General features: G+C 48.4%; 1 protein-coding gene across 2 annotated transcripts; it reads left to right on the top strand.

The window, feature by feature from the left end:
- Positions 1–17,945: 17,945 nt before the first annotated feature.
- PMEPA1 (prostate transmembrane protein, androgen induced 1) lies at positions 17,946–64,238 on the top strand. Of its 2 annotated transcripts, XM_086622987.1 has the most exons (5): positions 17,946–18,048; positions 34,310–34,348; positions 56,827–56,981; positions 63,534–63,587; positions 63,690–64,238. In XM_086622987.1, exons 1-5 carry the CDS (start codon positions 17,946–17,948, stop codon positions 64,236–64,238), a joined length of 900 nt encoding a protein of 299 aa, XP_086479113.1. The 2 variants fall into 2 exon arrangements, with proteins under 2 accessions (XP_086479113.1, XP_086479114.1); XM_086622988.1 differs by lacking the exon at positions 34,310–34,348.
- Positions 64,239–70,379: the final 6,141 nt, after the last annotated feature.

Raw genomic sequence — 70,379 nt, 5'->3', positions numbered from 1 at the left:
GTTTGCAGCACCGAGGTATTTGCATTTGGGAGTGAGTCTTTTTTCTGCCCCAGATCCCGCAGAAGGGCTGCGTCTGGCACGCAACCCGGGCGACGCTGGCTCGCTCGTGCAGCTCACCTGGTGCTTGCCGCAGATTCGGCATTTCAAGTTAAAGTTAGCCCTGGCTTTTAAGGTCTATTCCAACCCATTTAACTCCTGAGCTTTTTGTGGAAAACAAGATGGGAAATATAAAAGCTTACATCAGCTCCTGTAACTCACAAAGTAAATGGAGAAGCTACAATAAATTTACAGTCAGAAAAAGAAGAGCTGTGCTTTATAGAAAATCTCACTTCGTTCAATGTGACATTTTATTATCAAAGGATAATTTTAGGTGGCAGTTGTTGCTGGAGTATTTTGTGCTGTTTTTTTTTTTAATTATTACTACTTTTTTTGTTACACAGCATGATTCTTGAGCAGATAGTCAAACAAGCAAGATTGGCTCATCATTCCTCTTTAATTCCACATCATGTCACTTTGGAAGGGAAATGGCTTGGTAAAAGCCAGAGAGTTCAGATACGATGCTGGCAGATCGTTATGAAATATTCACAAGACGTTTAGTTTAACTTGGTGCTAATTGAACACTGACAGCACAAGTTACTCCTGCCTGCAGCAATAGTCTATCACGTTTAGGCAAGTGGCATTCCTTCCCCTTTGATGCTCTCCTAGATAGGAGGCTGCGAGGGAGCAAAGTTAACACCCAGTAAACACTTGGGTGAGCAGCATTAGAGACGGATCCTGCACTCAGGGTGCCAAGAGAATCCTCCAAAGCTGATGAGAGTTTATTTGCACTGGGGCTGTAATGAGACTTCAGCTCTCTTTCTGAAAATAGAATCATAGAATGGTTTGGGTTGGAAGGGACCTTAAAGATCATCAAGTTCCAACACCCCTGCCATGGCATTAATTGAAATTGATACGGATATTTTTGAGTTATCTTCCTCAGTGAGGACACTTGAAAGCAAAACTATTTGAACATTAGCTGATGTCGCTTTTCTGAAGCCCTCCTTGCCCTGAGATGAGAGGGTTTCCAGGGCAGTTATAGTGATGTAACAGTGTGTTTCTTTATGGAGACATGGACTTATTTATGTCTCTTTAATTTTTATTTCTATAGTTCAACTGTTTGCTGATATTTATGAATTTGTCAGTTCAGCTTCCCCATGGACACTTAATAACAGGAATTTTCCTACCATTTTAATTGTCTCTTATTCCAGAGCCAAGCAGAGTTTGAAACAGAGTAGTAATGCCATCATTTTAGTCATCAGACATGATGTGTGGTCTAAATAGCTTGGATCAAAACTCAGTACCCAGCTCTGCCTGAAACCCTCTGCCCATCTGTGGTTTAGATGCAGTCATCTGCCTTGGGTGCCTCAGTTTCCCAGCTATGGAGAAAGGCCAAGTTGTTAATAAAGGACTTCTCCCATCTTCCCATTTGGAGGAGTTTGCTCCAGATTTCTGCTGTGTGGTTAGCGCAGGAGGTGCACAGCAGGAGTGTGCAGGGACAGCTGCCTCTTGGGAGGGACCTTGCTCCCCTCTTGGCACTGCAGCCCATGCCAGCCACGTTTTGTCACTCTCAGCATAGCTGAGGGACTAAGTGACTCTTACTTGTAGAAACACATTCAAAAAGTGAGCTGAAGTGGTTTTAATCTGCCGAGGGAAATGTACCCATCTGACCAATTTGTCTGTCCTTGGGAGTTAAAGTGGAGATGGAGTCACGTACAAGAAGGTGTTTCTGAAATTATAACCAAATTAGGTTCATCTAGCAAATGGCGTGGTGACTGTGACATGAGCACTTGCTGGCTGTAGAAAGGCAGACAGTAGTACAACCACCATGACTGACTAAAGTAGTAGTAGTAAAACTAGTAGTAACCATCTAAGAGCTTCAGCAATTCAAAGGAGTGAAGACCCATTGTTCAGTGCTTGTACAAATGCAGGGAAAATGGGCATCCCCTTCCCCATTACTCTTATGGGAAGCTACAGATGGGTATAGAGAGCCAAGGAAGATGAGTTAAAATGTGAGTAATGTTGCACAGGCAGTAGTCACAGCACTTGCTGGTGCTGAGGCTTTGTTTTTGCCTTTTATATTGAAATCTTTGAAAAAGGAGAGTGATAAGAAAGGGTTTAAAGGAGGTAGCTGCGACTTCTTTGAAGCTTAGGTAGGGCAAAGGATGGTTCCTGAGCTGAGGAGATTGGAGGCAGCAGCTGATGACTTATCTTTGGGGTGATCCCCATTTCACTCACCTCCAGCACCAGTCCTGGCACTAGAGGTGAGTGAAATGGGGATCACCCCAAAGGAGCTTCTGGCTGAGGTGGAGGACACCCAACTGAGATTACAGACATGGGTGACCAGGTAAAAACATACCTTGCTTTCATCAAAGACATGGTCTTAAACATATTTTCAAAAGCCATGGATGCAATACTGGACTAAAAGAGCTCCCAGACATCCTTTCCATGAACACTCTGCTCTTGGATTGCCGAATATCGCTCTCCCAGTAATATTGTCCTTTGGAGTATTGAATAAACTTAATTCCTCCTGTATCTGTATAAAACATCCTCACCAGAAGAAGCAGAGGGAGGGACATGAAATGTCCCGTCCTCCACAGAGTCCTGCTCCAACTGGCTTCTATAAGCATCGCTCTTCGGGAGGGAAAACAAACGAGGCTTTCAAAATTGTTTTACTTGATTCATTTCATTCTGGGCTAGAGCAAGGCAAACAGACAGTGGGAGGACTTCAATGATAAAGGTGTGGGTTTTTTTTTTCCCCAAAGCAGAGAATACCAGAAGATAGCACAACAGCGAATTACTGCATATTTTAAACCCTTGTAGCTAAACATTCCCTTTTGGGGCTGTGCCAGGTATCTCACGGTGCCAGTGAAAATGGGATACAGATGTTCACTTGTTTGGATGGAGACACTGCAATATTTCATGCCTGCTACAAATGATAGGATGCTCACAAAAGAATACCCTGATCTTTTTGTCAGGGATAAGCAAATATATTCTCTGTACCTATGTTAAGGAAAATAAGGCCTTAAAAGCCATGAAGCACACTTCTTCAGTTTCCAAAATGTAACTTCTGTTGTAGCAATGCAGCCTGTGCTGGTAAAAGTGCTACTGCCACATACCAACCCCAGGGTGTCATCGCTCAGAGAGGAGTGAGTCGGTGTCTGGGACAGGTATATGGAGTGTTAAATACCTGCTGCTAAATAGCATGAACAGAGGACCTGAGCTTGCACAACAGCGGAGGTTTGGGATGTTGTGTCTGAGACTTTTTTTTTTAACAACTCTAGCTTTGAGTACTTATTTTGCAAGATGAATTTAGGTGTTTTTAAAATGTTACCTCTGAGTTTGAACTCGCTGATGGTGAAAATAGTCTCATTAAAGTCTGGTAACATTAAAGTCCACTAACAGTGTCCAGGAATGTGATCTGTCCATTTTAATGGACATTATGGAAATGGGAGCTGTATAGCCCAAAAAATCATAGGTATGGGATAGGGAGGAAGAAGAACTGAGCCCATCACGCTGCAACATAACAGCAGGGCTGACGCTCACCTTCTGCTTTTTCATGTGCAGCAGATAACTGCAAAACTGGCATCTGCCAGAAGAATTTGTTAGCATACCTGAATACTTGCACCGCTGGTTTCCCCCTGTTGTGCTCCTGTCAGGAGAGGTACAAACAGGTTCACACCTGCTGTATAGCTTCAGGTTGAAGGAATGCATGTGCAAATTTGGCAGGTAGAAATTGCACTCTTTAAATTAGACTCCACTCCTTGAAATCAGAGCACTCTGCTTTTCCTGCCTGCTGTTCTATTTTTCACTTTCTTGCAATGCCCATATTAAAATGAAGATTTTTTTTTTTTAATCTTCTTACTTCATTTTCATGGTGGAACTGTAACCAAATCCAAAATCAAACTTCTGGGAATCCAGCACCAATGTTGTATGAAGGTTTTAAAAGTGTGCACAGTTTTTTCTCTTGCTTCCCTGAATTTTACTTTCTCAGTAATTTCTATGAAGTGGGTTTGGGCTTGACACAACTGGCACAGTTTGGGATGTACTGACTTATTCTTCTGGTTTATTTGGGAAGTGTTTAACCATTTGCTCACCTTTCCCAAGTTGTAAGTTGACTTTTAACTGAAAAAAACCTCATTTTGAAACCAAAACTCCTGAAATCTTTTGATTCAGTTGCACTTAAATGCAGTGCTCTATTTCCCTATTTTTTTTTTTCAACTATTTGTCTTGGCTTAAACCACTCACCAGATTTTTTTTCCAATATAATGAAAAGTTTTGGCATTCTGAAATGGCATCTTTTGCAGGACTAAGTGTTAACTGATTGCTTTTCCCTGATACTATTTACTACATTGAATTTTTCACATAGTGCAGACCATGGACAACCTTACCTAGCCCTATATATTAGGGTAGAAATTTTTCAGTCCTTATCAATATGCAGACCATTCAAAACTTTCCACAGGAAATGTGGATCCCTGGATAGCAAATTACAGCTGAATACTTTTTCTCATTTCTCTGTGGAGTCTTTGAAGTCCCCAGGCCCCCAGAAGTTCACAGAACACAGCTGAAAACTACTTCAGGTTCACTCCCACTTGCTCACATAATGTAGTAGTTCAGCAAATATGCACTGCCCCACTGGTATTTCTTCAGTGGAGCTAGTCTCAGCCAGAAATAAAGGCAGGGTCTATTTTTTTCGTCTGTAAGTATGTTCAAAACATGAATTTCCATGAGTTTCCAACATAAGACCTATATCTGCATGGTAAGTAGAGTCACTTTCACTTGCAAATGAGGTTGGATCTGCTAAAAAATCTGCTAATTTGCAATAAAAATAGCATCCATCTTTGCTCTGCAAATATAGCCTATTTGAAAACTGTCCCATTTTCAGAACTGTAGCAGCTTGTAGGATGGGAGAAAGGGGAAGGAGGAAATACCTTGCATTTGAAGTCAGTTCGTGTTTCTCCAGGACTATTTCACACACCTTTAGTCATTATGTTGCGTTTTGTGTTGTCACATTAATTTTCACAAGCAAAGACTGATATAAACAGTGTGACTGCACTGCAGAAGAAAGGGAAGCTGGATTGATTGGGAGGGAGAAGGATTTGTTCAGACATAAATATCTCCTGCCATATTGAGGGGAGTTTAAAAAAAAAATAAAAAATGGCCAGCCAAGAAATTGCTTTTTTGTAGGAACGTTCTGCTTCTCTCTTTTTTTTTTTTCTTTCCCCCTTTTTAATGCATGCTTCAGTGTGAGAGACCAAGAACAAGGGGGAACCAAGCGGCTTTTTAATGAGTCTGCGATGCTGAATGCAGCTGCTTTTTCAGGTGGGTGAAACTGCAAGAAATGGAAGACAAGGAAGGTGACGTGTATGCAGAAGATGGTTTTAAATAAGGAGGCCTGGTCATGTAAGGTCTTGTTGGGGAAACTGCTGACTTTCTTGCAGGTTAAATGCTTGAAGGAATTGCAGAGTCAGGCTCCAAGAAAATGAGGGCATACACCAAAAAATCAGCACCTCAGCACACAATCAGGTGAAAATACCAGGTGCAGAGAGCAAAGCCAGTGCAATGCCTTCTATCTCAATTTTCCTGCATCCAATGAAGGATGCAGAGACTGCATAGCGAAGAGCAGGTATTGTTGTACCTATAGATCAACTACCTGGCCATTGCTTTTATCCCTTATGTATTGGGTTGCTGTATGCATGTCTCTGGAAACCTCCTGTAGGGCAGGATGAGATGGATTTTTGGCTCCATAGTTTCCCATCTCACCTGTTTGTAATATTGCCTAAGAGGAACTTGGTGCTCTGTGGACTATGAAATGTGTGGCACCAATCTAGGATTTCAGGGTAGTGTAGAAAGTGTCTGTAGTGTCTTCTAAGGTTACGTTTGTAGGACTAAGACCTTCCCAATTCCAGGACCCACATCTGCCTGGCTTGGCAATGCTGCTTTTGGCCTGCTGTGGCCAGCGTGGTGACATTCAATGCAGGCTGGAAACACTCCCTGTGCTCCCATGGCCTTCCCTTTAAAGAAGGGGCTGAGAGATGCCTCAGCTTTGGAGATGATGATTTGAGTTTTCTGTTAGCACTTGTCACTCCTTGAGTATTTTGGGCTAGAGCTTGTGGACTGGTGCAAGAAAATAAATCCACCTGTAAGGAGGGATGAGGAAAAGCCCCAGTTTCTGAGCAGAAGTTTGGCCAATAAGGATGGGATGGGTGCAGCTCTGTGAATGCCTTACTCCTCACACATCTCCTGTGCTAAGGCCGGCTGTGATGGGTGACACTGTGCTTTGCACAGCGTCAGAGCCATGAACTGAGTTTTCCATTTGGTATGTGCAAGTTTCTGACACCAGAAGCCTTGGGTGGAAACTTGCTTATGTCTGGATGGTTTGCAGCAGGCAAAACTCTTAAAAGAAGAACAGCTAATTGCATATTCATAATGGCACACACAGTACTTTAGAGAAGCCCTTAATTTCTACTGTAGTGGATCTGGAAATTCACCAATGGCCAGGCTCAGCAACATCTATCCCAGTTCTGAAGAGCATGGATCAAGAGGAGGTTTTTGGCCTTTTTCCTCTGAGAAAAAACCACTAATTTCTTCAGTTTGAACACATTATTATTTTTTTTAACAAAAGAGCATAATACAGCTCTATACACCAGTTGGAAGCAACGTGATTTGTGTCATGAATGTTAATATGCATTTGACAGTATCCAATAATTTCAACACGTTTTGAAGAGCGTTAACAAGAGTTGTAGGAACCATACTTAAATTCTTCCCCTGCTTTTTTTTTTTTTTCTTCAATTAAAAGAAAGCTAGCAAGAGTCTGTATTTGTATCCAAAACAAATATGGCTTGGGTCATGGCAAGACTTCTGTGTGCCACGCTAGACCTGGGTCTACAGTACATTCATTGATTTTTGTCTCCGTGAATCACCCTAAAGCTATAGGCAACAAAAGCTGAAGCCATGTAGATGTGATTTCTAGTTCATTTGTTGTTCATTAGAAAGATTTTCTTTCTCTTATTTGCGGCACCCCTGCTGCTGCGTGTTCATTAGGAGAATGGAATGTATTCCAAATATTTCCTAGCTCTGGCAGGGCAGATGGCGGAAAGTAATTTTCCAAACTCTTCTGGAAAAGGGGGGAAAAACACACCCAAATAACCCCAAGTCACCCCCTGCACACCAGAAGAATTCAGTATTTCTGAGTGCAGACGTGCTGTACACTTTCTGTCTCTCTGGTTGTACAGTGCTGTGTGTCGGAGTGGTGGGAAGTGTGTATGAATGGGAATGTATCACATTACATGTGGGATGTTAGCAAGGCTGGGATTTTTTTCACAGGAAACTGCATTTGCAAAGAGCACACAGCAACATGCAGTACCCTAAAAGATGCGTGCGAAGGAGTGAGCAACTTTCATTTCCCTAAATCTTCTGGGCAACCCAATGCCTAAGGAAATCCCAGGGAGGGAGGACAGAGCCTGGGCCATGCGCCAGTCTCTCCATCCAGCCCTGCGCAGAGGCATGAGGCAAACTGGAAGCTCCTCAGACGCCCCATCCCCATCCCCTGCCCTTCACCAGCGCGGGCAGGATGATATCCAAGCGCTCAGACAATGGTGGAGGAAGTGGCTCTGGCTGCATTTCCCTTCTGCTCCCTGGGGAGCCGGGGGAGCACAGAAGCCAGGACCAGATTTAGCTCTTGGATCCACATGAAACATCTCTGTGCCGACTGCTCCCTTCCTTCGTGCTCAGCCTCTTGTCGCAGGAGTGGAAGTCGCGCACACGAGGGGAACAGAAGAGCCGAGTCATTATGCAGCCGGCAGAGCCGGGGACACAATGCGGGCGGAACAAAGAGCAGGGCTGTGTTTGCTGCCTTCCCGGTGGCATTCACTTCTCGTGCTTGGAGCCGGTTTCCTCTTTTCACGAGCCTCTTGACCTGCAGATCCCTCTCCTCAGCACACAGACCCCAAAGCCCCGCGGCTGGATCCTTGTGCCTCTTCAGATCAAACCGGCAAAACACTTTGGACACAGAGCCTGAACTGTGTGTTTGCACTGAGGCTTTAAGCTCCTTGGCGCTGGCGCCCGGGGTTCCTATTTGTTTTCCAACGCCTGAGGACAGCAGTGGTGCTCTCTAAATCAATACAAACAAACCACGAGAGGCTCGAGGCAGCGTGGCACAGCTTACCCAAGTGCCGCTGGCCCCAGGATGGTGCCTCTAGCACCGATTTGGACTGCCAGCTCAGGCCAGCACTCCCAAAACCTCACGTGCAGAAACCTGGCAGAACAAGGAACTTTCTCAGAAGACCAGGGCATCGCTTGCCTGTCTGTGCCACCAAGACACCCGGCTTTGGAGGGAGGCACTTCAACAGCTGCTGTAAAACCCCATCAGATTTTCCAAGCCCACTATTAGCGATGGATTTTCAAGCCCGCGCTTTCTCCAGGCGCTCTCGCGTTGCAGAGCACATTGGTGCAGGTGGAGGTGTTGGGGTCTCTCACTTGATTCATTTCCACCCCTGGGCCTTCGGGTGCCGGTATCTGAACAAGCAGTTCACAAGCAGGCGTCTCAAAAGGCACGGAGAAGGGGTGCACCCGCCGAGCACGAGGCAGGAGACCCCTCCGAGCAGGCAACTCTATCCCGTGGCATCCGACCTTCGTGTAGGCTCAGTTAAGCGTTCGTACAGTAGTGCCGTGCGCGTTGTGCAACCGCTCTGCGGAAGCGGAGTTGTGAAACGGATGCCGTCTGTAGCTGCCGTGACCTTAACACCCCTTGCTCGGTCACCCAGCGGAAAAAATCAGGAGAATTCCTTCCGAACAGCCGAGTGGCGGTGTGGGAGCGCTGGCCGTGTGGCTGCCCTTCAGGAGCTGGCTTTTCCTCTTTGGCCAGCCAGCGCTGCCGCCAGCCGGGACCGTCTCACTGTACCGTGTCACCAGAATTTCAGGAATTTGTCTAAACTGCATCAAATACCTGAACATCTATTTTTCACACTTTTTTGAACTCCTCTCCATCAGCTGTGGCCAGCAGCCTTCAGAGATGAGCAGTGCCTATAGTTGATTTATCAAGACTTCTGTTAACTTGGTTTTGCTCAAGTGTTGCAATATATTTGATTCCAAATTATTATGCTCTGGAGTCGAGCTTCCTTCAGGTAATTTACAGTGTAGCCTACATATGTGTAAAAAATTTATCGCAATTGTGTTTTTAATTAAAATGCATATGACAATACCGAAAGGAGAGAGGGGGAGGAAGGGAAGGAACCCAGATTAAGTTTTTAATTGTTTTAATAGTGAGATTTGGTTCACTGAGAACAGGGCATATTGGTTTCCTTGGAAACATTGGCGATGTATTAGCTGTATAAAATCTAGCATAAAAGATTTGCGAAAGTGAAGCCTTTAGGTTTTAACTGATATTATAACTCTTTTCATTTGGAAAATCAGATTCACATGTGGCCCCGGAGTCCCAAAAAGGTGTCTTTTTTGTGTTTTCTCTTAGGCCTTAGAATTAATAGTTTCAAAGATTATCAGAATCATTAGAAATCTAAAATGGCAGTAACAACAACAACAAAAAAACCTTCAACAACTCAATATCCCAGATTCATACAATTTAATTAGATGTGCCTGTAAATTCTCTTTGTGCCAAGCAGTACCGGGCTCAGGCAAGACTCCATGTGACCTGAGAAAGAAGTATAAAAATTTGGCTTTTTAAACATTCCAATAAATCTAGAGATTCTTGGTAATGGAGCAGTAGGTGATGTTTTACATACAACCCACATTCAGCTATTTTATTGTACACAACACTGATACCTGGATGTACAATAGACAATGCACTCTAGCCAGCTTCAAGCTCAAAGAATTGCTGTAGCTGCTGCTCACGATCTGGCCTCACACGACATCTTCGATGCCTCTATTTTTCCTGGCGTATGTCTTAGGAAACAGAGTACCCCTGGAGAACCTCATCCCCAGAGGAGACAGCATGTCGGGTTTGGGGCTACAGCTCTGCAAGGCACCACAGGAGGTCAAACATACATTTTAACGTTGTTCTCATCTGAAGTTAAAACATTTTCTTTTCATTCTCTTTGAAAATCAGGCTCTCAGATTATCAATTTTGTCTCTTTCATGTTAGAAAATAAAGCCTTGTGAGGGAGGATTCAGCTCACTGCAGTCAAGTGGGATTGAAACAACCAATTTTAATATCCATGATTCACCTCTGAGCCCAAACTGTGATGATATAGTGCACCTGGGGATCAAATACTGCAGAAACTCTCTCTTTTAAACAAAAGGGGGGAAAAAAGACTGCAGATAAAGTACCAGATGTAGGATTTTGGACTATCAGAGCAGAGAATGGATGGCTTCTTTTAGCATGGAAGACTAATCACTCAGTTGAAATAATTTCAGCAGCTGAGCAAATAGACTTAGGGAAAAGGCATTTATGGGAGCATTTGTGTTCCAGGATCCTCCCTCTTTCCTAGTCCTCCTGTTTGTTTGTTTTTCTGTCTCTTTGGTGTTGAAGCTTCCCAGTGAACAGGTTTATTAGGTAGTGATGACGATGTCAGATGTGCAGCTAGGCAAACCACATGGCCCCTCGACTGCCCCGCAGCCATAGGGGCTGAGCAAACGGAGTGCAAGTTCAACAGCCCGTCCGTGAACAATGGGCCTCTCTGCAGCAGCGGGGCCTTCAGCTGCGCGCTTGGCTTGCCGCCACCCCGAGCCACGGCCACTGGAGCACGAGCTTAGCCTCTACTGCACGCACACACGCACGCATCTCCTCCGCTCTTCCTCCTGCTCTGGTGCAATTCCCATCAGCAGCACCCGGAACGCCCCAGACGACGTTCCTGACCAGTGTTTGCTGAGATGTGGCGGAGAGGCGCGTTGAGGGCACAAAATCAGTGAAGTCTAGAAGAATAGAGAGTTGGAGGGCACGGCCCTGCAGCCTCCTGTGATGCTGGAGCACAGCGCCGGCTGGCAGCGGACCCTGCAGCAGGAACGTGCGGGTTCACGGCCGAGCCGGGCGCACGGCGGGCTCCGCGCTCTGCCCAGCTCGCGGCAGGGCACGGGCGCAGCTCGGGAGTCGCCGGCAGACCGTGCTGCAGGATACTGCCTGCTGCGTGCTACGGCCGCGCAAGGCGCCTTCCTCACCCCGCGCAGGAAGCGCCGGGAGCGCCGCGGGTGCAGCGCCACGCACCCCGCGTGCACACAACGTTTGCTCCCCTGCACGGGCGCCACAGACACGCCGGCTGTGCCGTGACAGCCCGTCAGCCGCCCCGAGCGCCCCGGGCACCGCCCGCGGCTCGCCCGCCCCGGGCCGTGGCTCTTTAAGGCGGCGGCGCGGGAAGGCGCGAGCCGCGCCTTTGTCATGGCACCGGGTCACCGCGCGGTCACGGCCCCGCCCCACGTGGAGTTGGAGGCCGCATGGCCGGGCGCGCCCCGCCTCCCTCCGCTGACTGGCTGCTTTGCCGCCGGCGGCCGGGCCTCCCGCTTCTGATTGGCTGAGCTCGCGCGTCATTTACATGCGGCGGGCGGGGGAACGCCCGTTCGTGACACCGGGCGCCGTCTGGGGCCGCCCCCGCGGCGTCTGGAGGGATTTAAAGGGGCAGAGCCCCGCCGGGCGCGCGCTCGTGGGGTTGTGCGGCTCCGTGCCCGGGGTTTGATGGGAGCCCCGGGGGAGCGGTACCGGGGAGACCCGGAACAGCCCCGCGGGAGTGGGGTGGAGCCCCTGTGCCCCCCGGGCTGCGCGCACCCGCGGGAGCGGCTGCTCCGGGCCGGGAGGAGCCTCGGGTGTGCCCCGCGGGCGCCGCGGCACTGCTGGCACCGGCCGTGCCCTCCCCGGGCAGCCCCCAGCCCCGTGGCGGACCCGGGTGGGCGGCGTGAGGGCGTTTGCCGGAGCACGAGGTGCAGGGCCGGGGCGAGGGTTGTGTCCGGGGGGTGGCTCAAACCGGCTGATGTGCAGCTCACCCCTTCGAGGGTGCCCCGCGCCCTGCCCGGGTGAGGCGGGAGGAGGGTGAAGGGCTGCCCTGTGCTGAGCACCGGGTGGCCGTTCAGGGAGAGGCGTCTTCAGAGCCTCCATCTTGAGGTCCCTGCTGGCCTTTCCCCATAGCACGTGTAGGGGCTCCATGGATTGATCCCTGAGCTGGGAGCTGTGTCGGGCTGTGGAGCCGTGGCAGCAGCTGTGTCTGGGCAGAGGGGCAGGGCAGGGGCACCGAGCGGTACCGCTGTTCCCCCGCAGGGCAGGGCTGCTCGGCTCCCTGAGAGCTGCAGCCCGTTGGCGTGCCAAGGTGCGGAAAATGCAGAACAGAGCCTGGGTTGCTCTGATCGCAACCTTTTATGCAAAAAAGAATCTGAACACAGAGCAATTGTTTTTTTGGCAAATGTGTACGTATGTACCTAACCATGTATGTGGGTATACATGGGCATCATAAAAGGACAGTTCAATCTATGAACTGTTTGCAGCTTCTCCACTTCTAAACTGCTCTATGGAAGGAGCCTGGCAGCAAAGCTGCTGCAAGTGGATCAGAGCTGGTGTTCAGAATTACTCAAGTGCTTCCTCCCGTCAGCTCAAAGTCTTCACTTCGGTATGTCGGCTCTCAGGGAGTTCAGGGTCACCTTTGTTTGCTTCCCAAAGCCCCATTCTTTTCTCCAAAACGCCTATTGTTTCATCAAGAAAAGTCAGGGATTATTTGATGTATATGCATTTGAAACTCTTTCCTCAGTGCTGCTTTATTTTACATAGGTCATCCTGGTTTTCCTAGCACAAGAAAATGAAATGTTTTCAGCTGGGGAGCTGTGAATTCAGAGGGTGATTATTTTTTGTTAGTGAAATGATGTATTTCCTACCAGTGCCTCCAATAAAATGTAAAGGGAGGGTGGAGTCTTTCCAGTGACGTCAGCTGGAGTTATATCAGGCCCCAAATGAGACAGAATGGGTTGGAATAACATTTCTGGTGGCTTCAGTAAAAATTTTCATTACAAACAAATACTTGTTGACTTTGTAGCCCTCCTGGTTGGGAACAAAATCTCTTAAATGGGACCCAACCCAACGCTGTGTAGAGATGGAAAACAGCACTTGGGATGCAGCTGTGAACTGCCTGGGTCGGTGACAGCAGCTCCTGCCCCAGGGTCATGGTCCCGTGGGAACGTGTGGGCTGAGGAGGGGCTCCCAGTGAGCAGGAAGGTATTTTTGCAGCCTTTTAGGTGGAGTATTGTTTGAGGTAGGTTATTAACACTTAGCAAATGGGATGAAGTCTCAGGAGGAAACTGCTTTTCCCATTCCAAACAAGGATGAGGACTTGTCTACCAAAGACTTAATCCACAGTTTCTCCTCTGCTTTAAATCATACCTGAGGTGTAGCTGTACTGACTTTCAAAGGCAAACAAGCCCTTAGCTAAAACTGGAGAGCATCCATGTCCCTGCCCGCTGCTGTTCTCATCTGTTGTGGCAGAGATCTTATCCTAATTGTCGGAGAGAAAACTTGAGTTTCTGGTACCAAACAGTTAAAAAAAATAAACTTAAATTAAGAGGTTAGTCACCAGAAAGTGGAAACCATGTCTGGAATTGTTAGAATAAGGCTTGCTTGAAAATAAATATAGAATTATTCACCATGGTAACTATTGCCCTATTGCGTTAGTGCATATCGATTTAACATTAATCCAAAGACTAATGCTGTGAAATATTTGGTCTCTTTAATGGACAACTGTTTAGTTAACAAAGCTTTGGGGAATTGTGCAGATTTTTGTTTTCTTTTTTCCTCAGATCACCTCAACTACTTTTGGAAGAAAATTTGACTCTTAGGGTTGCTTATTTCTTCTATGGATCCCGCTTTCCAATTACATTTTGTGAATTTATTCTTGGTGCTGCACTATAATAATGCGGGTTTGCTCAAATCTTTAACTAATGCTGAAGTGTTGCAGTGAGGAATAAAAAGAAAGATTTAAACATGACTGCACAGGCAAATGCCTGACTGCTGGCCTGGCAATGAGTGAAATCACTACTAGCCAGAGCAGACCGATGTGTCCATGTCGTTCAGTTTGTGTGTCCCTTTCCGTGGAGGAAGAGCCAGAGGCACAGTGACCAGCCCTGGATCACCGTGACATTTTGTGGCAAAACCAGGAAGCGAAGGGAGATCTCGCAGTGCCAGACTCCTCCTGGACCCATCGAAGGTGTCTCTAGGGGGAACATAAAAAGAAACTGAATAAAGTTGATCAGTGACAGAATAAAGGAGCCAAAATAAACAAAAGTGTGTTCTGGAAGTATCCCACCACCTGAGCAGTACTTGCTGCTGGTACAGAGAAACCCTGACATGCAGCAGTGGGCTGGAGGGTGGATAGCGTTATTACAAAGAGCAGGGTGAAGCATTTGAAGTTAGCTGATGTACTTTTAATTTTTACAAGCCCATCTGGGATGACTTTAATTATTTGTTCTTAAATCATGGTGGAAAAATGCTGATTGTTCTTAAAGCCACATGAGTCGTTCAGATGAAATCGGGATGGTGGTAAACAGTGCATTTTTAAACCAGCATCGACTTGCAAACAGTTATTTTTCTTTTTTTCTTTTTTTTTTTTTTCTTTCCAGGAAGGTTAGGAAGATGTGTGAACTTGCAGCAGCCTGCGTCTGAAATGAGCCTTTATCCACCAAAGCTTTGCAAACTTGTAAAAACTGCCCCTAGAACAAGCTGGCTGATTCACGGGGTGAGGGCAGACGCCGGTCCCCTCACCAGAGCTGACTCTTCCATGGCTCGGTTGCAAACAGGGTGCCAGGTTGGTCCTCCCAGCCCGTGCTTGCTCAGCTATCAGCGCATCCACTGTTCTGTTCTGGTGAGGGTCGGTGAGATGCCTCCCTCAAAGCTCCTTCCGCGACAGCGTCCATCCCCAGCGACTCCTGCCTGTGAACAGGCCCCCAGCCGTGCCCTTCCACGTGCTGCTCCGTCTCCTGTTCCCATGGGTGATGCCGTGCCAGTTTGCGAAAGGCAAAGCCGTGCTTGTTGCCGCAGAGGGAGTGGAGAAGGACTCTGTAACCCACTAGTCAAGGAACTGACCTGCCACAGAAGAGTAATTCATTACTTAAAGCTGCATTTACTTGCCTAAGACCATTTAAGGATGTATCATGTCTGTGTCTTAAAATACAAGAATTCTGAATCAAACATGAACAATGGCTGCGTCCACACAGCCAGTGAACTCAGAGGGCTCGGCAGCGGTGGCAGGCCTGGTGCTGGCAGCTGGTACCTCCCGCAACACAAGGAAGCATGTGGTGTTCACCTTGATTTGTTTATGGCGGTGCTATGTCTTTTAAGTGCAAAGGACTGTTAGTTGCAAGCTGGTGGGCTCAGCTTAGCTTACAGCCACCTTTTCTGGCCAGTCAAGCAAGGTCCATTGGAAAAGAGTCTCTAATATTCAGCTGCCAAGTGTTTTAAAAAGAAATATTTTTTTTTTCTAAAAAAAAAAGTAATAAAAGTGGGTTGATTGGTAAAGGTATCTGAACTGGCATTGATTTCAGGGTTTTGATGGTGCGTGTGCCTTGCTTTAACTTTTGAGCTGCCATTTCTGGGGCTTGCAGGCTCCCACCAGCCCGAGGCCCACGTCCCTGTCACAGGAGTAATGTTGCTTCACATTCTCACGAAACATTCCTAGAAATTTGCCTGGCACAAAAGAAACTGAGACTCCAGGACCAACCTGAAGGAATCACTCCAAAGAATCACCCCTTCTGTGTTACTGATGAGGAAGCGGAGGTTGGGAACAAAATACAAACATAGGATTGGAAATGCTTTATTTCCAGTTGTAGTGTGGGTATTTTCGGGTTGTTTTTCCTCCTCTTCCAGGCCTGCACAGCTGGTGCCACCCCCCGCTCCGCTCCCCGTGTGTTTGGGGAATGGCACTCGTACGATAATTCATGTCTGCTCAGCACTGGGTAGCACGAACATCTCAGAGCTCGTTTCTTCTTGAGCTGCAAGATCTTCTTCCGTGTTTCCTTTGGATTAGTAATTGTTGAGAGTTACCATCTGTCAAGTGGTAAAGAGTAAAAGATTAAACAACCTGGCAATTCCGTGTTCCTTCTCTTCAGACGTTTTTGCAGGACTGGATGGGGCCACAGGAGTAAAGCACAGGCATGTGTTTAACATTAGTTTGTAAATAATCATGTAGAAATAAATTCCTTTTTCTTTTTTTGGACAGAGTGGGAATAAAAGTTAAGCCTTACCAGTGAGAGCCACTGTGCCTGACCTGACTCTCAACACTGTTCTCCTGTGATTTCTACAGCTTTGTACCAGATTTGGGTTCTGGCATAGCCTGTCCCCTCCTCGGTGCGATCTTCCTGGCAGCACCTCTCGGGAGCACAGGCCCAGCTGGGGACTCTTCCGATACTCCAAGTCCTAAATCAGAGCTATCAAGAATTCTGAGAAAATACGCTTTTGTAGAAGGTGACTGAAGGTGCCGTTATCTCCCAGTAACAGGATTCACCAAGTATTATGGCAGCTACTTTGCACCACTATAGTTAAGCTTGTTTCAGCATTTTTGTTATAAAACCTCTGTTTTCACAGGTTTATTTCCCAGAAAAAAAAATATTTAAAACCTGTCTTGACTAAAACTTGGCTCACTGAGCACTCAGGGAAGAGATGACGCTTTTTCATTTTACCTGTCCAGAAAGTGAATGGCGCTGCTCCATTTTAAAGTGGGTGGTTTGAAACAAAAATGGGGATTTCTCCATCTGAAATAGTTTTCGAGCTTTGTAGAACGCAGCATTGTTGGCGTTAACATTGGCGCTAATGGCAGAACTTGCACCCAGTTCAGCCATGGCCAAGTTGGTGCTTGCAGGTTTTTCCCCTGTTTCTTTTTTGACCTTTCCCATTTTTTTTTTTCTTTGAAATGCCGCATTTGGGAACTGTCAGTGCGCAGAAAGCCAAAAGCTGAGGGGATGTTGTGCTGTGGTGCCCAGGGGCCGTGCTGCGGCCGGGGCCGAAGGGGGTCCCGGCGGTCGGGCGTTGTGGCTTGGGTGGGCGTTGTGAGCCCGAGCCCGGCGCGCTGTGGCCAAATCCAGCTGCTTTTGGGGCTGGTTTGCAAAAGCACCGCAAGGTCCCACCGCGGCCGGCGGAGGACAGGAGCGGTGGGTGCCGCAGCGCCCGCCTCGCAACGGCGCCGCAACGGTAAAAGCACAATCCGGGTGCGAGTCGGGCGGGCGAGACCCCCGCCCCTCCCCGGGATCTGCCGCCGGCCCCCGCGGGCGCGGCGCGACCGTTACCTGCCGTCATTTTGTTTGAGCGCCCACTCGGCGCTGCTGCCCCCCCGCCGGCCACCGCCACCGGCTGCCCCCACACAAAGGCCGCCCTTGTCGCGGGGGGACCCGCCGCGGCCCGCCGAGCCCGCGCGGGGCAGCCCGGAGCGCGCGCGCCCGCCTCCGCCCCCCCCCCCCCCCCGTCCGCCCCCCCCGTCCGCCCGCGGCGGCGGCGCGGGGGAAAGGGCAGTCCCCGTCTGGCGCTGACGTCACGGAGCCCGCCCGCGGCTGGCGGCGGCGCGCGGCCGCGTCCCCGTGGCCGTGAATGAGCGCGGGGGGCGGGAGCGGAGCGGGAGCGGGGAGCGGGCGGGCCGCGCTCCCACCGCGCTCCCACCGCGCCGCGCCGCGCCGCTCCGCCGCGCCCCACAAAAGTGCGGGGCTGCCGCGGCCGGGCCCAGCCCAGCCCAGCCGCTTCCCGGGCCGGAGCGGGCGCGGAGCAGCCGCCGAGCCGTGCCGAGCCGAGCCGCTGCGGGGGGCGCTGTGCCGCGCCGTGCCGGGCTGGGTTTTTTATTTCCAATTTTTGATCGCAGCTGCATTTCCCTCCCCCCGCCCCCCCGCGCCGAGGAGGAGCCCCGGCTTTATGTGGTGCTGCCCGGAGAGCGCTCGGCGGCCGTGAAGTTCTTTGTGTCGCCGTCGCCTTCTTTTTTTTTTTTTTTTTTTCTTTTTTTTTTTTTTAAATGTATAACTTAATGGGTCTGAACAGCACGGCCGTAGCTATTCAGCCCAATGTGTCCTGCACATGCAACTGCAAAAGGTCTTTGTTCCAGAGCATGGAGATCAGTAAGTACTTGTCCTGCTGGTGCCGCGGGGCCGGCCCCGGCTTCCCCGGGCGCGGGTGCGAGAGGGAGCGAGTTGCGCGGCGGCTCTGGCGCTCCGCGGCGCCCCGCGCCCCCGCCGCGGGCAGGGAAGTTTCCGCGGGGGCTCCCGGCGGCGCCGGGACCCTTCGCTGCGATGCGGTTTGTCCGAGGGATTTTTTTTTTTTTTTTTTTTCCCCGTCTCCGTGCGAGCTCTGCTCTCTGGTGTGTTGCTGTTGGGGTGTCTCGTGCGAGTGTGACACGGCGCGAGCGAGTGTGTGACACGGCGTGACAGTGCGCGGCACCGGGCGGCGGGCCGGGGGCGGGCGCGTCCCGGCGGGACGGGCTGGCGGAGCGGCCCCGGGAGCAGCCTCCCCGGGCTGCCTGTGGTGCCCCCTCGCCCACCCGGCATCGGTGTGCGAAATCTCAGCTCTTCCCCGTCTCGGCTCCATCACTGCCGCGTTCCCCCGCGGCGCGGCCCCGGCGATGCTCCGGCTGTTGCAGCCGCCCGTGCCCCGCGCGTCTGCCCCGCGCCTTTCCCTCTGCCGAGGGGGTGATGCTGGGGGGCCCCGGCCCCGAGCCTCCTCCCGGGGGTCTTCACTGGCCCCGGTGGAAATCACCTTCCTCTCGTTAGTGAGGGGGGGAGCACTGCGGTCCGGAGACCCGAGCAGGACTTATATTTGGGAAACCTGTTCCCCCCCGCCTCCAGCCCTTGGGGGCTTTTTGTTGCAAGGGCTATTTGCCTTTTCTTATTAATATTTTTCAGCCCTCGCTGAGTAGCAGGCAGTACGGTGCCTGACCTAAATATCCACTACTTTTTTTGTTTGCTCTGTCCCTCTTGGAAATGAAGTGCATGGAGGTGAGAGAGAAAGAATATTATTGCTGAGGAAAGAGAACCGAGTTGGTTTCTCTGGCAATTTAAAGCGAATGGTATTTTCTGTAAAGGGGGGGATTTCGAGGCATCCCAGGCTGGGTAGGTTGTCGAGATTGTACCCCGCTTAACACCTTTTTCTGTGCTGTGAAATCTAAACCCTACGCAGACTAATGCAAAATGGCCCAAAATGAAAACTTGGGAAAGAGTCTTGGTTTTGCATATATTCCTGGCACTGCGATGGGGCAGGCTCGCGCCCGGTGTGCGTAGGGGAAAGTCAGCTGAGCTGTGCCTGTCTCTGCGAGCACAGGATTTGCCCCGTTACCTCCAGCGGGGTTGCGGAGCAGTATTTTTGAGCCAGCATCTGTCCCTTGGTATTTCGGATGGCTTTTGTCCAGTGTCATCTGCCTTCACCTTCTCCAGTTTCATTGTTGTTTAATTCAGGTGTCTGAGTCCTGGAGAAGATCTGTAGGCGTTTGTATACTGGGCACTAAAATGTATTCGTTCTGAATTTTAGCATAAACCATACCCTTTGTACTGTATGCACATTTAATCTTGATTTAATCTCATTCGTGTTCAGACAAAACTAAGCTGGATTTGCCTGATTTTATTAACACTACTGGTACTGAATAGACCATTATTCTTTCCTGACTTTAACAGGCCGGGCTAGATGTGCATACCAATAGCAGTGCATAAATAATGAAGATACAGTTCTTTTTTGTGTCAGGCTGTTAGCGAACATAAACTGTGTCCCACAGAATTACAAGGATGAGAGACTTTGTGTCTGATCAAGGCTCATGGTTATGATAAAAGTTGTGAATTAAAATGTGTAATGTCTTCAATGTCTTTTGAAGAAAAAGCCTCTCTTCCAGTCTAACTCTTGGCATGAGGTTTTGTTGGAACAACTCAGGCTTTTAATTTAATTCCTTGAATTTTTAGAAATAGCATATTTTTTTTTCCCCTGTTTTTTCAGTGTATGAACAGCTCGGTGGGAGGCAGGTGACAGTTGTGGAGGGGTGTGTGTGTGTGTGTGTGTGAGAAGCGGGGGACAGTGGGTACACTGCAGGACACCTTGCCTGAATTTGGACGGGTGTTGCGGGAGCCTCGTGCCTGATGCCGTACGGCTCCCGAGGTCTCGTTGGGCTTCCCTGGGTTGTCCCCTGCCAGCACTGCGCCCGTCCCCCTGTGTCAGCCACTCGGCTCTGGGGTCCTCACACTCAGGTGCTGAGTTCCTGTTAGCACCCAGGAGCCTTGGATCGAGCTCCCTTAATGCTGCCCGTCCTTATTTTGGTTTCAGATTGGTTTCTTTTATCGCCAGTGTTATTTATTTATTTCCTGCCAATGCAGGCAGCATTAGCTCACCTCTGTGCGACGGGAGGGCTTTGGTTGCAGTGCAAGGGCTGTTACCTGATCACTTCCTCCACCTGGGTTCAGTGGAAAGGACGGAGTTGAGCTTCCTGAGATAAATTCAGTTTACAGCTTTTCCCCCTCCCCAAGCACTTGATTTCATTTATCTTTCTAATACGACTTTGAGGCAACCTCAGAGCAGCTACCACCAGATGCTATTTAATTTTCTAGCCAAAAGTTGCCATGCAGGAATGCTTTGGGAAAGTGGCATAACTGTAAACTCTTTTAATTTAACTGTCTAATTAGGTTAACTCTACAACTGATCCCCAAAAATATTTCTTTGCAGGCTTTATTCCGTATGGCAGGCTGCGGCGCTGCGGTGGAGGAAGCAGCTGGTTTCTGTGTGTGGCGCTCCCAGATTAGGATTAGAAAAGGGCTTTTTGGGGGCGGGGGCGCAGAGTCTCGCCCGCCGCCGGGGCTGTAGTGCCAATATGCCGAGCGGCATTAAGCAGCCAGACGTCTGCGGCAGTGGTCTCTAATCGCTTCGGCTGGGTGAAAGAGGTCAGGGGTGATTGTCGTGGCGGAAGAGCCTGTAAATAACTAATTATTTGGCGCAGGGAGTGGAGCGAGGCTGCGTGCCTGCCTCCCCGCTGCCCTCCGCGCTCGCTGGCCCGGAGCAGCTCAGTCGGCTCCTGCCGCCGGCCGGGTTGGTGTGAATCGCCATCGCCTGCCTGCTCCATCCAGCACCGCGGCACTGGGACTGCTTCACACCCTGCGGGGACTTCTCCCAATGGGTTTGGGTGCCAAGGATGGGGATCCTGCCTCTGCGGGGCACCCGGGCATCCCTGTGAGAGAATGACTTCAGCCGTGGGGTGTGAGGGCAGATCTCTCCCTCGGCAGAGGCTTTCCTCGAGCAGTGACGTTAGCCGAAGTGTTGGGGAGTTTAAGAGATGTCGTTACATCTCCCTGAGGAGCTGAGGCCGTTCCCCTCGCTGGCAGCAGCGCTCTGACGCTGGTTTCAGAGCAGTGTGGCCGGCCGGTGCTGGGCTGGAGCGAGCGAACCGTGAGAGCGGGTTTCTGTCCAAGTGAGGACTTCTAGGTTTTCACATTCTTTGGTTTAATAACAAACCAAACGCAGATGGCTCAACCAGGGATCATGTCTCCTTTCCACTTCAGGCGGCTTTTTTGGCAATACGTTTCTTTCCTGACACTGTGTCAACGGCAGTTACGGCTTCTGCCAGGGCAGAGTGGATAATAACCACATACTTCTTTATTCCCCCCCCAAGTATTCCTCCAGGAAGTAGGGACACGGAGGGAAGCCAGAGCTACTACCAGTGTTGTAGCAAGGTAGAGAGCATTGGCACAGGGTGTGTTCGGTTTGTGGCATCTCAGTTTGACTTCAGCCAAACCAGGGAGGTCCCTGTGTCTGGCACTGGCCATGTCTCCGTGACAAGCAGCTTTTTGCTGAGATCAGTGTCTCAAGGTACGACCCAGGAGTAGTAGAGCAGGGATGACTTTTGCTTACAGAGAGGCCTCAGGACTGTCTGTGTGGGTGCCCTTTGCCATCCCCAGGGACCCTGATGGTTTGTGGTTCCAGCTCTGCTGGTCCCACCTCTGCCGGTCCCACCTCTGGTACCAAGGGCAGCAGGGAAAGTCCTAATTCCCTGAGTCTGGACAGCACAGAGGTCTTAAAATTACAGTTTATTTTGTGCCCTCAGGCAGTGATTTTCATCTTAGCATTTTATAATCGGTGTTGAATTGGAGAATGAAAAGATACAGAGGAGGAAATGGGAGGAAAATAGTCAAACTTTGGGTTTTTTCCACTGGGTGAATACCTGGATTGCATTGTGCTGCACAGCGGTACCAACGAGGCACACATGGCACCAGAGGTGATCCTGTATAATCGGAGATGATCATATATAATGCAAAGTGGAGACATGACATGGCTAATTCTTCCGTTTCAGTCAGTATCAGGGTATATTTGAGGAGGGTGCTTGACACAGTAAGTCCTGTTACGCTGTGCCATGAAGGTGTCCCTGTCCCCTGAATAAGCCTTTGGATGCTTTCATGTTATTTAGTAGTGTGCTTTCAGACCTTGGTTGTGAGAAGACCGGCACTGAAGGGTGTGTGGGAAACAGCAACCATATTCCTTTCCTTAAAGCCAGGAATTCCCAAGGTAGAGTCTGGCATCCTCTCTAAATTTTCAGGATATTGAATTAGCCGAATTACTGCTGCCTGCTTTGCAGATTGAGAGAAGAGTATCTACAAATGTATGTTTTAGGTATTTTTATTTGCTGTTGCTCACGAAATATACTAATATTTTTGGATTTCCCAGGCTGAGAGTTGGTGGGTAAATAAATCCAATTTTAGAATGAATTTGTAAACCTAAATTACAAATGGATAGACGTGAGGAGACCTTTCCAAGGGAAGTACCGAAATACACGGTGTCACTAATAGACAGTAATTACGATCCGGCTTCTTTTCTGAGTAACTCATTGTACAGTCATGTCTGTTGGTCGTGTTTCAGGTAATAGCAACCGTCAGAATTTGGTAACCCTAATTAGCTAAAAAAGGTCATTTATTTGCAATGGCGTTTCATGTGAGAACTGACTACCAGTTTGCTTCCTGGAAGGAGATCCTGTGCGTGGTGAGGGATCCGATAAGACAAATGGCACAAGTTCTTCCATAGATGATGCATCTGTTTTTGGTGTGTTTCATCAAAAGTAATAAAGTCTGGCTGGAAAGCTTGCGAGGAGAGAGGTACAAGGGCCACTTTGCTGCAATTAAGTGGAAACTTGGTTGACACCATGAATGCACTCCCAGATGTCCATAAAGCAAAGGAATCATTAATGTCAATGGGGATGTTTTATGCAGTGTTCTTCCCGTCTGTGTAGCTAAATTGCTGGGTGATTATTTTATAATTATTTTGGGTGGCAGAAGGTAGGTCACTTGGGCAGACACCGGGTGAGGAAACACATCAGAGACCTGCCCTGGCTGCGAGCAGCGTGGCCGACTCCAGCGCTGGAGAGGAACAGGGAGGATTTTGGCGCAAGGATCCCTCTCCATGCGAGCAGGATCTGACCCTTCGTCTCCACCTTTGAGGGCTGATCGTGTGGGCTGCTGCATTGCTGCACGGGATGCAATAGTGGCCTTGGAGCGCCTCGAGGAGTGATGGGCGAGCGCGGGGGGTAGTGGAGCGGTGTAAGAGCAGCACTGGTGTTAAGCACGGTGCTGCCGTGGCAGGAATAAACTACGGAGCTGTCAGCACTTCAGTGCGTGCAGGATGAGGCCATACACCTGTGCACGTAGGAGAGCTGATGAGTTTTCAATACTTGGAAAAATATGGCAGTAGGGTCTGTGTGTGTACACAGCATAAACACATTTGTGAAAGTTGATTTAGTAGTATGAGAAAGGAGTTAAAAATGAACTGGTTAATAAAGTAGTTGGTAACCAAAGAACAGAATTGCGGGATTTGGGGGTTTTTGTTGGGGTTTGGTGTTGTTTGTTGTTTTTTTTTTTAAAGCAGATAAATTTCAGCTGTAGGAGTTTATCATCCAAATCAGAGGATTTGGGGAGCTATTGAGAGTAAAGAGAGCTTTGACTGGCAAGGAATACAGCTTCTAAGGCAGCACTTTGATCTACATTTTAAATGCTGCTTTGTAATGACAGTTTCACAATTTCTTTTCTCGTTTTAAGTCAGTTTTGCAGAGGTATGTTTTGAGAGAAAATAGTAACAGCACACATTATTCTTGTTGGCTTCAGAGCCAGCTAGAACTTGTAGTTCATCCCAGATCTTTTGGCTACTATGGTAAATTTATGATTACAGCAAAAAGGAAATTAGTAGAGATGTTAAATATTATCAAAGCTTTGTAAATCTTTTGAAATATCTCCAGCGTGAAACCTAAGCTTGCATTAGCATTTCTGCTGCGATATATGGTACCCTCTTTATCTAGTATCCACCTAATATTGCAGGTTCCTGATATAGCTTTTTTTCCTTCCAAAGGACATGTTACTATTTAGCACATGCATCCTTTAAGTCTTGTGTTGCACCTGAAGACCTTGGTTCTAGGGAATCAGAAGCTTCGCAAAGACAAACTAGTGCTACTATAGTGGTTTTATTGGGAACCTTTTTCTTCTCTTTCTAGCTACAGCACATCCTCAGATAAACTGTCTTTGGAGTTAGAAGGTTGTTGTCGCCTACAAGAGAGCTTGTTGCGTTAATTTATGTAGTATGGATAGAGTAGGAGAGAGGGTAGGAATTGTGAACGTTTATTAAGGTTTTCATCTAAATCTTGCATAGCATCTTTTCTTCTAGCCAGTTCAGGGTAAGGTTTATACCTCTGTTGGGATGTCAGTAGTCTTAAGGATGAGAGACAAATAAGCATATTTTCCCAAATTACTTTGGAGCTGTGTAGTAGCTCTTTTGCTGCTGTTTTTGGCCTCTCCTGAGCTGTGACTCTGAGCTGTACCAGGCTGGCAGCTCTCTGCTTGTGGACCAAGTTCAGCTGGTTATATGTAGAAGAGGGCACACATTTCATTTGCAAGCTCTATTAACCCGTGAAGTTGGGTCTTACACGTAAAGGGTAGCATCACTGGAAGGCCTTAGCCAAATAACGTTGTGTATACATGTAACTTACATCCTTTTCCAATCTGTCAGTGACTTTGTTCAGTTGGACGTTATCGTTGTTATTCTCCATCTGTGGTACGGGATGCTGATTCAGAGCACGTGAGGCTGTGTGGCCCTGAGACTTGTGGATTCAGCCGTCACGCTCAGGGATGCTACAACCAGTGCACTGGTGCGTATCGCAGGCTCAGGTTGACATCAAGCCCACCATCACCTTGAGATTTGTTTAGCTTAACTTTCACTGCATGCAGCAAGGTAACATTGGTAAGGGCATAATGGATACAGTATCCCTTCTTCTCTCCAAGTAGTCAGACTTGAAATTTCTTGTTGATACAAGACTAGGCTTATGCTCCCTCTAGAAGAGGGTGTGGATTTTCCCATTCGTGGTGTTAGTGTTGTCACAGACTGTGGCATCACGTAAAGATACCTTACACATCTTTTGAAACTTGCTTCACAAGTTGTGGGTGTTGGTGGATGGCCGCAGCGCCTTCAAATGGTCTGCACGTTTGTGTTCAGTGTATTCAGTCTCGCACGTATCTTTTATAAAATGCCTCAGAGTGGCTAATTTTTGACTTGCAGTATACATTCGAAAATGTGCGTTTAGAAAGGCAAGTGCCTTTGCATGTGGCACTTCTCTAACCCGTTCGTGAGACCCTGCACATGCCCGCGGTGCTGAGGAATGGTGCCTGTGATGGTTTGCTGGGGTGAGGTGTGTGCACTTCAGCAGGTGCAACAGGATTTCCCACATTTGCAAACTTGGCCCAAGCACAACCCAGCAAAGCAGAATTTAGCCTTGGAGAATGAAAGCTGATGAACCCCCAGGCTCGGAGCATACCAAGAATGAAAAGAGGTACTTGCACAAAAATCAATACTACTTTTCAAGAATATGTGCAGGACGTGGTTTTGGGATTTTTTTCCGTCTCTTCATTCTGTCCAATATGTTAAGTAGCGGGCTTGTTACTCTAACCCCCTACAAATGGTTGTCAGTAATAATTCTGTAAAACTATGAATCAACTCTGCATGACTTTGTGCAAATAAACTGAGTAATTTCTTTGTTCTTTTCTTCTTACTTTGTAACTGGAGTCTGTAAAAGCCCAAAGGTTTGGTCTTGTGGAAAGCATGATTCATTTATTGATGTCTGTGCCGACTAGTTATCTTTCAGTAATTCCAGAGTGCTGCTACAAGCCAAGAGTGATTCATACATGGCTAAGTGCACAAACAAATGGGGTCATGGCCATCTGCAGAAACTTTTCTAATCTATTTATGGTATCGGAGAAAGAAGTGGGTGTATTAAGGATGATGGAATAGGTGTCAATTACATTAGTGAATATAACCGGTTAAGTAACACTAACCATTACTCAAAACCACATCTGCTCATTGCTGAAGATCATGACAGTAGGTCCTATTTAAACGTTAACATAGGTCTGATATGAGAGATGGATTGAGTGTCTAATTTGCCTCCTAAGGAGCTCGCCATCCTAACTGCTGTGATAGTCTCTTCTGCCTTCCTTGAGATTTAAACGTTAAGTTGCACTATGAGTGTTTGTAGTGGCAAAGTCCAGCTCTTTGCTGTTGCAAACCTCAGTCATTATATGCTTTACATGCAGAATTTGGCCTAATACTTAATTAACCTGCCATTGATGATCAGTGGTAGTGTTTCTCATTTGCACACCAAACAGAATGGCTGTGCAACATCTTAGTGGAGACAGTGGTGGTCTGGTAAGTTGGTTTTCCTTCCAAATGCATCTTCAGTGCTTTAGAATCTCAGAGGGAAGACGACCTGCATCTTATGAGGTAGCCTTCCTCTGCTTCCGTCCCATTTCACTATTATTTTTCCCCTTTGTAATGCTGATAACAGACCAGCCCTGACTGCAGCTGCGTCAGAATTGCTCTGTTCAGATTTTAGTCTTTTGCTTTGGGGGAGGCAGTTTGCTCCTGCTGTGCTCGCGGGCGGAGGAGCTGGGCCCCAGGGCTGGCACTTGGGTGCCTGAGTCGATGGTGAGAAGGAGAGAGTTTGAGACTAATGATAGAAAACAGCAAGGGCAAGAAGCACTCCTGGGGTATATGGGATGAGGGCAGCTGGCGAGCTTCCTCTGGACCGATTACTGCCAGTGCCTGCCAGCTCTTCAGTCGTGCACACTGCAGCTGGGCTTTGCACCTGACACACGTGTATCCGACAAGATCTTGCATTTGCAGAGCACGTGGTGGTCTCACAGTCCTTTAGAAACATCCCACGTCCACACAATGGATGAGTGTTGCTCCGGAGGTGAGCTGGAGGCACAGGTGGACCAGCGTCATGGGGTTTGGAAGCGGCTGTGGCCCCATCTTCCCAAGCCCCGAGAGACTCGTGCGGTCACTGCTTGGTTGTGTTCGATTTCAAAGGACTTGACTGGAGCACAGAGCTCATGGAGTCAAATTTCTGTAAATTGAATTTAAGCATTGGTGCTGGCCAAAAATGTAGAAAAAATTGGCAACATGTCTTTGTTGTCCTTTTACTGATGTTTTGAACCATTCCTGCTGCACCCTCGCTGCGTGTGCCCTCGCAGAGGGAGACGGGGCCCTGGCCAACCCACCGAGTACGCTGTAGAGGGGGAAGTGACCCAGACTTTTGCCCAAAGGACTGATGAGCCTCTCCTGATGTCTGAACAGCTTTCTTCTTCTGCCTTTGCTTTATTTAAGTCAACAGATTGTGTAAGCCACATGCTAGATTTACCTGCAGGGCAAGTAGGAAGGAAGCAGTGCCATTTGGATGAATTCCCAAAAGACATCTAACTGCTGAGCATTAAGACTAACATTTCCAAGCCCGAGTCCCTACAACCGTCCTCCTGAATCTGCTCGCTGCCTCCTCCATCCATGTGCGACGCACCCGTGGCTTTGGCTGCCGAGGACAAGTCCCAGGGAAGCTGCCTGCTGCGGCCGCTTGCCGGCAGGACTGCTGCAGGTTGAGCTCCGTGCTGAGTGAGCTTGGAAATTGTTCCCGTTAGTGATTTCTGTTTAATATTATGATTAATATTGTTATTTCTAATAAAAACCAAAAAATCCTTTCCAAAGTAAAGCTGTGCCCTGAGCCTCCTGCATCCTCCGGTGCTGTTTCCCACGGTGCTGAGGGTACCAGCTGACTGTTAGAGCCACGGGGGTGAAACCCACAGCTCAGCAGCTTGAATGACCCAGGTCAGGCTTGTTCTTGGTGCACGCTCCAGACTTGAAACCAGGCTGGGTTTCCTTGTGCTCTTCACAAGTATCGGTGCAATGAGACTGGATTCCTTGAGTCGGAGAGCATCGGTGTCCCTGGCGCTGGCCTGGGCTGCAAGGGCTCAGCTTCGCTGAGGGTGGGTATCTTGGCTGCTTTCCTGGAGGAGCAGGTCCTGCTTTTTCCGTGTTTTTTTTCATTCTTTCCACCTTTATTCCACCTTACCAAGGGTGATCTCTTGACTTCAATGGTTTAGAACAGCATATGCAGATTAGGGCCTTTAGCACTGAGCTTTGAAAGTACCTTGGCCTGTTAGATGCTGCCTTTAGGACACTTAAGGAACAACATGGCTTATGGACACTTGCTTCACACGATTCAGAGTAAAATTATCTTAAATTGCAATAATTTCCCATATAATAAACAGGAATCTCGCTTTATCGTTATATTACTGTAATGAGACATTTTTAAGTTCATTATCTCCCTCTCCAGCGTGCTCAGACACACACGCGCAAGGTGTGTAACACTTAATGATGACGGTCACTGATGTGTAATACAATGTTTTATATTTCTCTAGTGTGACTTATTCATAGCAGTATACACAAATCGCACCTTTTTCAGCTTTTGCTGTCAATGCAGGTGATGGCTGTCCTGCCGACTGATATGCCAGGGATGGGCTCAAGAAAAAGGGAGGGGGGGCAGAGGTCTCTGACAGGCGTTCTGCGTGCTCCCAGCGAGGCGTAGAGCAAACTATGGGGTTACAAATGTATTCGGTCTTGCTGATAGCTTTTAATCCTCATCATTCTCATGGGTTTTCTTGATAAATACTTCTCAACATCCATTGACTTGCCATCCAGGCCTGAATTGTAAGGAACAATAAACATAATGGACAGACTCAATTTAATAGATTCACTAAGAGCTTTTTATTAGTGCAGCCTTTTTTTTTTTAAAAAAAAAAAAGGAAAGAAAAAAGATGACTGCGTTTATTTAATTCAAATTGAGAAAGTAGCTCTTTCAAATCAGGGAAGCGTGCCTGAGTGGGCTCAGCTCAGCTCGTTTGGTTCTGTGGCGAGGGAAGGATCCGTCCTGCCGTGCAGCCCGCAGGGTGACAGCTGGTCTCGAGCGGGTTAACAGCCACGTGCAGATGTTCGGGAATTTCTCTTTTGACTTGATTGTGGAGTTTTGCTGCTCTTCAGACCACAAGTGCACTCCAGTCACAGCAGGTTCATGGGTTTGGAGATGCTTTTCATCCCCTCTTGTTCTTTCTGCTTGCTCGGGAAGGGATTGTGCTGTATCTTGCAGGCGTGTGTCTTCCTTGGTTACGCTTCTAGAGATTTGCAGATCCACGTTAAGCATCTATTAAATTAAGCAAAATGGCCTTTAGAAAGCTACATTTCAAGTGGAAGAAATGATTTATGTAACGTTAGGGGTATGTGAGGGGACCTAAATACAAGCTTAAATTGGCTGTTACGAAAATAGGTATAATTGGTTTTTTGCACAGTGATTTTACGGCTTCTGAGTTTAATGTCCTGATGGAAATCCTGTGTCAGGTCCCCGTGCAGCCGAGAAGATAGGGGTTGAGGAGCTCGAGTAATGGGGCTGGTTCTAGGGATAGCTTTGCCCTTGTTTGCAAAATCGGACCTACCTCTTGCTTGCTGAGGCTCTGCTTTATCTGAAAGGTGGCTGGAGCTGTGGTTTCCCCTCGCCTGCGTTTGCCCTTCGGTCTCTCCCTGCAGCACTTGGCCACCCGGCGCTGGGGCTGGGCAGGGGAAGGAGTGTCTCTTACTATGGCTGTAGCTACTCGCAGGTGGAAAACGCAAAACTCTTGCAGCTGTACCCTCTAACTGTGCACGTGCCAAGAACTGCAGCTTTGTTTTCCAGCCTGATCAATGCAGTTAGTTCAAGTTGTGTAATTTTGTAGCTGGAGGCACTTCTGTGGGCTTGGCGCGAGAGTGACTGCTTTGGTTCCCCCCTTGGGGAAGGCTGGGGAGGGTTTCCCTCTGAACTGAGGCTTCCCAGGTCGTGGCTGGGGCCAGGGAATGCTGTGGGGCTGTTACCCAGTTGTTCTGGTATTGGGAGCCTGAGGAAGTGGAGGATATCGTGTTTTGGCCTTGCATCCTCATATTAATCCAGATGGTCTTTCCCGTTTCTATATTTAAAGCCTTTCCGTTCTTCTGTCTGGAGAGACAGAGCATAGCCTCTCTTGGGAAAAGACTGACCCATCCTCTTTTGGAAGGCTGGCACCCAAGTAGGTTTTCTCCTTAGAAAATGAGGCTTCTCTGAATCTTGTTGCCAGGAATTGGAAGAATAATTATTTTTATTTAATATATCTTCAACCAGTTTAGGACTTTGAGCTAGTTTTCCTTTTAGCTTACTAAAGGTCTTGCAAGGATGAAAAAACTCTGTTGCTCTCCTAAGAGTGTCTTAGCCAACACATGGGAGGGAATCCTGGTGACAGGGCAGAAAAAGCTGAGATAAGATTTGTTTCTTCTTTGAAACTATCTCTTTTTATTTGTCTAAACAGTGTTTCAAAGAAAAATCTCTGCTCTTCTCTATCTTCTTCCAGCATTATAATTCTATATAATCACTTTTCTTTCTCAAAAAGAATAGGGCGTGATTTTTTTTTTTTTTTTTGCATAAGGAAGGGATAAATTCCAGATGTTGCTGGGATACACTTTTTGCCTCTGTTTAATGTTTAGTAGCTTTCAGTAAATATGCTCTGAGAGGTGGGGCTGATGTTTTTATTCCAGGGCGAATCATCTACAATAAATCCCATCTGCTGATGGGGGAGTGTATCTTGGGTGTGACTTGGTGCAGTTAGGAGCTGATCCTGGCTTTCATGCCTTGCAGAAAGGCAGTGAAGGCTGAGGCTGGCCTGAGTGCTGCTTTTGGGTCTTTGCCCTTGGTCCTTTGGGATATTTGCTCTCCGCTTCCCACCTTGCTGCCAAGTTCCAACTCCATGAATAAGAAGCACCATGCAGGGTTCCAGTCCCCTGCCCGTGCGGACTCTGGCGTGGGAATGGGCACTTCTGCTCTAAACTGACTCAGTGCTTTTTTGGGAGCAGCTCTGATCTGTGGGCAGCCCTGAGCGGGCAAGAGCTGCCCCATCCTGCGCAGGATGCCTGGTTCAGCAGGACTCTTCTAGCCGTGCTGCCAGCAAGCCAGGCTTTTTTTGGTGCTGGCGTTGCAACCCAGCAAAGAGCATCCGTGAACCCTGCAGCACAGCGCGAGGCCGGATCCAGGAGCTAGGCTCTGCGGATGGGCAGTCCTCTTCCCTCCTCCTGCAGCAAAGCCTTGACTTTTCAGTGCATGCAGTGCTTTTACCTGCTTTTGGAGCCTTCTTGCAGACTAAACCAAAAATCCTTTTCCAGCATGTGTTGCATGCAGGTGTTGTGGGACAAACGCAGCGGCTCCATTCCCTGTTTCATGTTTTCACCTGTTTAGACTGAGTACATCTTTGTTTTGTTGGCAGCCTCTTTGGTTGCACAAACAGTGTAAGACAAACCACTGGCAGGTGTTGGTCCAGCCAGTATAATTACTGGTTCCTTGTTGCTGCTGGTAGGCAGACAGCGTGAGCCACCCTTCGTGTGGAGCCGTCTGGCAGGACTGTGGCTGCAGAAGGGCTCCGGGCACTGATCCACCGGGAATATGCGCCGACTGCTCAGCCGCTCCTGTATCTCTTCCCTGCTGCTGATTGCATTAAAAAAAAAAAAGTTACACATATATGGAGGAAGGGAGGAGAGCTGAGGGTGGCTCTGGTCAAGTTTATAGCACTGACTTTAAGCAGCTTCTCGTTTGCATTTAAAAAGTTGGCAAAACGCACCAAAAGGCCAGATGTGAGCACGTGAGAACCAGGTGAGCTCGGGCGAGGCGAGAGGCAGCGTCCCAAAATCCCGCCTGACTTCAGAGGCTTCAGGCTGGCCGCTCCCACACATCCCAGGCTGTTGCCAAAACATCTCGGGTGGGACATAACGCGACGGGGCAACATGCCCGCGTGCGCAGGGCATCACGCCTGGGGAGCGCAGTGCTGCCGCGCCGAACGCCGGCGGGGAGCGGGGTGTGGGAGAGCTGCTGCTTTCTGCCCTTTTGGAAGTTTAACCAGAGGTCAGATCCCCATCTGGACAGCTGCAGGCATGGAGGCTCTGTGTCTCAACCTCTAACATTCCTTTGGAGTCCCACATCTTTTGGGCCTCCACTTTTTATCAACTTCTACTTTTCCCTTGGTCTCCCACTCCTTGTCAGCCTCCACTTTCCCTCAGCCTCTACTGTTCCTTCAGGCTCTTGCCTCTTTTCAGGCTCTTGCTGCTTTCAACCTCGTACCCCTTTTGGCCTCAACTTTTCTCAGCCTCTAGTTTTTCTTTTGGCCCCCTACCACTTTTGGGATTTGCACCCCTTTTCAGCCTCCACTTTTTCTCAGCCTCCACTTTTCCCTTTTCAGCCTCCCACCTCATTTTGGCCTCCCACCCCTTTTCCCACCTCCGGTTTTTCTCAGCCTCTACTTTTTCCTTCAGCCTACCTCCCCTTTTCAGCCTCCACTTTTTCTCAGCCTCCATTTTTCCACTGGCTTCCCACCCTCTTTTGGCCTCCACTTTTTCTCAGCCTCTGCTTTTCCCTTCAGCCTCCCACCCCGTTTTTGGCCTCCATGCTTCCTTTGGCCTTTCACTCCTTTTTTCCCACCCCTTTCTGGGCTCTGTGCAGCAGGCTGGCTGGGGTGGAGGAGGAGGAGGAGGAGGAGGAGGAGGACACAGCTTGTCGCCACACACTGGTGTTTGGCTCGGCAGAATCCCCTTCTCTCCCATCACGATCCCGCGGGGCGGCGGCGGTGCGGAGCGTGCGGAGGCTCTCGGCCGCCGCCGCACGTGTGCACAGTGGCTGTTGAACGCCTCCCGCGTGCGAAGCATTGATTTGCCGTACGTCTGAGCGCCTTCCTCTAAATCAACCTGACTTAAAGTCGGTGAGCCGACTCCCAGCCCGCGGATCCCGAGTTATTTAGCTGCTGCAGTAATTTACAGCGACTCTCTGACCCTTAATCTTTTCCTGGGGTGAAAAAGTTGCTTATCTCTGTCCTCTCAGGTGCATGGAAAGTAACTTTTTAAAGCTTTATTTGGGGGAATGACGTGTTAATATAACCCCTGGAAACTCCCAGCCTGCTCTCCTGCCTGCAGCAGGAGCGGGCGGTGAGGAGGGCACGGGGTGCCGCAACTCAGCATGTCTGGCACTGGGAGCCGCCCTCGCTGGCAGGTTAAAGGCCACTTTTATAGGCCAGTAGGACTCCTTTGGCATCAGACAGTGGCAGGCACTAATTAGTACCAATTAACCATTATCAGTGACAGACAGGCCTTATGGGCTTCATAAAAAAGTCTTCTCTGGTGAAGTCCCCTGCGGTGGCTCACAGTTCACCGGGCACTGAGGTCGTGCTGGTGGGGTCAAGGGGGGATCTGTGTGCCCTCATTCCATCAGTTTTGTGGATAATAATGCACTGCTCACCGACGGGACAGGTGAGAGAGAAGTCATGAGTTGTCTTCAATTCCAGACTTTTTGCTGCTTTGCTCCTCATTTGAAAGTACATCTGCTGGGCATTGCATCTGGGCTTTTGTGCAAGATTTTGCTGTGGATGTTCCTCTTCAGCAGCCCGCAGCCTCTTCCCCCCCCCACTGGGGATGGGGTGGCGGGGAACCCTGAGCTTTCACCGAGGCTCAGCAGCACGTAGGGGTCAGCTACGTGAGTTTGCAGAGGAGACAGCATGTGACAGATAGCCCACTGGCACCTCGAAGCACATGGGCTGGGGGTCTGGCAGTGTTGGACGTGGTGGGGGGGTCTCTGGGGTGGGCTGAGTGATGCCAAAAACTCCACAAGGCTTCGTAATGCTTCAGCATATCATCAGGCGAGTTGGCCGTGAGTGTTGGAGGGGAGTGGTCCTGGGGAAGCCCGTGCAGTGGCTTGGCTAGAGAGGAACAGGATCTTGTGCTGCAACTTCTGGTGTGGGAGAAGCATGTGGGGTTGTTACTGGGAGTGGGGAGCCCCAGCCTGTAGTGCTTTTGGTGCTCCTGGCTACTGCGGAGGTGGTAGGCTTGGGTGCAGATGTCAACCATGGTTGGCTACGGGGGAGCTCCTCAAGAATGAGTCCCCAGGTGGGGAGCTGGGGTGTGTGTGGCAGCCAGTCGGAGGTGGCTCCATCACTGACGGATGCTTTCTGTTTTTCTTTCAAATGTCTCCAGGCACTGAATGTTTAGGTCGCACCTTTCCAGGTAAACTGGGTAAGTGAAGTATTTAAAGAGTTGCCAAGATGTAATTGTGAAGGCTGATTGCATGATTGCAGCTGCTGTACTGTAAACACCCTGGTTACTTGCTTGGTGAAACGGGTGGTACGTTGCCTTGCCCTGAGAGCAGCAGGTATCCACTGTTCGGGGTGCAGAGGGGGATGTGGCCGTGTCTTCAGAGGCTGATTGTGCAAACCGGCTGGTTTTTGTCTGTCAGTAGCTGGCTGCGCTTTGGTAGTCCTGGATGGGATTTTTTTTCTTCTGCTGTTCAATGTTGAAACATCTTCAGAAGCCGAATGTCTTTTTAAGCGCAAGTACTCTTCCGTTTGCTGTTACTCTGGCAAACTAATGAGCACCATTACATTGGGGAAAAAGCTTTCACTGTATTTTGTGAAAGTAGTTTGACAACCTGAATCTTTTTGGGTTATGGCACTTCTGTTGAGTGTGGCAGTAGCTGCCCATGTTCTGGACAGACAAAACCAGGCGTTGGGAGCCCTGTTGAACCAGGCTGCTGGACTTGAGCTGAACTTGTTTGCTAAAAGGCCTTTACTGGTTTAAAAAGGCATTGTTGTAGTGTTTATGGGTCTGTTTCTCTCAGTTTAGAATTGAGTTTAATGAAAGTAGCTCAAAAGTAAGGCGTCTGTGCTCAAATGTGGTGTCCCAAGCCTGCTGGGGAAAAACCAACTAAATAAAGTCTTAACAAGTGGTGAATAAATGATTTTAATAAATGGCTAATCAATTGTTATAGATCCTGGGAAGTCAATAGAGCTTATGACCTTGGTTTATAACCATGCTCAGATCTTTAACATGTGTATAATACCTACAAATCATTCATTAGGCTTTTATCAAGCATCTGTTAGTAGAAGTCATAATCTAAAATAAGACAAAACCAAATTATTTCAGTTACTTCATTTCAAGCCTGATGGCACAATTTGGTTGCATAGCAAAATGGTCCTCGCTTATGGAAAAAAGCTGTAAAACACCACCAATCCCACCAGCAGTGTTATCCTGTTGTAAACACCAGGCAGGGGAACTGCAGGAGCCCGTGGCCGGGAGCAGCCAGTGTGCGGGGCTGACACAGCCCTGGTGCTGGGACACTCATGCCAGTCCATAGGGAAACTGTCCTGCAGCAGTCAATGATTTGTTTATATTTATTTTATATTAATGCCTTAAACAACAGATTTCAGCAGAAAAGTTGGGCGGGTGGAGGGAGCCCCAGTGTCGTGATGCTCTGAGCAGCAGAGCTCGGGGCGTTTTCACTCTAGCAAAAGGTGTTTGCTGTTGCTTGACTGTTGTAAAACTTGCACCCATTTTCTTGTCCTGTGATTTAAGAAAGTGTGTGAGCAGGGACGTGTTCCAGCTGTGCTGCTCTTCCTGCTTTCCCTGGTCTTCCCTGTCCCGTTTTGCGTGTATGTTTGTGCCTCGGGGAGGGAGGCAAAGATGCAAGTGAAAACATGCGGTTTTCTTAAAATATAAATAACAGAAAATTAAATATGATTTTTTGTTGTTGTTGTACAGTTGTTCCCTGCAGTCTCCAGTTGCTCACTCCTTTGCCAAACTCTTTGGGAGTTTTTAATCTTAATGGATGGATACTATTTGGAGCGTGGCGTGGGACACTAGCGATCTTGCTGCTCGCTTCATTGCGCGCCCAGCGAGAAGCTGTGTTTGCAGACATCGGTGCATGCCCAGAAAGTCTCCACGGGCTTCTGAAAGCCCCAGTCTGCCAGACATGGCTGTGACTATCAGGTGGCTTTTTGCCTCGCCTTTGTTGTGTGAGTTGTTGTCTGCAACTACAGCCTGGGCCAGTATGGCCAGACCTCACCACCTCCACCACCCGCATCCTCCCTGGTGCTGCCTGCGGAGCCAGGACCCTCGCGGAGAGACGCCTGTGCCCATCCTTGTTCTGCCTGGGCTAAAGCCCTGCCCTTGAGGGGTCAAAACACAAACCCTGGGCAGGGAGCACCACTCCAGACCGACCCAAGGGAGGTTTAGCTTTCACTAGGTTTTTTCATGTTTTTTAAACTGTTCCGCCATCTTCCTGCTAACTCCCGGATGTCTCCAGTGTGGATGCCAGACTCTTGAATTTCCATAAATGACTTGTGGATCTCTCTCACCTGCTGAGAGGTGAGAGGGGATCAGTTTGCCTGAGCCACAGCCTCTGCCCAGCGCTGTGCACTGGAGCACGATCAGGCACTGCCATCCTTGCCATGGGGAGCAAAAAGGGGTGCTGCAATTTTTGCTGGTTTTGTGTTGGCTCTCCTGCTTCTCACCGAGAGAGGCTGGGAATGAATGCAGAGAGTGAAGGGGAGATGCCCTCACCAGAGAGCCACTCATCTGATTTAGGAGGAGATGCAGTCCTTGAGCTCTTTAAAATCCAAGGGCAGGGTGGAGGGTTTGCACAAAACAGAATTCACAAGGTAAAATATATAAATAGATGAAAGCGCGTAGTCTACTGATTTCTTAGAGGTTTGAGTGAGCTCTGTCCGAGTGGACACACAGACCTCTCCTGTCTCGCAGAAGCTGGGTCACGCTCTGTATTCACTGCAGTGCTCCCCTGTGAAAATACTCGTATACATCATTCTTTATTTTATTGTTGCAGGTTTGAGCATTTTGTTATATTAGTCTAAATGGGTTTGTTTCCATAGCTGCATACTGCTGATAAAATCCCAGAGTAGGATCTCTCAGTCTCCCTGTGCATGTGTACCAAAAATAAATCACATGCAGTTGTCAGAAGACGAGCTGCTGCCGTCCAGGTGCCAAGCTGCAAGGAAGTTTGGGCTGGACCTCGCTGAGACTGCAGGCGCGTGGCATCTCGTGCCGGTGCCACCACGCAGCGAGCGTCCTGCTGCAGCTCCCAGCTCTGCAGGCACCGTTGGTGCCTGGGTGGCCCCAGGGACCTGGAGCACCTGGGAAAGGAGTTGATGGAGGAGGAATAATGTTTTGGAAATGGGGCAGGGAGTGATGGAGGCAGGGAGAGAAGAAACTCCTGGCCCTTCGCCCTTTTTTCAGGTAGAAAGGCATGGATGTGGTAGGATGTGTTGGTGAAGGATTGGCATCAGGTGGCTACCAGGATAATAACACTCCTGTCTTGCTCTGAATTCAGTATTCACCATCAGCTGTTAATATTTCACCTCTCATGGGGGTGGGAGAGGGGTGGGGGCATGCTTTTAATGGCTATATAAACTATCTCAGCTGCTGGGGCTGTTTTTGCTTGGCTTTTTGCTTGGCTTTAAACTTGGCTATAACTCCAAAAGTCCAGTCTGAGGATGGTGGAAGGATGGAGGTTCCTCTCTGGTTGTGGCCAGGGTCACAGGTCCCCTGTGGAGCGGTGCTCTGGGGCCAGTGAGTGCTGCTGAATGCCAGGGTGGTACCGCACCAGTGCCACCACCTCCGTGCCTGTGGGTCCCACTAGTTTCACTGTCTGTACAGCTGAGTTGGAGCACATCTGGTAGAAAACCTGGTTTCTAAGAGGTAATTTCTTTTCTTCAGGAAGAGTAAAACTAATGATTTTTGTTTTGCCAAAAGTTCTCATCTGTAGGTTGGCATGCTTTGGTGTGGGACCAGCCCTGCTGTCTGCTGGGAGTGCCCGGGGCGGGCGCTGCTCCCACTGCCTGCAGTGGCATGGTCAGGGCACGGCCAAGGGCACAGCTGGGGCGTGGGAGCATCCTGGGGAAAACCTTGTCCGGAGGGCGCATGGGGGGCGGCTGGCCGGGAGTGCTTCCCCTCGCTGCTCTGCCAGGGGTGTCCTTAAACTCCCGGCTGCTCTCTCTCCTTTAATGCATCTTTTTAAGTACTGGGTAATAGTGTTTTTTTTTTCTGGCGGAGATGAAGGAGCGCTTTTAATAGGTCTTTTGTTTTCTCTTTGTGCAGTTCCCTGGCAGTAACCTTCCATTAGCTCTGGCATTTATTTAGAGTGTTTGTATTTTTGTATGTGGAGACCTACAAGGCTGAGAAGCCAAGGGGCTTGGCCAGGGTCACACAAGAAATACGTGGTAGACCTGGGTCTCGCTTCAGCTTTTCTGAACGTTGAGCTGATCTCTAGGCTTGGTGAAGCGGGAACATCTTCGTTTGTCCCCTTTAAACTGAGACAGGGAAAGAAGAAAATAAAGGCTTTGTAGAAGGAAGCTTTTTTTTTTTTTCTCTCCTGTTGGTGATCTGCACAGAGCTGGAATTGCAGGATGGGTGCAGTTGGTGGTGTGAGGATTGTATGTGTGAAATACATGGAGGCAAAGGGAAACCCAGGGCTGGTCAGGCTGGAAATCCAAGGAGCTCCTTCATCTCCACTGGGTCCAGCTGTGCTGGGAGCTGCCCCGAAAGCTGCTGCTAAACCCTGTGCCAGCGAGGAAGGGTGGGCTGCGCGTGGCCTCCCTCCCTCAATAACTGGTGTGTTTTGGGGGCGATGCCTGTCGGTCGCTGCAGCTGGGGTGTGCACCGCTGCCGCGCCGTGCGTGTGTGCCTGCCTTGTCTGCGGCAGCACAATACTCGCCTTCACTCGCCGTCAGACTGGAGGTCTAGACGCTCCCCCCCTGCCTTTTGTTATCAGGGTCACAGGTTAGGGAGCGTTCCCAGCTGCTTTTCCCTCTGCTGGTCAGGAATCCTCCCCAGAATCGGGTGCTCCTCTCGGGACCACAGCGGGGTCCCCTCCAGAGGGAGTCACCCCGCGACCCAAGCACGCTTAGATTTAAAATTACTGTGGCAGCTCCCAGATAGAAATGTGCTTTTGAAATGCAGTTGGGATCACCCCCACTCCAGTTCTTGCAGGCACAGATGCTCAGCTGACACCAGCTCAATAGAAACCTTTTAGCCCTTGCCAGTAAGTCTAGAGCAAACTGCCAAAAAGCATTGAGGACCAAGATACAAAACGAAGTCAGGCCTGAGCAAAGTACTTACAAATGAAGGATGGAACTGATGTGCTCTGTCTCTTGATTTTTAGCACGAGATGCTTCAGTCTTGGGGTTTTGTTAAAATACAATGGCGGGATTTTAAAGGTTTTCTGCAGGTATAAAGCAAATAAGTTCCCCTAGCAACAAAGGAAAGGTTTTTTCCCTTAATGCAGACTTTTTTGACATGGAGCATTTGTGAAATTTCCCCTCCCCATTAAATCAAAGATGAGTTTTGCTAAAGAAGACATTTTCAATGGCCTCTAGACATATTCATAGATGGGACTTGAACCCTTGATGTGTATCTGCGTGTTCCCCCTCACCCCAGCCCACCCTGGCTGGCTGAGTGTTCTGCAGCTTCAGTGTTCGCTTGGCCTGGAGGGTGGCTCAGGAGAGCAGCCCTTCACCTGGAGGGGTGGGAGGTAAGAGGGCAGGGGGGGAACAGTTGAATGAATAAGTTGGTAGCAAGTTTCTTGCATGATTTCTTCTCTTTTTTTTTTTTTCTTCCTGACAAGAAGACATAACAAAAAATTGGCAGGTTCACACTTTTTATTATTGAATTAAAATCTATTAAATAATAACCGTGAGCCAAAACCTGAAATTGTGTTACGCAGTGCTCTTGGTAAAGTGAAATGCTTCTGGATCTGGCTCACATCTGCATTTTGTGTGTGTGTGTATTATGTGTGAAGAATGAGTGTATGAAGCTCAAATAGGGGTTTTAAATAGAAATAACACTGGCAGCTCTTTCTCTTTGAATCCAAGGCTATTATGTGTCTGGCTCTCGCCAACATGAATTGCAGAGGAAGTTCATGTAAACTCCATGGCTGATTTGACAGCTGCAAAGCCATGGCAGGTTCAAAGCCTGGACACTGTTGAGCAGAAGTGATGACGTTTTTCTATGTCTGGTGATTTGCTGGTTTGCAGACAGTGAGGAGGGATCCAGGGAGCCTGTTTCCCACTCCAGTCCAGGCACCCACAGCACTGATGTGGTGATGGGCATGAGGTATTGGGCAGTGGTGGCATTGCCCCCTGCCCTGCCGGGGTTTGGTGCTGCCGTGTCTTATTGAGCGGTCATGATTCTGGAGCCACTGAAAGCCATGACAACACAGGCACGTGGGGTGACTGCAGCTGAGCGTTCATCGAGGACCTTGTTTTAGCCTTATGGCAAAACCCACAATTTACGATCAGGTCAAGGCTTGAACTTCTTTCCTAAAGCTTTATCGGTGGTCTCGGATACTTCCAGTCTCAGGAGAATGTCACCAACTTGCACTGCCTGAGGGACACGGGGGAACATAGGCCATCCCACCGTTGGCAGTGGAGACACGTCAGCTGGGCAGGGCATCAGCCACCCGCTCCTCTCCCAGGACAGCGGGGATGCTGCCAAGCTCTGCTCCGTGCATCCCTGGAGGGGCTGTGCTGCAGGGTTGGGTGGGTCAGGCCCCTCCAGCACCATGCCTGCAGGCAGACCTGCAGTTACTGCCCCTGCGGAGATCCTCCTGTGGCACGGGGAGCACAGTGCACCTGTACACACCGTGGCAGCGGGAGCAATTTGGGGTTAATTCCTCTGCGAACCCGCAGTGCACCGAATGATGCTGCTCGTACAGGGTATGGAGGGAAATGATGTTAAATTAAACTCTCCGTAAGGGAAGAAAAGCATCCAGCCCCATTCTTTACTGCTCATTTTAGTAATTTCTTCCAGATAACCTACACATCTGTGTCAGTGCAATTAAAGCAGAAATTCTGTCTAATGAACAGTTGTAGCCCTTGGGCTATTGCAGAATGAGCGGTGAAGTTGGAAACAGTCTTATTAAAATAATAATTAAGAAACAAGGGTGGGGAGACGGAGGTGCAAATGAGGTGGTGGTGGGATGCTGTAGTGTGAGGAGTTTTGAACTTCCAGGGGTGACGCTCCTCACTATGTGTCCCTCGCCTATAGAAGCGACCATATGGTGCAGTTGGACTCGGGACTGGGCACACCCCAGCCCAGCTCCCTTGCCAGGGGCTTTCCATTGTGCCTTGTCACAACAAAATAAAGTCTTTTAAAAAAGTCGATCTTGCACTTTGTCAGAAGAGGCTGGCTGTAGGCCTATGGAGTGCTTGCTTCATCACGGTGTGGTAGCCATCCTGCTAAGCCAGATCAGCTGTTTTGCGTATGTATTATTTTTTGGATATTTTGGTTCTCCAACAGCTGATAAAGCTCAGGATGGGAGGAAAATGTTTCTTGTGTTAAACAGGATTATATCTGCTTTTGCTTTTTTCTAGAAAACCGTCCTTTCCCAGTAAAGAAACATGCCGTGTACACCCACATAGTTTGCTTTAACTTTTCTTTCTCCCTCTCCTGAGGACAGTGACTGCCCAGGCTGAGCTAGATCAGTGATGGAGACTGGCCAGTTTCTCTCATGTGAGATAGTTTATTCTTTTGCTTTGAAGTAAACTTAAAAAAAAAAAAAATTCCTTTTCAATGTTAACCCTTGGACTTATAATAGTGTCTCTCCAAGTCATCATTTTATATCGATAAATCAATTAATACTTGGAGCTGGCTTTTTCAAACTTAATACACACTGTTTTAGAAATGCTTGTGCTGCAGAAAGCCTGTGACATCTCAGATTAACAAACTAAAAAAAAAAATAAGCAAATGCCATAAAAAAAAGTCAAACAAATCCCACTGGAATGATACATTAGAATTATTTTAGTGGAATTTATATCTGAGCTGTGGGGTTTTTGTGGTTTTTTCTTTTGAAATGGTTGTGAACCAGAGTGATTACTTATCATTTTCATTTTAACTCCATCTGACAAATCGTTTTAGATGGTGAAAGCAATACTGCATCTTTAAATGGCCACTCTGTCAGCGCATCTTGCAGGGCTTTAAATGCCCTTTGTTATCGCAGTCTAGACAGGACGCAGGCGGAATATTTGATATGTTATAAGGCAAAGATTTGACAAGGTTGAATTAATTTACCGGCTTATTTAAAACGGAATTTCAAAACGTTTTTCCTTACAAACTTGTCTTTCTCTCTCCATCCTGTATTTTTTCTTCGAAGTTAGTACAGTGTGTTTCAACTGTTTAGACTGGGAGAGGAGACATTAGCTTACTGCAGCCTGCAGTACTTTAATTGCCCTTTTTATGACTGTCTAGACATCATGCAGATGCATGTTTGTGGTGAGAAGACATTTCCCCCTCTGGTTATACGATAGTCTGAAACCTTTACATTGCCTATCTCCTTACCCCCTCTGTCTTGGAATGTGCTTTACTCCCTCCATCTCTGAAAAATGACTTTTCCCCCTAGTTTTATTTTTTGAAGGACACTTCAGTCCCCGTTTTTCTGCTCTTTTCCGCATGCTTATTTGCAAATGCTAATGCTTTCGGAGGGGGAATAAAGGTATGTGGAGCAAATGGCTGTTGGAGCCCCAGGGGCAGGTCGGGGTGCGGGAGCCGCGGCCGAGGGGCGGCTTCGTGCAGCCGTCGGTTCGGTGCGATGTCCGGCGCGTACCTGCAGCTCCCTGCAAGCACGGCAGCACGTGTGTGCGCCCGTGTTTGTTTGGGTTCCCCTCGCCATAAGAGCACAGCCTTGCAGGCCAGGTTTAAGAATGAAAATATCGGCAAGATTTGAATGGGTTCGGAGTTTGTTATGCAAATCGGATGCATTAATTAACCCCGTTGCTATAGCTACTGCTTTATTGTTAAATGCAGTGAAAAGGGGACAAGCTGTGTCCGTGGATAATCCTCCCCTCTGTGCTCTTCCCCCCCTTCCCCGTCCTCCCGAAGTCGCCCTCCGCCCCGGTGCGCCGGCAGCTGCCGCGCTCTCCCGGGGGCCGGGGCGCCCACCCGCCGCCGAGCATCCTCGGCCCCGCGGGCAGGTGGCGGGTGGCCCGTGGAGGCGGCTTGAAAAGCCGGGCTAGAAGCCACCTCTGCGGAGGGGATGGACGAGCTGGGGGACCTCCTCTTCCCCCCAGCCGCCCCCAAAACCCATTGTTGGGGCTGACCTTGCGGGTCGGCTCTCCGCCGCCGGCCCGTGTCATCAATCTGCTGCGTGGGGACGGGATGGGGGTGCTGGGGACAATGGGACAGGCAGGGGGGACGCAGATGTGCCAGGGGATGGGGATGCCGCAGCTGGGCGAGGGGAGGCATGGGAACCCAGCTGCGTTCTTGACTCCAAAAACCGTCTCTGCTGAGCAAACGCTGCTGGGGTTGTACATGGGAGAAGAGCTTCTCTTTTTGTGTGTGCTTAAAACTAGCAATGCAAAACACTACAAGAAAACTTAGACTTTCCAGCATATCTGCTGTAGGAGTTAAAACCTTTCTCAGGCTGTTGCTACAGCTGAGGTGGAAGTAAATTTATTACCTTTAATTCTGTCAGATTTGGGGCGTTTTTCCTCACCTCCTCCATTCGCTCTGGTGTGTGTGTATATATAAATACGAATTTTTTTTTTTTCACATCTCACTGTGAGAGTATGCGCATGCATTCGCTCCCATCTGGTGGTGTTCAGACCAGTTCAAGATCTGAACTTGAATATCGCGATGACCAAATGCAGTGTGCGTGTCTGGGCGTTTAAATATATTTTGCATATTTTTTTCTGCAGTGCATAATTATGTCTGTAACTTAAGATTGTCCTTGTTCCGTGGGAGTAACTTACCTTGTGAAAGGTCACTCCTTTTGTAAGCAAAAGCTGCAAAATTATATAGATGATAATGGCGCTTAAGAAGAGGCAGAAAAGGGTGAGGTGTCCTGAACGGCTCGAGACGGGGCTCGGGAAATCCGGTGACAGTTACAGCCCTGTCATGACCTTGGCTTTGGCCAACTTGCTCAATCCGTGTTTCGACACCCGTCTGCGAGCTGTGCCTCAGGGCAGCCCCCATGGCACTGCTGCCCGAGGGCACATGTCCTGGAGCCCCCAGGGAGCTGCAGGGCCGTGGCCTCGGGATGGGGGCATGGCAGGGTCCCTGGCACCACTCATGGATACTGATGAGGAGCAGAGGTTCCCCAGCCACAGCTCGTGGTGTTTCCTGGCTTCTCTGTGCCTCTGCCGCATCCCTGAGCCTGGCGCTGGGTGTGAATTGATGGGTGCTGTGCTTGCAGCAGGGAGGCACAGGTGTTGCTGCTTTTGCCTGTGTCCTTCTTGGGGTGCCCCTGCTCGAGCTCTGGTCCCACAGGACTTGCTGGGCACCGTGCTGGGTTTGGGTGCTGGCACCAGAGCACCTGAGCTACCACTGGCTCCAGCGGGGCTGCGGCTGAGCCTGTTGGGAATGGATTGATGAATGGTTTTCCCATGAATAAGTGGAAATGGAAAGTTTTAGAGGACAGCCAGGATGGAGGGGAGTGGAAAGGGAGAACACAGAGGAGGAAGACCTGATAAAACCTGATATATACAACATTCAACTGGGAGAGGCTGTGGTCCATGACGGTAACAGCCATAAACCTCCATCCATCTCCACAGCCGTGCACTGTCACCATTGGCTGTTTTGCAGTGGGGTTTCCCCCATGGAGCAGGAAAGCCTGTGCAATCTCACTGCTTTGCAGGCAAGGAGGATGCTTTACTACTGCCTTCGTTTCTGTGCGTGCAACAAATGCTGCGTACTGGATCCTCGTGACCTGCAGAATTAAAGTTGCCTTGTTTTGATGGGCCTGATGACTAATGGAACACATATTCCTTGGTGTCTCCGCAGCAGCGGGAGGAGGGAGGGAGGGAGCAGACTACGGCACTTCTGGCAGCAGTCGGTGGCGTGCACCGGGTGACTGTGAAGCTGCGGGTGTCCTTTTGGTGCGAGGCAGCTCGGTTACAGCAGGAGACGGGGCTCAAACGAAGTTGCAATCAGAAACCCAGTTCCTTTAATTGCTGTTAGCTTTCTGGAGAGGTGACAAAGCCCTCCCTGGATGGAGCACTTGCTCTCCTCAGAGTGTCCGTGACTGGCAATTTGTCTGTTGAAACAGATGTGGGCAGCAACAAACATCTATTTCTATAACTAGAAACAAATTTGGTAATTGCCTCTTTCAACAGGACTTGCTCAAGCAGGAAATGAAATTCCTAAATGGCAGTTAGCAAAAGTATTTATAGCTAAGTTCATAAATGAGATGTGCTTTCCTTTGTCATGAGTTTCTGCTGGGTGGAAGGAAAAAAGTCTATGGTAGCAAGCCACATATTGATCAGGAGTGTTTCCAGGGTATACAAAAATACTTACTTATTAATGTGTTTATTTTTACTAGCTGTAGAGATACCTCTGACAAACAAACCTCTTTGGTCTTTCAGGGTCAGCTGGCAGAGTTTGATCCAGATATGTGTACTGTGTTTTTTTCACGCGTTCTTTGGTAATTTTTTTTTTCTGTTTCATGCTATTTATGATTGCAGACTGTAAACTCTTGTTCCCATGTCCCTCTCTGGATGCTCGTGTTCGAGGGGGTGAGGTGACATGCTGCCCTCGCCCCTGCCCCAGACATTGTCCAGGCCTGATGCCACTGGGGAGCAGGAGATGTTCTGGTTGTTCTCAGCTTGGTGGGGGCCATGAGCCATGCTAAGCATTTTCTAGCAAGCAAGCAAATTTACCTATCTTTTAAGTGCAAAATCAAAATTACTTTATTCTTTTAATCCAGTTTGGCTGTCCTTACCCTTGGGAGTGACTTCAAAAGCAAGGTACTTCTTCCAGTCATCTTTGTAGGCTGGGATCTGGCTTACTGTGCATAAAATACATTGTCTCGAAACTCTGGAAAAGGGGAGGGTGAGACAAATGGGCACAAAAAGGGATGGAAGGGGTTGACGTATGCAAGATTTCAGAGTTCGAGTCTTCCAAAGAACCTCGTTAGTTCCCATTGCTCTGAGGGAGCTGGTTAATGTCTTTAGGAGTTTCTCTAAACAAGGCTTCAGTTGACAGGTCTCTGCTCAGGGCCAGGAGATGTCCCGGCTGAAAGAGCTGTTGACCCTAGCTCTCATGTTTGCAATTTCCATGTAAAAGCTGGGTGCTGCCGTGCTGATCCTGCCTTTCTGGCCCTTGAATGCAGGTCCTGCTCCCCACAGCTGCTGCCGTGGCCATGCTAGCTCGGGAAGGTCACCTTTTAAGAACAGGCACAGCAGTGTGATCGGGACAGTCACTGCGTTTTTAGGGCTGAAAAATTTTCTGAGGCCTGAGCAGTCTGATAATTCTGTGGCCAAAAGCATGAAATGGGGCCATTTCCTTTAAAACAAAAAGGGAGTGGGGGTGCAGGATGAGGCCATCGTTTGCAGTGACTCAGAGGATGTGATGCTTGATTACCCGGGGTGAGAAATGAAGAAAACGAACTATATTAAACACAGTTGTGGACCAAGGATCGACACTCTGAACATGACTTCATGGGGCCCCATCACCCATTTTCCAGTAATGATTTTTCTCAAACCAGCTCCTTTTCTGAGTCCCGCTTGCTCTCTGCCCTCCTGCCCCGCTCTCAGGCTGCCAGCACTGAGTCGCACCGTGCTGTTTCTGCTGCGTGCATCAGAACTGGCCATGTTGAATCTGGAAATGCAATTTAGCTGTTAGCTGTACTGGTGATGCATGAAGCAGGGCCAAATCCAACTGGCTCTTTCCAACTGTCCTGCCTCTGTCACGGGCCTGATCCTGCTCTCTTTGATGCCTTGGTGTTGCTGCTGCAGCTCTGGCTTCAAGATGCTGCTGCTGAGTGCCAGCAATGACAATATCAAGATCATGCTCTGTATCTATCTCCAGAATTTCCCGTGCTGCCTTGTAAACAAATACAATTGTTGACAGTCTGATGGGCCCTTTGTATGTGGTTTATGGAGGTATTTAGTAGATAAGTGTAGCAGACAAATGCTAGTACACAAATATTGCAGTAAAGACTTTGCCTGATCTAATTGTTTCTAAGATGACCTAACAGACTAGCAGCGGAGGGTGAGTAATCTGCCATCTGAAGTTCTTTGTTCTTTCATCTCTTTTTCCTGCTCCACAGTCTCTAAGAGGGAGAACATTGGTCTCTTTAACAGTGGAGCTCAGCATCTGGTGGGTGAAATGGCCTCTGTGATCCAGGAGCAGTGCTTGGTGCTGCACCCTCTCTGGCAGCCTTTGGATTCCAGCTGTTGCCTGGAGCTGTTTTGGTTCTTTCTTAAATTAGAGGAGTTCAAATGTAATGTTTAGCATAATGGCCGTGTCCCCTTTCCAAGTGGGGCTGAGAAGGATGGGCCAGGGCAGAGCTGCTTGCACTGGGCTGTGTTGCTGCTGTGCCAGGGTATTTTTCTCCGTGCTGTATGTATGAAAAGGGGAGGGTGAGGGGCTGTGGTCAGATGTGGTCCCAGCACTGGCCCTGCTGACTCCCCTGTGGGATGCTGCAGAGTCCAAGCCCCCACAGCTGCTCGTGGAGGAGTTGTGAGCTTATTCCCTGCTACAATCATAGCTCTGAAGGGTGACTGGATTCAGATGGCTCTTCTCAAATTCACATTCTTTAGCCTTGAGTAGAAAAAACGAGGTCCACTCTTTGGCTACATGGCTTAACCCACATCCTTTCACAGAGGCTTTGATGAGCGTCTGGCATAACAACCGCACTTGGGCTGGACTCCATTCTGCTGAGTTTAACCCTCCGGTCCTTCCAGGGAGCCATATACTGGTCCATAGTGTGCCCAAGTTTTGGTATAACGTCTGTCCCCAGCTCTCTGGAAGTGCACTCGCAGCCCGCAGGCACAAATGCAAGCTCTCGGAGCAGGCATGAAACCTGCTCTAAACCGAGTTCGGGCAGGCGCGTACCGGGACCAGGCAGACCTCAGGCCGGATCTGCAGACCCCTCTTTGGTCCAGACCTGCTGCAGACCAGTTCAGTAATGTCAGCTCCCAGCGTTTCTGGTTCTCTGCTTGCAAAAGGCGGCGTGTCAGTATGTATAAGGCAAGATGGTACAGGGTGTTCTCAGCTTTCACTTTCCGAAAGTGATTAGGGCTTGTTTTTGTTCCCTAATTATTGGGGCATGCAAGGTAGCAGTAGGCTCTCAGCTGTTCGTGGCAAGGACTGTCCTTGTGCGTCTCCTTGTTCTCACCAGTGCCTCTGGGCACCACTGAAGCTGTGGTGCTCTGAAATGTCAGCGAAGACCGGGGAGGGGAGCAGGTCAGGCTGTCATGGAGCTGACAGAATGGATAAGGGTGTCTCTCCTCCTCCTCCTCCTCCTCTGCAGCCTCCTGATGCCCAAGCCCCTGCCCTTGCTGCCGCCTTCGGCCGGAGATGTGGGTGCTGAGAACTGCTGAAAGTCAGACCCATCACTTCTAGTTTACGGCAGCATCTCTGCCTACCCATTGGCAATAAGTTTCGTGCGAAGACGGCAGTCCAGGTCTGCTGGAGAAAATGCTGGATCATGTCCTTCTTCTGCCTGTCAAAGCCCATGGGTGGGTAGAGGAGCAGACAGGGTCCTCTGGAGCAGTGGCTGAGAAGGTTGCTTTGCCACAGGATGGTAATGAAGCAGCCTAGGCTTTGGGTTCTGACTGGCACTTACTGATGCTGGAAGAAGGGAATCTTTGTCCTCTCCTATTCCAAGACTTGTTTTCCATTTGTTCTTTAAGGAGCTGCACAATCTTGTTCAGAACCCTTTAAGGTTACTGTCCTGAAGCCGTTCTTGATTGAAATCTTTGAGCATCCCATCTTGGCATCCCATAAAGCTTGTAAGTGCAAAATCTGGGAATCACAGATAGGGAGGAAGGATGCATGGATGCTCTTCAGCTCCAAGCTTCAAGTTATTGCTATTACTAGTCTGATTTGGACTTCAGTTTCTCCCCATCCCCTTCTTGATTACTCTTGAACAGCCTCATCTGCACATGCTCAGTCAAAAAGTAGCTCTACCCTTATTTATGACTTTTACATGCTTTTTTTAATGTAACTAGAGCGCTGCCATTGAGGGCTACCAGGAACCTGTTCAAACAGAAGATCCCCAAGGGTGGGGGTGGATGAGAAGATGAGAAAATTGGGAGGAGAGGGAACTGCAGTCAGGCTGTGCACATCTCTGCTGCACCTTGCTCCGAGTTGCGCAACCAGGCAGCTCTGTGGATATCAGAGGTGTTAATGGAAAATCAGGGATGAAAGTGTATGTGCTGCAGATTTGTGAACACTTGAATTCATCTGGTTAATTTTGCCATGTCTAGAAAGACTCTGTGTGTGTGTGTAGAGACCTTCCTTTCTGGAGAGTGTGAGGCAGGGGTGCATGGAGGCCAGAGTGGTGCCGTCAGTGGAACTTACCCTAAATCCCCAAGGATTGTGGAAGAAGCCAGGACATGCAGTGTGACATTACAGTGCCACCCGATTCAGCCAGCAGTAGGCAGCAATTCATTTACAGATTTCATAAGCTTCAGGACCAGACATGACTCAACTGTCCCCAATCCCCAGGGGCTGTGCTGGAGGCTGGCGCCACTCACCGCATGCTGCTGTGGGATGGTCCCCACCAAGAAGCTCTGCTCCACGTCCTTGTGGGCTCTCGACTGGGATCTGTTGAATCATGGTACTGAGTCACCTGTGTGGACCAGGCTCCGTAAATAACTATAGGCGCTCCAAGAAGCGGCTGTGCATGTCAAGGAGCAGAACATGCTGCTTCATGGTTGGAGCAAGGGCTGTGGGAGTAGAAGGCAAGATGGTCCTTAAGCTCTGCCACCACCTCTCTGTAACTGTCACCAGTTCTTTGCACAGTGCCATCAGATGTCCTGCTGCTGCCCCGTGGGAGACCTGAACTCACCCAGGGGCTGATTGTTCTCAGAGGACTCAGGTGCCCTGTGCTGTGGGTTCCCCACTCGTGCCAATAATTTGTGCCCAGTAATTGCATCCTGCTGCTGGTGAACTCTTTGGCTCCATGCAGCTGTGGGGCTATATTTCTCCTGCAGTTCCAGGAGCAGGGCCCTCGGGAGACTGGATCAGAGCTGGATCTTGATCCTGCACTGTGTGACCTGGGGAAGACTCTGTCCCTCTGCAGTGGATGGGCTGGGAGCCTCGACTTGCACTTGGCAGTGGATGTAGGTGCCTAGGGTCAGGGTGGGCACTGCTCCCCCTCACTGTGGTGCATCTCCCATGCCAAGCTTTGCTCCAGCTGCTCACCCTCTTTGGCTTCCTGAGGACCTTAATTACATTGTTCCCTGCTGCCACCCCCCTATATCTATGCATTGACTTCATCTGTGGGCTCAGGCTCTGCCACCCAAGGGAGGAGAGAGGCTGTGGTGTGCCCACCGCTGTGGGCAAAGCCTTGCTTAGAGCAACCCCTGTGTGGGCACCTGCAGGCCCTGCTGGGGTGGTCAGGGGTGCTGCCGGGGCAGGATGGGGCCAGGGAGCTCGAGCTACCTGCCATTAGGAGTCATCCTTAGCCTGTGTCTTCTGGAAGCCAGAGAGATGCTGTCCAGGTTCATACCAAGACCTGATTACATGTCTCTCTGCTTCAACAGGCAAGTTAGAAAAGTCTCGGTCTCTTTCTGCCCATTTTATTGAGTCTTGTTAGGGAGCAGGAGGAATCTCTGTACAAAACCATCCCATTCAGCCTCGGTGTATAAGTTGTTTTAAGTGTGTCCGAGAAAGCGAAGAGCAGAGGTGAAGGCACAGTACGCAGCGGGGTTCCTTGGCTCTTATGTTAGGCACTCGCAGGATGTTTCTCTGGGAAAATGAGTGACATGTAATTAAAAATAGTCACTATGTATGGTGGAAGATGGCCAGTCTGGAGATTCCCATACAGCTGGGTTGTGGAGTCATGTCCCAGCATAGACAGGGGCTCTAATCCTGATTGCAGATGTTTGCAGAGGGTCCTTGCCCTGCAGTGGGCTGAGACTCGAGGCCAGGTCCGATACCCCCCTGCCCCGCGAGGAACCCAGCTGCCAGGAGCCAGTGCCTGTGTGGGCAGCGATGGCACAGCACGTGCAATGCCACAGTGCCGATGAAGGGGGAATGGTATTTCCACAGTCCTCTGAAACTTGAAAGAGCAAAGTCTGCATTGTTCCCAGCCACTTTTTAGTCTCTCCGACTCTTACTCACTTCCTTTTGGATTTTTCTACCACTCAAATTCACTTCAGTTGCTAGATTAGGGGAAACTACTGGAGTTAAGCTTTTGTTTTAAACCCACTTTTTTTTGCCTTGTATGTGACCCATGCTATTGCAGATGTTGAGGCAACATTGGAAGCTTCTCCATAGCGATGGTACTGTGCCCAATGCTCCCAAAGTCCAGCGAAAGTTTTGCCTGCCTCTGTTACCAGCTCTGTCAGGCACATGGAGCAACCTCAAAACATGGTTTTTAGATTTATTTTCCTGAAGAATGTTGATGAAATGAGCAATGATGGGACTCTGATGCTGAGGGACCATCATGGGAGCGTCCAGCAGCTGAGGTGCATATCCCATCTGTCCTGGGTAAAAATTAACTGATGGTTCATTAACTTTCAACAGCGAGGCTTGTTTGGTGGCATCCCCTCTGTCTGGCTTGAAGCAGGGTGTTGGGTTGCCTCACACCAGGCGGCTGTCCACCAGAAGACGAAATCATCAGCAGGAGCTTTCTCTTCACACCCTTAAGAGCATATTTTTGAATAGTCTGTGTGAGCTTGTGATTGGACTCATTGTGCTTGAACTGTCCCAGCGATTTGTTTCAAGTCAGAACTAAGGGATTTTTAATGATAAAAATACCCAGAGGAAGTGAAAGTGAACATAGGAGAAGCAAAGTATTCTGCAGGGGATTCTCTGCTTGCTTTAATTCTGTCTCAGCAAAACAGACATGGGTTTTAGCACGGTGCACCACAGCATTTATGATGACTGGTGTATTTTTTTTCAAAACTTTTTTCTTGGAAATGTGGCTAGTGCAGCTACATTTGTTCAGCTTAGCCATTATCTCCTGAGTAATTTCACTTCTCCTTCTCATCACTTCTCACATGATATGCAATTCCAATATATATTTAAATCAGAATTGAAGCTTACCAATAACTGTTTTGACCTGCAGATGTGTATTATACCCGACTGAACACAGAGATCATCTTGGCTGAGACCCTGTCTGAAAGCTGTTGTGTACACATGTAAATGATAGCTGGAGTACCCGTAATTAGTGCAGCAAAATGCAGGTGTATTTTTTTTTTCCCCCCTCTCTTTATGCTTTGGAGAGTTCATCTTCAGCAGTGATACTCTGTGGAAGGAAGAGCATTAATAAAGTTTATAGTAAGCATTTTATGAACTGGAGTATAGGTGTAAAAAGTAAGGAAACGCATTTAAAGTAGATCGAGTAGATCGTAGCCTCGTGTCCCCTGCAAACCACGTGTGTGTGCGTGCAGAGGCTCAGCTTCAGTCAAATAGCTCTCCCTCCTTGCAAAAATATGAACACATTTAAACTTGTGGGTGCTGAGCGTTTTGTCCATAGGCACTCGGATGCGCCTTTCTGCAGCTGCTTTTATCGAGCTGTAAATGTGGGGTTTGCTGGGAGGAGTGGGGCCGGGCGCCTCAGCAGCCATGCCAGTGAGGTGCCTCTGCATCAGCACCAGCTGCCAGCCAGCTGCTGTTTTTATGAATTTCAGGCACTTTAGAGCCTTATCGTCTCCGTGGCCGGGCAGTGAGGGCACGTGCTGCCTTCCTCCAAAAAGCCCTCTGAGCAGGAGAGCAGCCGCAGGCTGCATGTCGCGGGCTCTGCGGGCTTTGGGGAGTGGTGGACTCGCCTATCATTTATTAATGTAAGACTATAATCTACTGTGAAACCCTTATTCAAGGCCACTTGGGGTTTAAAGTGGCAAACGAGTTACAAACTTGAAGAATGGGACATGACAAGTGATTTTACTTGATCACGAATATCCAGTCGCGGGATTGTGAGAACGTGGGGGAAAAATGCTTAGTTGCAGAACAGTTGCATGCATGCTTACTGACTGCCAAAGCTGCAGCGTCTAGACAGAAAATATAGAAAAGCAGGTTGTGTCACTTAAATGTGATGTCTGAACCTGTTAGTCTGAAACGTATTCTGGAGTAAAAATTATGCAAAATTAAATTAGTGTGACCTTACTTAGCATGTGGAGGCTGAATATGCCCATCTTGTAAAGCCTAGTGCGTTTATAACACTTCCCTTGGGGAAAATTACAGAGAGAAATGGAATGAGGTCTCTTCTAATTGAAAAGTGACAATGATTGGGAAGCCAAATACAAAATGTGTTGAGTATTTTTTTTTCTTGTTTTGTTGTGTGTGTGTTTTTAAGAATACTAGTAGAATTATAAATTATGTTCTTTGCAGTTTGTCTTGTTTTTCGTTCCCCAAAGGCTTCTTATTAGCATAGCAGCTGAATTGCACTTGTATAATAATGTATTAACTCAAAGTTTGGGGTTTTAATGGTCTTTCTTCATTAGTTTGACTGAGCTGCTTGGATAAAATCTTACTCAGTATATCCAGCTTTCTAGTGTGTTGAGTTTTTTCACCCCTTCTGCAAATGAAGCCCATGAAGACAAGTTAAAACAGAGGGAGAGTTGGCAGAAGCTTTGGTGCCTCGAGTGTGTATGAGCCTCTTGAAACTTGAAAAGCAGAAATTGAGTGTGTGGGACTTTTTATGGTTTGGTTTGATTTTTATTTTATTTTTTCTAAAGGCCAGATGGGACAACACGAGCGTCCCTGGGATTAAAGCTCATCTCAACGTACCTGATGTGTTTGCTCCCAGGCACAGTGAGGCTGTGCTGCTCCTCGCAGCCTGGGCTTGGGACAGAGCAAAACGCAGGGCACCACATGCCCTCTGCTCTGCCTGGAGCTGGTGCGGGGAGCAGAGGTTCCTGGTGGGCCAAGCCTCCTTGTGTGTGCATACAGCATTGGGAAGAAATTTTAATTTCAGCAGCACCACCAAAGACAACTGGGGGCAGATGTGTTTCTTGTAAACAATACTTAAATATTTGAGCCCTCATCTGCATTGCAGGACAAGGGTAGGTGTGCTGTTTGCTTCCCTGTGCTAACGAAGGAGACTGGAGAAGAGCAAGGCCATTGTCATATAAAGGCCAAAATCTGAACGAGAGGAGCTGATCAGGTTCTGTCGTTCAGACACATTTCACCAGACTTGTTTATAGAATGTTAATTTGCAGCTTAATTGTTCTCCCTCCTCCCACAAAGCGAGATATTAAAGTCGCTCTTCTATTGATAACACCAGTGTGATTGCTGTGACCTTAGGCTGGATTCCATGTTAAAATAACCCAATTTTGAGCTTGAAGAGCAAGGCATGATGCATGGTTGAACCCTGCCTGTGCCTCTTGGCCTCACCCTGTCGTCCCTGTTGGGTTCCAGCCCGCCCAGATGACCAACTCCAGGAGAACACGGGAGGGAGAGATGGGGCAGGAGGAGCATCTTTGCTGGAAAGCAGCGTCCCCGTTGTTCTGGTAACCATCCTGTGCCTTGCTACTGCAGCTCTGGGCAACTGTTTTGTAATACTTAATTACAGGAGTCCCAGAGCCGGAATAAACAGCATTCAGGGCTGGATGGGGACGGGTGAGTTGCCGGTGTGTTGTCCCAGAGCCTGATGGCATTCCCACCCTTTCTTCTGCTTCGGACTCTGCTTGTTATGTGTCTGTGCGTGCGTGCAGGACGCTTGGCTTAGGTCGTTTGTAAATGACACGTCTGGTGTGTGTTCCTTCCCAGGAAGGAATTAGGGCAGCGCTTCCTGATGGCCAAAACTTCATTTGTGTCACCAAAGTACTGTGTCCAATTTAGCAAGGTTTGCTTCTTATAAAGGACCTCTCATCCAAGGAGAGGGACTTTCCTTTACAACTACTTTAGTCTTGTTTTTCTTCAGAAATACAAACTCTTTTAACAAAAAAGGAGTTTTTCCATCATTGGCCTCATTTTAATTTTTTTCCCCCCTTGCATTTTCTTACTGTGGCCAGAGCACATGCTGTATTTTGAGGGTAAATTCTTCCTAAAACCCTTGGTTGTCTTTTGTTTATTTTTTTTTTCTTTTTCTGGAATGAATTCTGGAAGAAGCTAGCTTTTCACCCCAGCCAAGTGGCTGCTCTGCTGCCCAAGTGTGGGTGAGGCAGAGGGGCTCTGGGTCAGTGCCTCTGTAGAGTCTGGCTCTTCATGGGGGACCTGGAGAACACCTGGGGGGCGGGGGGGGGGGTGGTCTGTGGGGCACATAAAGCTTCTGTTTTCAAGGCATAATTCTGCTCTTTGAAGGTGGTGGGCAGAGCTAGTTAAGCGTTTTGGGCAGTGGCAGAAATAGCTGCTGTTTAGTGGAATGAGCTCCAAGGTAGCTGGCAGCACTTACCACCTGGACTGTTTTCTTGACATTTATTTCCTTTTACTGACACTTAAATGCCACCTGCCAGGAGAAAACTTTCCATTAAAAAAAAATAAAATCAAATTTGCCTGACTCAGCAGAAGTCACCCCCAACTGGCACGAGCAGTGCAATGCTGCTCTTCAAGGCATGGTGGATCTTTCTCTGTGTGCATGGATATATACGTGTGTGTGTCTGTATAGATAAAATACAAATGGCAGCATCTGTGGTAGCTTAGGGCACAGCTTTCCAAAACTGGATTTTATATCTGTCCCTACTGAGAGGCAAACAAAGTTTAAATCCCCAGAAATATTGAATTTTGCTGGTCTGGCCCCTCCTTTACAATGAGCACTGGAGTTGCTGCTGCCTGGTCCCGGCAAGCGCTGGGCACAGGGGTCTCAGGAGGAGCAGCCGAGTGGCTCGGGGATGGCATCTGCTCACTAGATGCCAAATACTTGGGAATAATAACCCTAGTGCTACGTTTTCCTCCAGTACTGAATTTTCCTTAGCCTGAGAGGTGTGAGGAATTATTTCCTTAGGAAATTTTAGGAGTGGCTTCTTACTGCCTCCTGCCAAGTGTCTCCGGAGTTAACCGGATAGTCTGTTGTTTGCTTGTTCTTGTTTGTTTGGAGGATTTTTGGCAGTTTTCCTTTATGCCAGTTCAAGCCACTCAAGCTGCCGCTGTCAGCTGGCCGAGCCCTGAGCTGAGGCATGTCTGGAGCTCCAGGATATGGCCCCCACGGGCAGCAGCATTGCGCCCGTCTGGCGTCTCATGGAAAAGCAGGAGATGTCCCCGCCTGTGCCCTGTGGCGGATGGGCCAGTGTCGGGGAGCTGCTAGTGCTGGTGCGTGCTGTGCTCCGCTGTGCCCGGGGCTCCCTGGGCCACTGTCCGACCCCTATGGCAGAGGGGACATGTGCATGCGAGGGAGGCTTCAGTCCGGTCCTCCCTGGAGGAAGGAGTGGTCGTGATGGGAATAGAGTGGTGGAAATTCAGCTTGCATTTAACTAAATTGTTTCGTTAGGAGCAGTTTCACTGGCCCGTGGCCCGGAGCCAGGTGCCTTTGGCACTGAGACGCTGCTGGTTTTGTACCCAGGGACATCTAGCACGCTGCGGCTGGGAGGGCTTTGGGAAGTCCTGTCTGCATTGTAGCTTGGAAACACTCTGCTTTGTGGATTGTCTTTAGAGATCCCTCCTAGATGTTCTTCTATGATACTGAAAAAGTGGATTAATGAGTTTTTTATTAAGTAAGTAGCTGGGCTCAAAGCATGCAAAGCCCACGTATGCGTGTGAGAGCTTTATGGGGGAAGGATGCAGAGATGTCACTGGCATCTCGGCCACGTTTGTTCTTCGTGTGCTCAGTTACCTGCTGCTGTTTCTGGTGACTTAAAGTCTGTCTGTCTCTCTTGCAGCGGAGTTGGAGTTTGTACAGATAATCATAATCGTGGTGGTGATGATGGTGATGGTGGTGGTGATCACGTGCCTGCTGAACCACTACAAACTCTCTGCGCGATCCTTCATCAGCCGGCACAGCCAGGGGAGGCGGAGAGATGAGAACCTCTCATCAGTAAGTCACATCCTGCTCTTCCAACTCGCGTCGTCCTGCACTGTTTGCCAAATAATGCGATGTCTGGGAAACATTAGAGCCAGAGATGTTTGTCTGGGTCATGTTTGCCCATGTGCCACTCGACACTGCATGAAGAGACACACTCCCGGTTGGGTCTTGGCATCATCTTCTGTCTCTCAGTTATGGGGGGAGCCTTTCAGGGATGCCTGTGGCTCTTCAGGGTACTGTATGTTGTGATACATGGACAGCTGTAGCCTCTGTCTTTGCCCTGAGCTTTGCAATTTGTACTTTACGTCAGTAAAGTAACTGCAGCAGGCTGTTATTGGTGCATGCTGTTCCTGAAGCCACCACGTACCCTCAGCTAGTTGGGGTGCATGTGCCTTCCCTTTAACAACCTCAACAATGTCCTTTGGTGGCTGCAGCTGGAAAGTCTCAAATGACTGTAAGAACTTAGTGCGTGTCTTGAAGAGAATAGGAAACCCTGAAAGACTTTGTCTAGTTGCTGTGACGGGGACTCGAGGGGACCCTCTCCAGCCTCGGGGCTGGTGTTGGGTTATGCAGAGCTGGGGGATTTCCTCAAATGCAGCAACTCAGAGCCTTACAAGAACATATAAAGACATCACATTTTCTTGGAGGGTGAGCATGTGCTATTCACTGCTGCCTACATGGCTGTGCCTTCAAACTAGGAATGTCTTGTACCGATACTGCTTGGATTTTTCTTTTTTTTTAACATTCACCCTGGAGAATCTTAAAGCTTTTTAAACGATAGGGCTTCCTCAAGGTCACTGCTCCACACGCTGTCCTTTGCAGGCTTCCAGGCCAGGCTGAGCATACCTGTGCTGCCTTGTGTGGGGCTGCAGGAAAAAGATTAAATACTGGGATTGCTTTCTTTTTTCTTTTTTTTGCCTTTTTTTTTTTTTTTGAGATGTGTGCAACACTTTATAAGTCTCCAGTACAGTGCTGTTGAAGGCTGTCCAGCCTGCAGACACGCAGGGCACAGCCTGTCCCTCTGCTCCGGAGCTGCTCTCATTTTGTCACACGTTACTCGCAGCGGACAAGGGTCCCTTGTCAGATTCTCTGTGCTGAAGTGAGGAAAACGCCCCTTGGGAAGAAGAACGGTGCAAACCCCAGGCTCAATTAAACCACCCTTCGTCACGGCATTGACCTCCGCTCGTGTTCGTTTATCGATGCCGTGCGACACGATGGAAGTGCCGGGAGTGCGTGGTCCTGCGCTAAACCCGCCCGCACGAGGGTGGCGAGCGCTGGAGCACCTGCCTGCTTTGGGGATCAGAGCTGAATTCCCTGCACATATCCCAGCTCCTCCTGGAGTCACAGAAATCTTACGTCTCTGGTTATCATCTCGTGCACTCGCTTCCAACAGGAGCAAAACGTGGGCACCTGAGCACGTGAGGTTTTAAAAATAGCAGAAAGATACCCGTTTTCAGATTTTTCACTATTTTATCATGTTTAGGATATTTTACTTGAACGATACTAAAATGTTTCATTTTACATTTCCAAAGCAAATATCAGAACAAGCATTTTTTATTTTAATATAATAATTTCTATTTTCTCAAGTGGCCTATCTTTTATTTTCTATAAAAAGGAGGCAGCTAACATGGAAAAAGAAAAATCACATGGAGATTGAACAAAAATTTCAGGTTGAATCAAAAATTGTTTACTGTTTAAAAAATAATGCCTTTTTTCTTTTTTTATTTTTTTGGCCCGATCCCCACACTGAAACAGCTCCATTATTAATTCCCTATTTATAGGCATCAGCAACTGAATGGCTTTTCAGCAAAGATTTATCTCCATGTGTCTGCTAGACCTCAGTGAGGATGTAGAGTCTTGAAAACCTTTCTCAGAGCTAAGGAGAGAAATGTGAATTTTAGGGTGGGTGGTTTTTTTCCTATCTTTATAATTCTTCCCCGTCTCCATGACCTGTCTGTGTGCGAGCGCAGTGTAATAGAACGGCAGCCAAGCTTCCCTGTGGCCCAAGCGCCCTCCTGACGGGACGGAGAAGCCCCTCGTGTGCTAAGTGGGAAGATCATTACAGTGGGATCCATCCATAATAAAGATCTTAGAGGTAGCTCCTTTCAGATTGACAGGCTGAGAGAGCTGGGGCTGTTCAGCCTGGAGAAGAGAAGGCTCCAGGGAGATCTTACAGCAGTCTTCCAGTACCTAAAGGGGCTACAAAAAAGCTGGAGAAGCGCTTCTGACAAGGGTGTGTAGTGATAGGACAAAGGACAATGGATTTAAACTGAAAGGGGAGATTTAGATAAGATCTAAGGAAGAAATTTTTCACTCAGAGAGTGGTGAGGCAGTGGAACAAGTTGCCCAGAGAAGTTGTGGCTTCCCTATCCCTGGAGGTGTTCAAAGCCAGGTTGGATGAGGCTTTGAGCAACTTGGTGTAGTGGTGTTGGAACTAGATGGTCTTTGAGGTCCCTTCCAACCCAAACCATTCTGTGATTCAGCACACCATGTCTTTCTGGTAGAAAACAGCCCCAGCCTAAGTGAATGCTGAAGGCTGCCAGGCAGAGGCTACACTGAACTAGGTACCAGTTTACATAATCCATTAAACTTGCACTGAACTGGTGTTGGGCTTTTTAAATCCCAAACTTCATTTTGCTGTCGTGACTGCAGACGGGCGCTGGAGCTGCGTACGTGCTTTTCATCTTTTGAAATATTAAAGTAGTTCATCTCATGGTCAGGATGCTGCTAGGTCTGCCAGAGTTGTCCTTTTTTGTTGTTGTAGCTCAAAAATTACAACTGAAGGAGAAATTAATTTCCCTGAAGATTTTTTTTTAACGTGGTTCTTGCTAGCAAGGAATTCTTGTATTATGTTGTGTGTTTCTGCATCACTATTCTCACTGTACTTAACTCTGTCTCTTTAACAAGTACTTTTATTTTTCCAGAACTAGCAATATTTAAGAAATGCTACTAAAAATTTTTTTCCACTAAGAATGGCAGTGTCCCTGCACCTTTGGAACAGCGATATCCCACTCTCCAAAACAAAGTGGTTTAAATGCAATTTCCAAGCATACCTTTGTCCTCTAAAATGGAAAATATAAGTTCTCCTGAAGGCTCAGAGACTTAATCTGCATCATGTAGCTTTACAGAGAAAATTCTCTGACATTACTAAAACACAACGTTCTATAAAAGTTGAAGATTGATCTCTAAAAAGGAATTTAAAAGTAATTTTAGGTTCTGCAGTGAGTCCTGGAATACTTGTGGAGGCTTTTACGGCTGTATTGCTCATCAGATACCAGAATCTCAGCTTTTGTTTCAGTAAACCATAGCTTTCTAGACTCAGCCATTGTTGACATGAATTCAAGTCCTAAATATTCAGAAAATCAGAGGTGAGCAAGGAGAGCACCAAGGACAAGGGTGATGATGTTCCCTCACGGGGCAGCGCAGTTTTGCTTCCCACGGTGGGGGTCTGTAGCCGTCCCATGGCCGAAAGACTGGAAGTATGTATGTTTTCTGCCTCAGAGGCTTTGCTCTCCTCTGACTGCAGCTTTCTGGCAATTCTAGTCCCACTGTTGAGTTTTTAGGAGAGATGAGCCATTACCAGATGGAGATGATGGTGGTGTGTGTGGCAGAGGGTCGGTGTCAGCGCATGGTGAGCCTGCTCGTGGTCGGTCAGCCGCAGGTCGAGCCCTGGAGTCCCAGGAAAAGTGGTTAATAACAGCTGCAGAGGTCCAGCTCCTGCAGAAAATGGGTCTTCTCTCTGCACCTTATCTCTCTGAGGATCCTGTTTTAATGCTGTTTCCACTGGTTTGCTGTTCTCTCACCTGCGCGTTGCCTGGAGCATCTGTACACACAGATGAGTTCATCTGTGAGCCAGAGTTTTTCTTCCAAACACCTGGGTGGGATATCGGTTGTGAGCTGTGGGCGAGTGGCTTCTTGGGGGTGAGGGAGGCTTTGGGATGGGGCAGCTCACGCAGGGGTGCATATGTGCCCTCCCCATCGCCTGCCGCAGCGGGAAGCCCCAGCGGAGTGTAGCGATGCTCCGTGCGCCGGGAAGCGCCAGGGCTGCAGCCGCCCTCACGGGAGCCGGCTGACATCACTCCTGGGAAAGGGGGAAGCAGATGGGATATTGCCATGGCACTGCCCACCGACAAGTTAAATATAAAACATCTAGCAGAAGGCAGCGGGGTACTCGCTGCTCAGGAAGTCTGCCACGGGGACATGGCAAAGTAAACACCATTTTCGGAGTGCTTCCCACTCCGGCCCGCTGCTTCGGCGTCCTTCAGGGTGAAGCAAAGGGCTGGCAGTGTGTGTGGCAGCACTGGAAACCCTCCCTGTGCCCTTTGGTGTCTGCACTGTGGCTGAGCAGGGGGTTAGAGGCAAGGATTTGGTCTGTGGCAGATGCAGGTCCTCTGGCTGCTGGGGGAGTTTGACTGTAGACCATCCCTGCGGGCAAGAAATACGTGTAAAACGGACCAGACTAAACAGTCGGTGCCTGTGTAAACAGTTGCGTATGGAAGGCTCAAGGTCTGTACGTGTTGCATTGCTGAGGAGGGGCAGTGGGGCAGGCAGCTCAACCAGCGTGCTCGTTAGCTGCAGCCAGGGAGGATGCTGATGTTGGGGCCTTTAACCTCTGCTCCAAGGAGATGCTCCCCAAAAAACACCAAGAAGTGGGAAGAATCTGAGCCGTCTCATTTCCATATAAATCACTGTTTTCCTTGCACTGGCAACAGGACTGCCTTGAGGTTTGTGTGCAGAGCTTCAGAAACAGGAATCTAATGGGATTCTCTCCATATCTGATACCACGTGCGATGCCACAAGAGAAAATATATTCCAAAGTTGGGCAAAATAAAGAAGGAAAAAGAAGGGGGAGAGAGGAGGAGGGGTGGGGATATAATTAGCAGCTTCTTTGCAGATTTTAACACGGTGCTGGTGCCACATTTTGGGCAGTGGGATGGGTGTTGTGGGGTGCCGGAGTGCTGAGGCTGCTGGCTTGGGGCTGGCTCTGCCCAGGGGGCACCCTGGGTCTGCCTGCTGTCCAAGGCACTTTGTGGGGAGCGGAGATGCTGCTCAGCTGCTAACTGGGGCAGCTGCAAAGGTACACAGCAACATTTTGCCTTGCATGCTGCAGCCTGGTATTAGGCCGGATGTGCTTCACAGCTGGGTGAGGTCCAGGGAGCATCAGACAGGAAAAAACCCTTCTGACTGTCAGTGAAGGTGTCAGCAGTGCTGCAGCACCATTGCAGCTCTTTACAGGCTTTCACCGGGCTGCCCGAGCCACCACCAGGGTTATTACAGAAATAGGTGTTTTCATAGTAGAAAAGCTTGTGGTTTGCTCATCTGGAGAGCCGTGCTGCCTAGACTGGGTCTGAGAATGGCCTTTGGATGGGACACTGTGAAGGGGAAAAAGGGAAAAAGAAACACACTTGGTATTTTCTTTCCACTGGGGGGTAAATTCTTCTGCCTGTGCCTGACTTGCTAATGCCGGAACTGCAGATTCACCTGCAAGGGACGGAGAAGTGCCAGCTCTTGCAGGTTATAATCATGAGCCTTCTGGCTTGTGTTCCTCCAGCCCTACCTGCCCGAGAGGTGTTGCTGTAGGTGAATATTAGCGATATTTAAATATTTCAGTTCGTAAGGCAAAAGTGTCTGGGGTGAACTGTGCGTGCTCCACATATCACCAGCAAATGGGAAGAACCTTTGTTTGTTTGTTTTGATCATGAATTGTAAACTAATCTCATGGTTTGGGAGAAATTGGCTTGTGGCTTTTTCATGCCTGGGGTTGTTGGCATCTGGATTTGAGTTGTAGGATCGAGGTGGTGCTTGCAGTGTATGGAAGCCTCTAGATCACAGTTCCTCAGTCTATTTAAGCCAAGGATTGCTTATCCTTTTGGGGAAAAAATACTCTAAAACCATCCTGTTGCTACAGATTTCCTTTTTTTTTTTTTTTAGCCAAACCAAAATTAGGCTTAACATTTGGTTATTCACTTATTATCTTTATTTTCCTTGATTGTGTGCATCAGAATGTGGGTGTGAGGTTTTTCTTTCTTTTTTTTTTTAAATCTTGTCATTATTTCACGGAGCATATTCTGATGTGTTGTGAATCACCCACGGCTCATGGATCACAAATTGAAAAATACTCCTCTGGCATGTTTGAACCAGGGAGAGAAACATGCTGGGTGGGTGTGGGCGGGAGGGGGGAAGTCTGCAAATGGGAGAGCGTTGTTTGCTGGTGTCGTTCTCATCATTCATTCTGCAAGTGATCTATTAAATATAAATGGAGGTGAAAATGGAGGGAAATTCTGATCAGAAGTGTTGTTTTCAGTGGTAATATGGTATATGCTGATGCCATACATTACCCAGCATATATGATAATAGCTAATGCCCTGGCTAGGGCAGGTTGTCTGTTCAGAGGAGGGTCGGTGCTGAGCCTTGCTGCAGCCGGGGCGGGAACGCGTTGACAGCAGCAGCATCTTACCTGGGCTCCGGTGCGGGATGAAACCTGGCACGAGCTGTTTGCAGAAGCAGCCTGAGCGTTGCTGGCAGCCAGACTCACTCTGCGCTCTCTTCTCCTTCCCAATGCAGGAGGGGAGCCTGTGGCCTTCGGAAAGCACCGTGTCGGGGAACGGAATAACAGAGGTGAGGGCGATGCGGGTGCGGGTGCTGCCGCCTTTCCTGCTGTCCTGGGCTGCGGCATCTCACACTTCTCGCCCCGTTTCTCTCTTTCTCTCTCGCTTTCAGCAGCAAATCTACACCCCAAGACCCAGCGACCGCCTGGCAGTGCCGTCCTTTCTGCAGAGGGACCGCTTTAACAGGTTCCAGCCCACCTACCCCTACCTGCAGCACGAGATCGACCTGCCGCCCACCATCTCGCTGTCGGACGGCGAGGAGCCCCCCCCATACCAGGGACCCTGCACGCTGCAGCTGCGAGACCCCGAGCAGCAGATGGAGCTCAACAGAGAGTCGGTCCGGGCCCCTCCCAACAGAACCATCTTCGACAGTGACTTGATAGATAACTCCGTGTACGGGGGGCCGTGCCCCCCCAGCAGTAACTCTGGCATCAGCGCAACCTGCTACGGGAGCAATGGTAGGATGGAGGGACCGCCGCCGACGTACAGTGAGGTGATAGGGCACTACCCTGGCTCGACGTTTTACCAGCACCAGCAGAACAACAATGGGATGCCCTCCATCCTGGAGGGCAGCAGACTCCATCATTCACAAATCAATGGCCTTGAGAGCACAACCGCATGGAACAAAGAGAAAGAGAAACAAAAAGGGCACCCCTTTTAAAAAAAAAAAAGCAAGAAAGTAAATGAAACACTCTGCACTTCTCGTTAAAAGAAAAAGGAGAGAGAGAGAGTTGAGGAAGATGAGCAAAGAAAAAAAAAAAATAAGCCCTTCCCCGTCTCTCCGTGTATAAATATTTACTTGTTATGTCTGGTCTGAATGCACAAGCCTACCAAGCTTGCAAAAACATTTCTTTATTGAGCTGTGTCTAGACGTTTAAAAAGGAAAAAAAAAAATCAACTGTAGTAACTTTTTTGTTTGTTTCTAGTTGAGCTGTGTGTGAATGCTTTTTTTTGTTTGATTATTTCACTTATCTTAAAAGACAAAATATTTGCACAAAAAACATTTTGTTTAAAGATCTGCAATATAAATATATAAATATATATTAAAAATAAGAGAAAGTGTATGTGTAAGGAGCAGGAGTATTTTTGTATTAGAAGAGGCCTATTCAAAAAAAAAGTTGTTTTCTGAACTAGAAGAAAAATGGCAATTTTTTGAGTGCCAACTCAAAAAGCGTGTATTACATTGTAAAAAAACAAAAAACGAAAAAAAAACAAAAGCAGGGGTTTAGAGTTATTTATATAAATGTTGAAATTTTGCACTATTTTTTAATATAAATATGTCAGTGCTTGTGTTGGTCAAAGCCTCTATCATGTCTATCATGAACCTGTTAAGGGATATGTGTCGAAGTGAAGAACAAAGTAGCTGGAAGGGGGTGGAAAAAGGCTGAAGTGGAGATGCCAGCCCTGGGAAGGAGCGGTGAGCGAGACTGCATCTTAGCAGATCCTTAATTTCTGGAGTCCCTGTGCGTGGCTGCTGACAGTCACAGCTTTATACATTCCCTACAAAGCAAGAGGAGTCGGTGTGTGTCTGTATGTCATCCAGTAGGATTATTGGAGTAAAAAGGTAAAATAAAAAAAAAAATATTCCCTGTTTCTGAGAGTCAGTAATAACAGAAGCAGAAAAAAGTTACTTTTTTTTTTTTGGACAACCTCTAAGTTTTTGGAGGGGGGTGGTGGGGACGAGAATAAACTTCTGTGTCTGAAGGAACAAAGTGGTTTTTGGTTTATTTCTTTCAATGTTCAACTGAAGGGCCTGATTTGGAGCTAGAGCAGCGATTACAGAAGTTAACGTGAGTAAATGGTGGTGTCCCCACGGGCTGCCTTTCAGCTGAGGTTTCAATACCTCATTGAAAATACGAGCTGAAAAGCACAGTGGTGGGGAAAGTCATTTTCGTTTTGTTTTAAACTTCCAAACTCCTGTTTGGGATAAGCAGCTCAGCCGTGTCTCGCACCTCCGCCGTCCCCTGGGCTGCCCCTGGTCATCGCTGGTTTTTACTTTATTATCCTAGCTACAGAGGCGTCAGTTCAGAAATGAACCTGCTCCTGTGATGTGTTAATTAAAGGCTAAAGAAATACGCTTAACGCTTTAGAAGCAAACCCTCTTTACCTCTCCTGAAGATGTCCTCGTCCAGCAGCACAGTCCCACCTGCCCGGCGTCGGGCGTCTTTTAATTTATCTGGGTTTCAGAAGCATTTTGTCTTACTATGCTATTGTTTACATTTTTATATATTGTGTAGGTGTCTGGTAGGTGTTTTACCCTCGTGGTGAATTTGTATGTGATGGAGTGAGCGAGTGAGAAACCTGAGAGTGCGTGAGAGAGGGAAGAGAAGGGATAAACCTGTTCTCGGTCCCGTCTCCCCGGCCGGGAGTGCATCTCTCCGAGTGCGAGGAAGGGTTGGTAGGGGAACCGCAGAGAACGAAGCTTTTACAGGAGGTGTGATTTCATTTTCTGCAGGATGCTATCTAGTAGAGTGACATAAATGAAAGATATAAAGGCAATAACTATTTGTTTTTAAGCAACTTTTCTATTACTTGAAAAAAAAAAATAATAACCATGAGAACGGTTTTGAAGTTCTGACCATTTGAACAATATTTATATGTATTTTAAAGAAGATGATGAATAGCTGAACTTGAAGTTTGATCATTATTTTTATTTTTGCCTAGAAATAGTCCTATACCTTCTCAATATTTCAAACTGCTTTTTCCACAGCTCTTGAAATCTTCATAGCTTTACAGTCATATAACCTAAATTTTGATGACCTACAAAAAAAAAAGCCACAAAAAAAGAAAAGGTCATGGGAAGGAATAAATCTAGTTTGCCGTGAAAGGTACAAAACTGGTGAATTTATACGAGTTTTTAAAATGTATCTTTCCTTTATGTAACATGTCTATTTAGTGCCTTATTAAAGAAGCAGTAACCCTCCCTTTTTAGAGAGAGGGGAAAACAAAATCCTTGTTAGCGTCACAAGTAACCAGCGTCTGGTCTCTTGCTCCTTTGGACCTTGTGTTCCCTTTTCCCGTCCCTTCTCTCAGGGCTGTGCCGGCCGCTCCCTCTGCCCCGTGCTTCTCCGACTGCTTGTAAGGGAACTCAAACGTGTTTATGCACATTGTCCTACCCGGGGAGGTGGGAAACCGTGGTGGATATTGTAAATGAGATACCAACCAAAAGAGAAACCGAAATATAATATCTACTGCCCTCTTGAGCCAAAACGCGTGAATAGAGCTGTTGGGGTTGGGTTTGGCTATTTTGTTTTTTTTGGGTGGTGGGGGGGTGTTTTGTGATCTGAACTAGTTTGTTTGCTGCAAAAAACCTGGTTACCTCAGCAGGTTTTGGGTGGAATATGCATCAGCTCGTTTAAAACTGAGCAGTGAACAAGGAGGTGTGGTAGAGACCAGAGGTTAAGTGAGGGGATTGTCTTGTCCCGTGGTGTCACCTGGCCACCAAACCCCACCAAGGGGTCAGGGGGGTGGGGAGGGTCTGGGACGGTGTGGAGGGGTAGTGGGAGAGGGTCTAAAAATGCAGTGCAATGAAACCCAGCTCTCATGCTTTGAAGTCCTTGAAATTTCAACTGATTTTCTGTGGGTTTTTTTTTTCTGTTTGTTGGTTTTTGTTTTGTTTCGGTTTTTTTTTTTTCTTTCTCCCCAATCCACTCCTGTCATGAGCTTTTATTTCTCAAGCATCACCCCAAGCATCTGCGGTTGAGTGATCAGTGTTGAGTTCCTGGGTCCAGTTTCATTTACCTCTTTCTTTAGTTTGGGGAATTCAACGAGTGTGAAATGAGGTGGCTCATCAGCACCAAATTTCTATTGCAAACGCTGCCTTTCAGCCCACGCCATGCACAAACACAAACCCAGCTGCCACCTTTCCCACCTCCGGTGCTGGTCCCTGGGGAGCGGCTGCAGCCCCGGGTCCCAGGCAGCGGGTGCATCTTGAGTCCACCTCAACAGAGCCAAGTTGTCACCTTTTTTCTTTCTTCTGTCCATCCCTCTGCTTTGCAGTCCTGAGAACTGTGTGCACATACCAGATCTGGGGCCCAGATCAACTCCAAGTTCTGAATGGGTGTTTGGAAATAATGGTCTGTTCTTTTTTATTATTATTGTTGTTGTTATTATTATTATTATTACTATTTAATGTTACTTTTTGCCTCGAGGTCCATTTCGTCCCAATTCCCACTTCCTGTATTGCCACCAAGGCAGAGAATTTGCTTTGCACACCCTTGCCAATGTCTCTGTTCGTTTCCTTCTGGTCGTTGTGCAGCTCAGGAGCGACTTGTACAAGAAGCTGGACCGTGGTCCTGCTCCGTAGGAGTCTCCAGTGTCTTGCAGCTGTCAGCAGAGAGGTTGAGGCCCCTTAAGAATGATTTATTTTTACACAAATACAGAAGAAACAAGGCATTGCTAATGCTTAGCAACCTCTTGTCCTAGCCTGCCTTTTTGCTTGCAGTTTTAAGAGTCACGTTAGCTTTAAAAGGGGTTGTTAATCTTACAGAGTTTGTTAGCTTACAGTACAGCAAACAGCATCCTTAAAGTGCCCCCAAATCTTAATGGCTTGGAATGGGAACATGGCTTGGTTGATCAGGATGGCGAGGAAGGATGGGTTTTGTTTGGGTCTGACACTGGTAAAACTTGTGTTCCCTTCACAACCCTTGATGTCACCAGTTTGGAGATTCAGCTTGACTAATCTAGTGCGTTGTTTCCATAAGTGTTACGAAATTCATTTCAATCTTAAGTGGGGGTATAAGGAAATCCAATTGCTTTCTGGAGACTCATCCTTTTGTATATGTATTGAACGAAATTGCACTAACTGCTATATTAAAAAAAAAAATAAACAAAAGCCCAACATTTTTACTAAGAATCGGGAAAAGACTGAATCCAGATGTGCAGCATTAACAGCACTAGGTGAGAACCGAATGAATTTTTAGTCTCTTCTGTCTCTGTATCGCTCAGAGATTTTCTATGTACAACACAAAGCTACAAAAAACAAAAAAGTTTTCCAGAAACCGCGCTTCAAATTTTTGCTGTACTATAGAAGCTCATGAAGGACAACATTAAAGTCCTAATTTGCCTGCCTTATAGACACATTTCTTTGTATTAATATTTTCTTAAACTTCCAGTCGCATTGCTTTGGCTTTGGAGTTTGTTAGAGGCAGTCCTGTATCCTGAGTTCTGTTCAAGTTTAAACTTCTGTAAACTATTGACAGCACATGCAATGCAGTACTTATCTATATTTTGCTGTTTTAGTATGAATATGTACTCTGATGCCAATTTACAAAAATCTGTTGTAAACGCTTATTGTGTAACGGTAACTGATAGTGGCAATTATATGTCATTCTAAAAGCTGCAATACTTATACAATAAATTTTACAATACTTTGGAAAATTTGCCTTCACCTTTTGCTTTGTTACCCAAAAATCAGAATTTGCCAACACTATGTAATATCAAAAGCTCTTCCTGGTTACGAATATTGGAAGATGAATATTCTCAGTTTTTTGATATTTGTGTGGTTTTCCCCCTTCCTCGTTAAGTAGCCTTCTGAATAACAGGCCAAACTCTGTATCCATGAAGTGTTTTTTCCCGTGAAGCTGTAGCTGGTTCCCAGTGTATTTGCATGCTCGGTCTGTGTGTGCGTGTACAATTCTTTTTTCTTTCGAGTGTATCAGGTGTCACAGCTTTAATCCCAGAAGAAGCATTCCTGGTTTGCACCAGTATGTCCAACACTTACGATCCTGCCTTTCAGCCAAGAACATCACTGATGGTCAGAAGGTCTTAACTCAAATAGCCGTCAATTGACAAGAACTGTGACTCAAATCCTAAGCACAGATAATTTGTGTGACTTTCTCCTTTCTGAGACTGTGGTCAAATTGCAGTGATCACATTAAAATGATTGAAAATATAACTGTTTGCAGGGGGTTTTCTTTTTTGTGTTTTGGAAGGATGTCCTGTAGATTGACCCAGACCTTGGGTTCCCTCTCAGACTAAGGAGCGTGTAGTAATTAGTCCCTGGGCTTGGTCTGAAGGCTGCCAGCTCTGCCTGAGCCCTCGCTCTCCCCAGCCCTTCTCTCTGGCCGATCACAAACCTCTGTTTAAGGTGGCAGCATTTTTGAAAGTGACCCGTGGCTTTTACAAGCGGCCCCTCCGGCTGATTTGGATGGGCAAGTGGTGGACACTTGTCTTTAATCTGGGGGAGCCGTGAGCAGGATGAGCTCCTGTGGACTTCAGCAGGACGTCTGGATGCTCTGCACAGCTGGTTATTTGCAGCATAGCCCCGAGCTGATGGCCACTTGGGAAAATATCACCAGTAATGACTGAAAGCAGCTTAATTGCAGCCCAGGAAGGAGATCCTGAAATCCAGTCCTCCGGCTCTGATCCTGGAACTGTGCTGCTCACCTCCCAGTTGCAGCTTATTTTGTGGAATTCCTGGTGTCCTCTGTGCATTGCTGCTGGAAAGATGACCCAGCGCAATAGAGTACTGGAAAGCAGCTGCCCTGGGTTGGAACACTTCAATTTTTCCCCATGGTGAGCAATGGACTGCTTTTAACGCCGTGCTGTTGCCTGCCTCATCGTTGGGGCTCTCCTGGCTTCAGGGAACGCTCGCCAGTATCTGACCACAGACTCTGATGAGCCAAATACCCAACTGAGTCCAGTTTGGAGCCCTTCTACCTTTAGACCCAAATTACTCAACATACCCTGGTGTCAGCAGCTGTAACGTGGCTGGCGGGTGTTTGGCAGGGTGCTGTCCCCACCTGCTCTCAGGGCCCCAGCAAGTGATGGGGCTTCAAGCCTGGTGCTGTCCCCATGCCCG

This window comes from Tauraco erythrolophus, chromosome 18 (genome assembly GCF_009769465.1).
Source record: "Tauraco erythrolophus isolate bTauEry1 chromosome 18, bTauEry1.pri, whole genome shotgun sequence".
Lineage (NCBI taxonomy): Eukaryota > Metazoa > Chordata > Aves > Musophagiformes > Musophagidae > Tauraco > Tauraco erythrolophus.
This window is presented reverse-complemented; position numbering and strand designations above follow the sequence as displayed.

Bases quoted from the DNA above. Each gene is read 5' to 3' on its own strand.
- PMEPA1 (XM_086622987.1), top strand. From the start codon at position 17,946: ATGTATAACTTAATGGGTCTGAACAGCACGGCCGTAGCTATTCAGCCC. The intron at 34,349-56,826 runs GTAAGTGAAGTA...TCTCTCTTGCAG, and splicing joins CACCTTTCCAGGTAAACTGG to CGGAGTTGGAGTTTGTACAG. The intron at 56,982-63,533 runs GTAAGTCACATC...TTCCCAATGCAG, and splicing joins GAGATGAGAACCTCTCATCA to GAGGGGAGCCTGTGGCCTTC.